The sequence below is a fragment of the Medicago truncatula genome, chromosome 4 (assembly GCF_003473485.1).
Source record: "Medicago truncatula cultivar Jemalong A17 chromosome 4, MtrunA17r5.0-ANR, whole genome shotgun sequence".
Classification (NCBI taxonomy): Eukaryota; Viridiplantae; Streptophyta; class Magnoliopsida; order Fabales; family Fabaceae; genus Medicago; species Medicago truncatula.
Genome location: NC_053045.1, coordinates 2,538,880 through 2,610,968, shown reverse-complemented (window position 1 = coordinate 2,610,968; position 72,089 = coordinate 2,538,880). Strand labels below are relative to the sequence as shown.

Sequence of the window (72,089 nt, the reverse complement as noted above, 5' to 3'; positions counted from 1 at the left end):
CTTCGAAAGGTTCCCTAACCTCACCTCTCTCGACATCTCTCTCTTTTCCGAAAGAATTGACCTCGATGCCCTTCTTGTTGAAATCTCCACTTTCCCTAATTTATCAGACATCAAATCGCTCCGTCTTTCCACTTTCCCTAATTCATACATCAAATCGCTCCATCTCTCCTACCGTGCCTCCAATATTCCTGAAGATGGATTGCGAGCTCTGTCTGAAAAGATGAAGAAATTGACATCTCTAAATTGTTCCAAAGTTAATTATATCGACAAGAATCATCTCTTCTTGATAGCTGATTGTTTTCCTTTACTCGAAGAACTCACCCTCACAGAATCTGGCCTCCATTATCCCCAGATTACAAGGAAGGATGATTTTGATGATCAATTGTTGGAACTTCCCAAACTCCGCAAGATTTATTTATATGGTAAATTGATGGTTCGCCAATCTATTATCGATCTCTGCAAGAATTGTAACCTTCTTCAGCAGGTCAAAGTGATTGACTATCATTCATGGACGAGGGCAGTTTTGATGGATTTCTAGTTGAATTATAATTTGAATTCTCAATTTTCCAAATTTCAGTTTTTCTCTATTATTTGTTGCAACATTTTGTTTTGCAAGTTCAATTAAAGTTGTAAATACATTCCTTCTTTTATGCATTCATACTGAATGAATTTTGATAATGAAGCTAGCTTCTATTTAATCTATTATTATTAATAACATAGTGGCTTAAAGCCTCTAACTATATACAAGAATATTGTATTATAAATGAAAGGTGTATGGCTGCTGAAAGAACTTCTGTTGACATCAATATTGTTTGTTATGGTTTCTTTATCAATATTCATTCAATAACTTTCACTATCATAGTTTTCAATACAGCCAGACATTAGGCAGCATAATTCATTTATTATTTATTTACGCTTGAAGAGCATAAAAAGTAAAAATGCTGCAAGAGTCTTTAAAGCGTGCTCCGTAGATGTAAAACAGAATTCAAGTACAACGCTATAACAAACAAGAACACGTTGGCATGTATATTGTAATTGGACATCATCTGAATGCATTTGATGAAGATAAGTTTATTTTGGTTAAACGGTTCGTAGAAGTTTGTTTGAGTTTCACTCCTGGATCGAATCCAATGGGAAAATACTTCAGCTGTTAATAATGTCATCGGTGAAGGAGATTGTGATGAGAAAATGGACGGTAGCAAACACGAAATTGTTCTGAAAAAGAGGTACCAGTTGCAAGGAATGGAGAAGAAGAAAAGGCTCAACATACGTCACTAGTGGCGAATGCGGTGCAACTGCTCATGACTCTCAACAGACACACCTTAGTTTGTACAAAAATTTCTGTCAGTGTATTTGGATGAGTCCTTTGATTTATATCATCACTTATTTTCTTTGGACTTGTCTTCTTTTACCTTGTACAGCCGCTGCTGACAGAAAATTCTGTGTGCTGCTTCTGCACTGTAGTCTATTGAATTCAGTGTAGTCTATTAACTCAAACATAGATAATAGATTATTTTTGTGACCGATCATATTTAAAATTCATTGAATTGATTTGATTCTTATCATAAGAATAAGATACTTACTACCTATTCTTGTTAGCTTACCAAACGGTAATACAAGGATGGCAGAAGTAGTAGGAAATGTTAATATTTCAGATGGTCTAAACCTTAAGGATGTTTTATCTTTACCTAGTTTCAATATCAACCTTCACTACAAGAAAATATCAGATTAGCTACCATTTGTTTTAGCGGTTGAAGTTACCAAAGTGAAGTTTAATAGTATTTTTTAAGCTAAATTACACCAGGGGTCCTTTCAGTTTAAGGTTTGTAATAGATTGGTCCTTTAAGTTATTTTGGTCACATATAAGTCCTTTAAATTTGAGGTTTGTAATATATTGGTCCTTTAAGTTATTTTGGTCACACATAAGTCTTTTTAGTATGTATACCTTTCCGATTTAGTCCTTATGTTAACCAAACGTTAAAAAAATGATGATGTTGAAAAATGACTAAATCGAAAAGGTTTACAAACTTAAAGACTTATATGTGACCAAATAATTTAAAGGACCAATATATTACAAAGCTCAAACTTAAAGGACTTAGGTGTGACCAAAATAACTTAAAGAACCAATCTATTACAAACCTCAAACTTAAAGGAGTGATAGTGTAATTTAGCCTATTTTCTAATACATTATTAGTTATATTTAATAATTTGTAACACTCATTTTTCACACAAAAAAAAAAACTAAATTCACTCCAACTCTCTCTCTCCCTCTCCGAACTCCATTGCCTCCGTTGCCGTCGAACTCCATCGCCTCTATTAGCGATGAACTTCACCGTATTCGTAACGGAACCATCATTTCCTCGCCAGAACTCCACTTCCAGGTTCATCAGTTATAGATCTTCCTCATCTCTCTCCAAATCGAATTTCAACCAAGGAACCTTGAAGTATCATTCTTACATATTATGAATCTTAGGAGAAGAAGCTCTTTTGTGGTGAAATGTGTGTCTGGTAGTGAAGCTAAACCTCTGTTGCCAGAGCGGAAATGCGGCGCGGCGCCGAGCGTGGACGCGTAGCGAGTGCTATTTTGGTGACGCAGACATTAATATATTTAATATTAAAATACTATACTATTGAAAATAAATACTAAAATATCTTAAACATTACTCAAAATTCATGAAGTATTCCTAATTTGAAATAAAAGTCACAAGTCTTAAGCAAAACATAAAACATACTTGCAAAAAATACTATAATATTCAAGGAAACCAACACCTTAACCACTAAAGCTTAAAGTAACAAAAGTGAAAAACATCATCAATTAACAGGTTCATCCTCCCAATTAACAAATTAACAATTAACAACTAACAAATTAACAAATTCTGAAATCAAGAGATGAAGAGAGGAAAACAAATTTGGTTCTACGATCAAAAGATGATAAGATGAGAAGAGGAGAGATGGGTTCTGCAATCAAGAGATGATGAGATGAGAAGAGGATATGGATTTTTTTGTTTGTACGATGAAGAAGTTGTTTGCATGGTTAACCAAATCAGGAGAACCAAACCACTTTATTGGTTCTATTCTTTTAATAGTGATAATGTCAAGCATTTCATAAATTAAACAAAACATAAACTTCCCAAAATTCTGCAAATAATTTAGATTTAAACCAAAAAACATTCAAACCACCAACAAAATCAAATTCTAGAAACAATACAACCAAAAGTAATAATATGATTAAACTAATCAACGTTTTGCATAATGTCTTCAGGAGAAAACTTGGTACCCTTTTCCCTATCAGCAACAGCACGACCCTTCGCCTTACGATCAAGCAAGCTTTTCTAATCCTTATGCAAACGAATCTTAGTAATCACAACCTTCGAAGGATTAACACCAATATTCACAGTTTGACCATTAACCTTCTCACGAGTTATCCTTTCGATATGAATCACCCATTTCCTTCAATAAACTTGCACAATCTCCCCTTCACGTCCCTTGAAGGTTCCTCCCATGAACTTAATCATCCTTGCGAACAGGATGAGAACGCATGTTGTACTTTGAACAGAGGTCGCCGGAGGATTAAAACCCCTATTTATAAGGTATGGAAACGAATATGTACGGAATAGAGATATATTAAAACAGGACGATAAGGGACGTTTGTTTGGGATTTTTTTTTCTTCCAAAATAATCTATTTTGTTAAGTAAAAAATTACTTTTTTTTTTTTTTTTGTAGTGTTTGTTTCAAATTTTTTAAAAAAAAAAAATCTGTTTTAACCTGAAAATGAAAAACTACATTAAGGGCCGTTTGTTTGGGAATTTTTCGAAGAAAAAAAAAATTCTATTTTGTTAATTAAAAAATCACTTTTTTTTTAATTTTTGTAGTGTTTGTTTCAAATTTTTAAACAAAAAAATCAGTTTAACCTAAAAATGAAAAACTATTCCAAGTAGCTTTTCCAAAATCTACTTTTTTCTAAATACAAGGAACTCAAGTCTAAGAGCTTCAAATTAAAAAAATATAAATATATATGATTTTATGATAGTAAACAAACAGAAATAGCTTTAGATTTTTCTTAAAAATCTCTGAACAAAAATCTCTAGATTCTTTTAACCCAAAATCTATTTTTTTAAAGCTGAGAAACACACCCTAACCCAGTTTTAGAAAATTGATTTATAAAGCTTTTTTTTCTTTTTTTTTTAAGGTTACAAAGCATTGTTGATTTTAGGTTGCAAAGCATAACGTATTTGCATCACTACTCTTTAACAATGGCGGCAGCAGCATCATCATCTAAGTTCAATGTTCCAAAAAGAAGGGCGGCGGCCGCGGCAACATGTTCATATTTACCAAAGGAGTTATGGGAGCGCATCTTCAAATTCCTCAACGACAACGGCGACAACAACATGTTCAACAATATTGATGAATATGGGATGCTAGCTTCTAACCTCTCTGCTGTCTCTCTCCGTGACAGTTTCAAGTCTCTCTCCGTCGTCTCAAAACAGTTTTTGTCCATTACCAACAGTCTTCGATTCTCCGTCTCGATTTCCGACGGAACAATCCCTTTACTTCATCGTCTCTTTGAAAGGTTCCCCAATATCAGATCAATTGACATCACTCTCTCGGTAGAAAGTGACCTCAACGCACTTCTTACCAAAATCTCCACTTTCCCTTTGGACCTCAAATCCCTCACTCTCTACCACCCCATAACGGTTCCTGCAGATGGGTTGCGAGCTTTCTCCAAAGAGATGAAAAATTTGACATCACTCACTTGTTACCGAATTGCTTTTGATATCGACAAGAACGATCTTTTCTTCATTGCTGATTGTTTCCCTTTACTCGAAGAGCTCATCCTTACGGACCTTGATTATCATACTTATTCTGTGCTTGATGGTGATGAGGATACTCGTTTTGCATATGATGATAATCAATTGCTGGAACTTCCAAAACTCCGCAAGATTGCTTTATCTCGTAATTTTATTGGTTGCCAATCTATTAACTATCTCTGCAGGAACTGTGGCCTTCTTCAAGACGTCAAAGTCATTAAGTTTTCTCCACGATATCAGATGACAGTAATTGGTCGTTGTCTTTCATGAAATCTGCCACCACTGTGAGCTTCTTCAAGATGTCATCATAATTATTATGATATAAATGTATAATTAAATTAGAACTTTATTCTCAATTTGGTTGTTTCTGCAAAGAAAACTTATGTATCGAGTTAGACATAATTATTTAACCAACTTTCAGTTCTTTCTTTTACTTGCTGCAATATTTTGTTTTGTATATGCCCCATTCTTTTTATGAATATTAGATTTGTAAGCTTTAAATGAATAGGCCTTCTGTGGACATTCTTTTTGTCCAGCAGCAAAAATTAATTCCAACATTTTTTCTAACGACGTCAACTTCCACAGGTTTACTGGCTTCTGTTTTTGAGTATAGTTTGTAATGATTTTTTCATCAATACTCAATAACTTTCACAATTATAGTTTTCCATAAAACCAGATATTAAGCAGCGGCATTATACCATTTATTATTTAGTTAAACTTGAATATCATAAAAAGTAAAAATGAGCTCCTTAGATGCAAATTGCATGTAAAACAGAATTCAAAGTTCAAGTCTATAACAAACATGAACACGTTGGATATATATTTAAATTGGACTTCATTTGAATGCATTTGGTAAAGATTAATTTATTTTGGTCAAACAATTCTTGGCTTTTTGTTTGAGTCACACTATAGAAACTTGTTCTAAGAAGAGCACGGTTTCACTCCTAGATCGAATCCAAAGGGAACATACTTCAGCTGTGAATAATGTCATTGGTGAAGAAGAATGACGAGAAAATGGACAGTACTAAAAAGAGGTACCAGTTGCAAGGAATGGGGAAGATGAAAGAGCTGAACGTGCCTAACTAGAGATGAATATTAGTGCACATATAGTCTATGATTCTTCCTTGTATTTAGGCTTTGTTTAGGTAAAAACCTTAATTAAGCACATATAGTCTAAACGCTTTTTATATTAGTGCTTATGTATAAGTTATTCTATAACAAGATAAATTCAATTCAATTTGTTTTTGTATAAGCTATAAGTTGTTTTCATAAATGATTCCTAATACTGATGCCGTACAAGACATGTGTTGCAAGCTATCATGTACTGACTTTTTGAATTCTAAATTCTGGAAGAAGACGGAAAGTCTGCATCAACTAATAGGGGATCATTACCTATCAAAGAGTTTTGTATAGCCTTTGCAATTTCCCAACTTACACTTTTCTTAGGATGTACTATGTTTTATGTCCTATTTCTTTGTTCTCATAGTATTAATATACCACATTACATATTGCTCCTTTATATTTATCACTACTACTTATGCTAATATAGTATGTTTAAATAATAATTGACATTATAACTGATATCAAATACTCGTCTGAATATTAATTTATATTATTGATGTGTTAAGTATAGATTGTTTTCTGATAAGCTAATGAAATTCAGTTGAATTGAAGAGCAAAATGTAACACAATATGCGCTACACATTTGCAGTGAAATATCTATTAGAGATAAGGAACCAATCATGTAACAAATTATAATAGTTTCGTATAGATAGGAGTTTGTTATGTGGAGTAGATAAGGATGCATTCAGATAAGAAGATAAGCTAGTTGCAAGATTTGTGGTTATGCATATGTAAAAATTTGTATCCAGAAACATATTTCAATATGACATCCGAGCAAGGAAATCTAGAAAACTCATACCTGCGATGAAGGCAAACTCTCACCGTTAGCTCGCCTGTCTTGGTTCCTCAGATAATATGGGCACATTTGATGTACATAGCACTTTGTGCAAAGATCAAGCTGGGATTCATTGATAGTCAAAAAACTTGAAAAACAAACGACAAATTATGTCAACTGGGAGAAGGCGGAATCAATTGTGATGGCTCGGAATCCAAGGTTACATGGTAGTACATCGCTCAAATCAACTGCGAGCGATGTTTGGCTTGACCTTGCGGAACGTATTTCCTAAACAAACGCATCCAGGATCCACCAACTGTGCCATACCCTCTGTTTAACCAAGAAAGATGAAGATTTGAGCCTGACAGTGTCACGACCCAATTTTAGGTCATGACCGGCGCACAGGCTAACACTAACTCATGATATATTTAGCCTGGCAAGCCTAATAAACTATAACACTTACTTACACCTTTCTAAAATACTAAAATTTTGGTAATGACTCGCAAGCTTTCAGGACATTTCAAGATGCAAGTATATTATCACAAAGTATATAAAACCTATCTCATTATTTATATATATAGACTTTAAAGAGAAGAACAACCATTATCTCAATAGTTACATCATAAGTAAATCACAAAAAAATGGTCAAGCTAGAGATCTACCGCAGAGCATAGATGTCTTCGGTAAAGATGAAAACTCCAAGAGATTAATCCTTTGCAAACTGTGAATAAAAATAAAATGAATACAAAGAAATGGTGAGTCACAAGAATTCAATGGGAGCATGACAAACAAAGTGGACATAATGGATGAGTGAAGTTTTCACCGGTCTTTATCCAAACCATTTTTTAACTAAAAATTTCATCCTTTGAAAACTCATTCATGCTAAAAAAAATACATGCAATATCCAAGTCAACATTATTCGACAAAAATCTTTAGCATAAACCAACGGTTAGTCATACATAAAGTTCAACCACCACAGTTCAAATAAATAAATAAAAATAATCATTTCAACACGACTAATATCATTTATCTCTTTTCACTATTTGTACATAAACCACATTATCTCTTCGTTGTGGCGAACGGAGATCATACTATTATCGTTTAATTCACAGGCTGCATTAATTTTGATCACTTCACTTGCTTTTCAAGCTCTCATCACCTAGTTACAATTTCGTATTGATTTTTATCATGTATGCTAGTACCAGAACCTTATTACTCCTTGAATAAACAAGCATAAAAGATAGCATTCTAGGCTACTTTACTAATACCATTAGGGTAACTAGATTTAGGGGAATCAATTCATCCTAAAATCATACAAAACTACAAGTTTGCATTTGTGCAGCAAACAGAATTATGTTCCCTACAGCATCAATATCTAAGCTACGTTGTGCCTGTTGTTTTACAGTATCTTTATGCTCATCAAACTATTATAAAACCAATCTAAAGCTTGCTACCTATTAGAAATGGTGGCTGGGCCTAACACAACCCCACAAAACCGGCTTGGGAGGTGAGGATTGCCCCCACTTATAAACAAATTGTCAGGTCAACTCCTAACCGATGTGGGATTCTTAACACGCCCCCTCATGCTCAGGATTGCACATCTGAAGCGTGAACATAAATGACGGGTCGCCCGATAACAGAAACCTAATAACAGGTGGCCTAAAGAATCGTGAAGAGCCTCTGATACCATATTAGAAATGGTGGTTGGGCCTAACACAACCCCACAAAACCGGCTTGTGAGGTAAGGATTGCCCCCACTTATACACAAATTGTCAGGCAACTCCTAACCGATTGGGATTCTTAACACTACCCAAATTCCCAATTTTCCTAATTTCAAACCCTAACATTAAAATTTCAAAGAACAAAGAGAGAAGAGAGTTTTCATACCTCAAATAATAACTTCATGGATCTTGTTCCACTAGTTCATCTTGTCTCTCTCAGTTTGACTGCCTTTCCTTTTCAATTTCTCTTCTCTTCTTTCTCTGCTCCGTTTTCTCCCCTGTTCCATATCCATCCTTTTCTTTTCTTTTCCCCAAAAAATATCCTTGGTGATGGAAGCTTCTAGGGTATTTAATTTATAATTCTTTTTCATTTTATTTATTACTAATTTAAGTAAATGACTCTACTCTATCCTTCTAGAATAACCAGAAAGTTCATTTATTCTTGGGAAGTCTTGATAATGAGCAACATGCCATATCACAACTTCCCAAGAATCACGTTTTACAGCAGAAAAGGAGAGGATAGATAATACCATGCAGGAATCTGGAGCAGCATTCCATTCAAGGGTGGTAAAAAAAAAAGGATTGTTAGTTGGTTTTTACATATTATGCTTTATATACTATTTAGTTATTTCTTCATAAAGATGAAATTTTTCATTTATTTGCTTTCAGGTAATGCATCTTACTATATGCCATAATCTATATATCTTTTCTCAAGTTGTGATGTAAAACTAGTCAGTGGTCATTTCATGAATGTTGTTACAGCGGTTCAATTCATATTTTGATAGAGTTATAAGTTCTTTTTCACTTCCACAATGAGATATTGTTGTTTCACTTATTATGCTTATATTTAACTATGGAAATTAGTTTCATTGATTTGTTAGTTTTAATTCAAGTTAGATGGTTTAACTCAATTTAATTAAGAGTAAAACATGGTTAGAAAGTTTGTTACAAGTTTGTAAGATGACTTGGCTATTAGTTAGCAAGTTAGTTAATTTTGTTTTTCCAGTATTGAGTTAGACATAATGATTTATCCAACTCCCAGTTTTCCTTTTACTAGCTGCAATGTTTTCTTTTGTAATGAATAATTGTTTTCTTGACTGAAGTTGTAAACACATTCCTTGTTTTTATGCATCCATACCGAATCATAATTTGTAATGAATCATAGTGGCTCATAGCCCTTGAGTTAGAAGAGATTTGAAAGCTTATAAATGAAAGTTGTATGACACCTAAAAGAACTTATGCCGACATTCTTTTTTTCCAACAGCAAAAAAAGAAATTCAAACAATTTTTCTAACAACATTTTTTAACACTACATATAAACTTCCACTGATTTTTTGGCTTGTAACTTTTGAGTTTTGTTTGTTATGGTTTCATAATTAATATTGAATAACTTTCACTATTATAGTTTTTAATCAACCAGACGTTGGAATCATAATACCATTTTTTATTTATTTAAGCTTGAAGAGCATAAAAAGTAAAAATGATGCAGAATCTTTTAGTTGTGCACCTTAGATGCAAATTGAATGTAAAACTGAATTCATGTCTGTAAAAAACATAATCATATTTGATGTATATTTTAATTAGTTTATTTTGGTTTAACATTTCTTAGTATTTTGTTTCCCTCTTGATGAATGCATTTGTGAATAATGTCAATGGTGATGAAGATTGGGATGAGGAAATTAACAGTAACAAACTAGCAATCAAATTGAAGAAGAGGTACCAGTTGCAGGGAATGGAGAAGAAGAAAGAGCTGAACATGCCTCACTACAGGCGAATGTGACAGCTTTAATAATACTTCAATCCATACCTATCCACACTAACATATTTACTAAGTCTAACAATCTCAATGAAGATTTCAGAACAATATTTACATATTTAATAGTGACACTCTTATTTGAAAAGATAGCTTCTCTTTGGTTGTGAATAGTTTATTTCTGGTATAGCATGTTGATGCAGTACTTATGGTGTCCTTGGATGTGGTTGTGCTTACACATCCATAGGGTGATTTGCTTGGTGTTCTCTCTCAGATTTTGTGGTCATTAATGGTAACACCAACACCTTTTTGTTGATGCTGTATATAGACATTCATTACTTGGAAATTATTTCCACACTTCGGTAATTCAAATTTACTAAGTTCACCCTAGCCAATAAAATCTCAAAAACGGGCCTGAGTGAGATAGGGAGTGGTTGATGGGAGGGGAAGACACAGCTGGGTTGCCGGTCATGAAAGGTCCGAATGATCTTTTTCATTACAATTTTTTTTTCGGGTTCTGCATTAATCTTATGGTTTCGGGATAAGTGAAGATAGGCTTTCAGAAAAAAAATACACAAGGAAAATTTATATAAATTTTTGGGGAAATTTAACCAAATCGAGAAACATGTATTATGCTTTCTGAGCAAATTGCCAAATATTGATGAAGTTTTCGAGAAAGATTTAGAAGTCGGGTGAAATCATGCAAAATCCGGTAAGACTGAAAGTGTGAGTAAAAGAATGTGTAAAAAGTTAAATAACAAAAGGGTAAAATTAACATTTTCAATTGTTTGTTGGGGTGTAATATGTAAAGGTTAGGGGTACATAGTAAATTTTCCAATCCAAATTTTACTAACTTAGACCAACCTAAAAATATGAAAGTCTAAGTTAGCAAGTTTGCATATTTGGATTGGATATGTGATTTATTTTACTTTTTTGAGGGATGATTGGATATGTGATTGTGAATGGTTTTAATGAATGATGAATTTGGGAAGGATGATTGGGAAGGATGATTGGGTGGTAGCAAACACAATAGATACTATTTTAATCTTGACCGTTAAATTAAATCATGTGGTTCTAATCAATAGTTCTCATTTCTCACGTTGAGTTCTCATCGGATACTCCCCATGATTGTGTGTAGCAATATAAAGTTGTTCTCATTTTTAATTTTCAACAAAATCTAACCACTAATTAAACCTAACGTTGTTTTATTCATGGTCCACTGGTGAGGGACTTAGTTCAGCCCTCATCCTAGAATCCACCTTAGTTTTGACCTATATATAAAAGCCTCCGGGAAGGAATGAATGAGTTAAGAGAACTTCAACAATGGTGGCAGCAGGAAAAAACCTAAGAAACGAACAACAAAAATGAAGGCCGCATCATGTTCACATTTACCAGAGGAAATATGGGAGAGCATCTTCAAATTCCTCGACGACAACCACCACACTTTCAAATCTCTCTCCATGGTCTCCAAACAGTTCCTCTCCATCACCAATCGTCTCCGATTCTCTCTCAAAATCAAAACCGATAGAGCAATTCCTTTCCTTCGTCTCATCTTTCAAAGGTTTCCTAACCTAACCTCTCTCGACATCTCTATCTGCTACATGAAAATTGACCATCTTGCCAAAATCTCAACTTTCCCTAATTTACCAGATATCAAATCTCTCAGTCTCACCGACTATGGCTACGATATTTCTGAAGATGGATTGCGAGTTCTGTCCAAAAAGATGAAAAAATTGACATTTCTCAATTGTACAAATGTTAAATATATGGACAAGAATCATCTCTTCTTAATTGCTGATTGTTTTCCATTACTCGAAGAACTCATCCTCACAGAATCTGTCTTCCGTAGTCCCCTCTTTACAAGGAAGGATGATTTTGAAGATCAATTGTTGGAACTTCCCAAACTCCGCAAGATTCATTTATATGATAATAAAGTGATGGATCACCAATCTATTATTGATCTTTGCAAGAATTGTGACCTTCTTCAAGAGGTCAAAGTGATTGACTATCTTCCATACTGGAAGAGGGTATCATATAGATTTCAATAAAGCCATGATAGAATTATAGTTGAATTATAATTTTTGATTCTCAATTTGGTTGTTCATTAAAAGCACATTTATCCAACTTTCAGTTTTTTTCTTTTATTTGTTGCAATGTTTTGTTTTGTAAGTTCCCATCTTAATTAAAGTTATAAATACATTCCTTCTTTTATGCCTTCATACTGAATGAATTTTGGTAATGAAGCTAGCTTCTCTTTAATATAACTATAATACAAGAATATTGTATTATAAATGAAAGGTGTATGACTTCTGTTCACAATCTTTATTTCTAACACTAAATATGAACTTCCACTGATTTATTCGCTTCTAGCTTTTGAGTTTTGTTTGTTATGGTTTCTTCATCAATATTTAATAACTTTCACAATTATAGTTTTCAATAAAGCCAGACATTAGGCAATATATTATTTATTTAAGCTTGAAGAGCATAAAAAGTAAAAATGATGCAAGAGCCTTTAAATTGTACTCCTTAGATGTAAAACAGAATTCAAGTTAAACTCATTGGATGTATATTTTAATTGGACATCATCCGAATGCATTTGATCAAGATTAGTTTATTTTAATTAGATGTAAAACGATTCTTAGCAGTTTGTTTGAATTTCACTCCAGTATCTAATCTAACCGGAAAATACTTTAGCTGTGAATAATGTCATCGGCGAAGGAGATTATGATGAGAAAATGGATGGTAGCAAACAAGCAATCGTTCTGAAAAAGAGGTACCAGTTCAGTGGGAATGGAGAAGAAGAAAAAGCTGAACATGCCTCACTATAGTGGCGAATGTGGATTTTGGTGCAACTGTTCATATGTATTTCGGTCAATGGTCTTTGTAAGTGTGATACTAACTTCCAATTTGTGTTGTAAAAACTAGACGGTGTCATTTCATGGATGTTGTTTACAGTGGTTCAATTCATCTTTGGATAATAGTTTAATTAAATATATTGAATTTAGTTAATGTTTAGCTACGCGTGATTTAGAACAAGTTTCACAAGAACATGAACAATCCTTAAACGGAATATTTTCCTTCAATTCAAATTTGCTTTGAATGATTTGTTTGGCTGTAATTTTCTTTTCCTTTGCTTTTGGTTACAAGGGAATTATTGCAGACAGTATATTTGGATTATATCAACACTTCTTCTTTTCTTCGGACTTGCCTTCTGTTACCGAAAAATTGTGTGCTGCCGATGCAGTGTAGTCTGTCAACTATTGCATGGATAATAGATTCTCGTGCCACTGATCATATTTTAAATTCATTGAATTGATTTGATTCTTATCATAAAAATAAGATACTTACTACCTATTCCTATTAGCTTACCAAACGGTAATACAAGGATTTGTAGGAAATGTTAATATTTCAGATGGCCTAAACGTTAAGGATGTTCTATCTTTACCTAATTTCAATATCAACCTTTTGTCTATTAGATTCTCATAACTGAGTTGATCCTCATAACTGCTTCCCATACAAATACCCTCATTCTCTTTGTAACTACCTCATGTTAGGTGAAATAAACTTTTTTGAGCGACATTGACTAGATGTCCTCATCTTTATAACCATGACATTTGCATTGAAAAAAATTTCTAAAACCAATGCCATATGCACTAGAACCTTAAACAAGCAGTGATAATATATTCATCTACAAAATATCCCATCACGAACAATGTACTATACTTTAGGGGGGATTTAAGTAATTTTAATGTAAACATTAACAGCGTGGATAACGGTGTGCAACTTCTAAAACAGATCCTACATTGTATTTGTCTATCAGAATAAAAAAAAACGGATGCAGGAGCAAACAAAACATGGAATAATTGATAGTCTTCTCCCAAAAACTCAGGAGCCATTCGAATTCCCTATTTTTCATTACAGTTTAAAGAATATCTTTCGTTAAATATTCTCTTCAAAACACTGAAATTTATGACGCCAACAAATCCATCCCCGGTTGGCAACAGCAACAGATCATTTGCATTATGCTCCAAATCACGTCTCAAAACTTAATCAATTAGGCACTGCAGTAAACAAAAAAATGTTACATTTGTGACCAACATAAAACCTATGATATAGCATATCACACTTACGAAAAAATATTAATGAAATCAATATTTTCTGCTTCAATTTCATGTCTCTGTTTAAGTATTATATGCAAACACTGTATTTGCAGTTCTGATAAACTTTATTGTTTACAAACATCACTTGCAGTTGCGATAAACTTCATTTATGCAATGCTTCCAGTTCTAAAAAACTTTGTGCATCTACTTAAACTATTAAAACCATAAACTACGAAGAAAAAGTATCTTACTGTATGTGGAGGTGTCAATTTGTTCAGGAAGCTCCTTTATATCAACCTCAAACCTAGATTGCACCTGAAAATAAAGTTCAGCTATTTATTAATAAAAACATTATTGGCCAAAAAGGGTCCTATTCCCCTCCAGTTTCAATGAAAATGAGAAGAAAAAAAATATTAAGTTCCTAACTAACCTGATTAAGAACTTCAGAGTCACCAGCAGAAGACACAAAGGTAATCGCAAGCCCCTTGGTGCCAAATCTACCAGCTCTACCCACCTACATGTTCAGATGTCGATAAGCATATAAAGATAGAAGGGAAAAAAGTCTTTTACAAGGAGGTAGCAGGTAAGCATACCATAACTACAAGCCAAAAACATATTTAAACTCATTGTTACAAAATTGTTCAATCAAGCACCTACCCTGTGAAGATAGGTATCAGCAGAATCAGGCATGTCATAGTTGATGACTATATTAACACGCTCAATATCAATCCCCCTCCCTACTAAATCTGTTGCCACGAGAATTCTTTGCTTCCCCTCTTTGAAGCCCTTGTATCGCTTCAATCTGAAACAGACATGTCGTCATGGAAAAATATTAAGAATGCCAACTTGAAAAGAGAAAAATTACTGAACTTTATTCGTACGAGGACACGACTATCATAGATTCTCTTAATTTTTCACCAAAATAAAAAATCTATAGGTTTTTACCCTAAAATTAATAGAAGATAATCTGTCATAATAGTAAAAAAAATAAAAACAAGTTGTACAATTAAGAGAAAATAAATCTATGCTAATAAAAGACATAAAAGATATTCCTATAATCATAATTATCAATGGCAGGGGAATGGTGCATGGTAACTTTTCTCAATGAATCTGCTAATAAAAGAAATAAAAGATCTTTCTAAAATCATATTAATCAATGGCAGAGGAGCGGTGGCTGGTAACTATGCTCAATGGAGTCAAACTAGTTTCTCTGGTTTGTTGGCTTGTCAGACCTAAAGTGGGGCTTGGACAGGCCACATGTCCATTTACTGGCTCAACTAGCCATCTTAGTATAGTAAGACTGATTTATATGCATTAAAATAAATTAGAACAGTGGTCAACCCATTATAAATTGTTGGTTTCAGTTAATGTGCCACAATCCACAATTGATAACTATGCCTAGAAACAACACCCTTTTCAAAGAGTAAATGGGATATCTATCTTTCCCAATTTGTAAGTAAGATCTTGAAACTTCTGGAAGGGTTTAGGTTTAACAAAATAGCTAACCATATCTAGTCCGGTCCCACCATTATAATTGAAAGTCACCACTATACCTTCGAAGCTGGAAGTAGTGAACAGACTTGATAAGCAAAGAGACGAATTACTGATAAGATTAGGACCAACCTACTTAAAGCACAAGATCAAACAAGCCACTATGCAAACATGCACAGGAGGGAGGTTAACTTACAGGAAGGGGATTGTCTTTATAAAACAACAACCATAAAAAATAAAGTCACCAATGCAGAGACCTAATCAGACAATAAGTCCATCTTACTATCAACCCTACAAAATTCAGCAGTGAACCGTAAAGTGGCTTATAAACTGGAGCTACCGGTTGAGACGGAGGCTAGTGTGGTGAATGTAAAAATGTTGGATCAGGATATAACTGAGATCCAAAGAAGGTAGAAAAAGTGGGACTGTTTCATAAACGCTAGTCTTTTCCTAGAGAAATAACATAGATAAAATACAAAACAAATACAACCAAAAACACATAGGAAGTTTATATGTAGATTCACCAAAATTGAAATTGAAGGCGGAGACTGGTTATTTAGCACAAAATATGGTTTAAGGTTGATTAAATAACCAGCAGTAAGGATTACATCTCACCATAATTCGTAGCTTGATTAAGTAACAAGCTACGAATCGCATCAAGAAAATGTCAGTGTTTTCTTTCTGCAAACAGTTCTGTTGTGAAATGAATGAACAGCTGGATAGATGAATATTCATATACATTATAGAGCAGTGCTATGTGGTGCGAACCACCCATGTGCGAAATTCCACGAAAGCTTAAATTGAAGCACTTATTAAATAATAGTGTAACTCCCATTTTTTAATAGAAAGATAATAGTGTAACTCCCTTTTGCCGGAATACATGGGATGGTTGGAGTTAAAATTATTTTAAATAAAAATTAATGATACAAAACGAGGACATCTACCACAATACATGAGATGTGGTTACTTGTTCGTCAAAATTCGTTTCAAGATTTTTCGCACCACTAAGCATTACCCTACATTATAACTCCTCAAAATATCATAGAGATTTCTCAATGCTAGAGTGAGTAACACACTCGACAAGAGCATCTACCTATACATGATAACTTGATAAGAACAATTAACAAGCGGAATTATAACTAGCATCAACTTTTAAAGTTCAAAGAATCTAAGAATGCAATGAAGCCTATGATATAATGAACTCTAATTGTACTTGGAAAGTGCAACATTGTTCATCAAAAGGTTTCAATCTAGAGTCCTAGAATAATAGTTTTCTCAATGACAATTGCTGCAAGTGCATGACACCAATGTAAAAAATGCAATCTCTTGTTCAATACTATGGGTAATTAGATCAGCTTTCAAAACTGTCCAATAGATAATCTTGCATAATAATAATATGATGCACGAATAGTCAATATTTTGGTTTTAACACCATATTTACGAACGCTAAAAAAATAGTAACAGGCAACCATGTCCTGTTTAACAGACATCCGGCAAATAAAACGCATCCCCGGAACAAAACATCTAAGAACATTACGATGCTATCAAATCCTAAATCAGCTTAAAGCATTAGAGTACATAACACTATGCATATATGGCATTAATTTCAAAAGAACTTATAAATACCTTTCTTCCTGTGACATTCCAGAATGTATGCATATTGATGGGAAGTTACACTCAACAAGCAACTTGTTCAATTCTGCTGCTCTGCTAACACTTTTGACAAAAATAACAACTTGGTTGAAGTCAAGAGCATCAAGAAGATCATTCAGCTTACGATTCTTCTCTGGCTCTTGTAATTTAATGTAGTGCTGAAAAGGGTGCAAGTAAGTAAAAAATTAGTAGACAAAAAGATATCAACAATAACGGGAATAAATAAAGCCCACAAAACGCACCTGAACAAGACCATGAAGAGTCAATTTGGCCTCATCATCAACATAAATTTCCATGGGCTGGAGGAAAAAGATTAAGAATGAGAAAATAAAGATAACATACATTAAAAAAATAAAAACTCAGTTATTTTGGTATATAAAACATTTTATTTGCAAATTAATACAAAGGATCAAAAAGTCAAAACTTATCGCAAATATGACCACACAAAATCAACAAAATGCATTAAAACAAAAAAAAAAAAATTGATGACATTCAGCAAAAATGGGAATGATGTGAGACTGAAATAACATGAGACCATTATTTAGAACTTAATTCAGAAAAAGGATCGAAGAGTCAAAACGTATCACAAATAAGACCATGCAAAATCAACAAAATGGATTTAAACAACAAAAAATTGATGACTTCAAAAAATATGGCAAAATGCATTTAAACAAAAAAAAATTGATGATTCTCAAAAAATATGGCAAAAATGTCATGTGAAAATAACAGGAGTTGGAACAATAAGAGGAATGACAAAACAGCTCTTGCATAAATACTACTCTGGTCTCAAATATAAGCAAGAAATATTCATTTTGGTAGTCTAAAAAATATAAGGAAAACCTAACCAACTTCGCCTTATTAAATGCTCTCAAAATAATATTTAATCCCATACAAAATTAAATGAAAATGAAGGGTAATTATAGAAATGCAATCATATTTTATAATACATCAAGAAAATTAAATGAGGCTAACTACTATTCTTAATATGTGTGCAGTTAGTTAGTTTTCCTTATAATTCAGACCAGTGGGAGTAGAATATTACATCTTGCATGAATTTCTTGCAAACAGGTCGGATTTCCTTGCTGAGTGTAGCCGAAAACATCATCACTTGTTTATCATGGGGAGTCAATTTGAAAATCTCTTGCACATCTTTTCTCATGTCTGCAAAGGTCAAATGGCAGATATATTAAGAAATAAGAAAAGCAGAATTTTATAAGAAATCGCCTATGCACACTTGGCAAAACACACAAATTAAGGAGACAAGGAGGAAGAAAATGACCGAGTGATTCCAGCATCTTGTCACACTCATCAAGTATAAAATGCCTCACATTCTTCAAACCAAGGTCCTTATCTCTAGTCAGGGCAAGAATCCTCCCAGGTGTTCCAACAACAATGTGTGGGCACTCATTCTTGAGCAAATCTTTGTGAACCTTGATGTTGACACCACCGTAGAAAACAGCAACTTTTATATCTGGAAGATATGTGCTGAACCTCTCAACTTCGTGGCAAATCTGGATAAATAAAAGCATTTGCTAAGTATGCACATGTAAATATATATGCTCGGATAGTGTGTATTGGAAACAAAGGTAGTTCGAGATTAGCAATTAGCAAACATATTGCCTTTGCAAAACATTCGACATATATTACATTCAAATTAATGCAAAAATACCTGATAAGCCAGTTCTCTCGTGTGGCAAAGAACAAGTGCTGCAACCTGACCAGGAACAGGATCAATTTGCTGAAGTGTTGACAGAACAAAAACAGCAGTCTTTCCCATCCCAGATTTTGCTTGGCAAATGACGTCCATTCCTAAAATTGCCTGGGGGATGCATTCGTGTTGCACTAATGAAGAAGCAAAGAAAATTGTAGTGGACGAATCCTCAGTAAGTATATATGATCTGCCAGATCCTTTTAATGTAAAGGTTTACCAACCAATTTTTGTGATGTATTCATAATATGCTAGTAGTGATTACCTGATTAATTGAAAAAGAAAAAAAAAAACAGGATTAGAGAATAGTGAATAATCATGATAATAATAATAATAATAAGAATAATAATAATAATAATAATAATAATAATAATAATAATAATGATAATGATGATGAAACAAAACATAGATAGATTAGAACTATGAAGATTAACAAGCAACAAAACATGTGTTCGGTCATAGGTGAAAATATGAAATTCATCTTCATCTTCACTGTAATAATAATAATTTGGTAGAGGAGTTGTGATAAAAGGAAAAAATTATACAATGATCAATAAGCCACCCCCCAAGAAGTAAAAGAGACAGCTTTAGGAAATCACTGAAAAATTAGTCGGAGGAACTTGACTATTAAGGACAATGTCTGTTATCCAAAGTTTATTCTAGAAGACAGAATAGGGAGCTAGGGAACTAATGATTGTATGAGAATTTATATACAGATGAGAGGGAAAGAGAAGAGTTATTTAGTAAATTGTTTGTTGAACTGTAGTAAGAGTTAAGAAAGGAAAGTTATGTGGCTCTTTTCTTTTCTGTTCATGTGCCAGCTGTTCTTTATGTTGATTAGCAAGATTCAGTTAGCGTCAGCTGTTCTTTATGTTGATTAGCAAGATTCAATTAGTGTAAAATATATTGAGAAGGGTAATAGAAAGTAGACGATATCAGCATTAATACAGTGAAAATAGAATGACATAAGTACATATAAACAAAGTCAGCATCAATACAATGGAAATAGAATGACATTAGAGTACATATAAACAAAGGCATGCTAGAAAGAAAAGGACAATTTAATAAAAGCCCAAAACATAAGAAGTCTGTAGAACTCATTTGACTATACTGAATCATGTGAAGGCAGCATATAGTAAAACTTGCCTTCTGAAGGATGCTCAAACCCTGAATCTACAATGGCTCGGAGAAGCTCTGGTTTCAACAGGAAGTCTCGGAATCCCGAACTATGGATCCCAACGTAGCCCCTGCACCACAAAAGAAAATACAGAGTGAGGAAGAGAAACTCAAAAAGTAGATTGAATACGTCATCAAATCAATTGTTTGATAATGAAGATTATATCAATCTAACAGGATAGTGGATAGTTAGATGATTGCTACTCTCAAAGATTATAAATGCGATAAATATATACACACACACACACACACACACACACACACACACACACACACACACACACACACACACACACACACACACATATATACACATACATATAAAAAATAAACCATAACCATAATTAATGCTAAAATGACTATAGACCGGGGAACAAAGACCAAAAAAAATCATATTCTTGATATGGACTATGAATGGTGAATGACAATAAGAAATAAGAAAACAAAGATCAACAAATAGATTGAGCTTGCTGTGAATGGATCAGATAGAAAAGAAAAGAGACCGGTTAATGCTATGATGCTTAAAATTGGAGACCAGTGAGACGGAAATGAATGAACGTTTTGGAAGTGCAAATCAGAAAAATATCAAAATAGCACTCAATCGCGTAAATAAACAACTGAAGGCGCACCACTTTCTCTGACATCAAATACACTATTAACAATCAATTTATGAAAGGCTGGGCAGGGGAACTCATTCGCGAAAAAGAATTTCCTGCTTTCATGCGTGCCATTCGGACATACATGTTACTATTGTGGGTTAAGGCTTGGTTGTTGCATAGTTTGGTATATTGGGAAGGTGGGGCCAGGTAAAGAAGTGCGAGATTGTAATGGCCATATTTGTATGTCCACAATGGCGACCTCAACTACCGCTATCGAAAAACACAACATTGTGGAAATGTTGTACAGCCAAAGGCCACTCTACCACAATTTCACTCTTTTAATAACTGTTTACTAACTAAAATATCATATCGTAATTCACAAATAAGAGTTGTTTTTACTACTTGCCATACATTATCACATTGTGCCTTACTTAAACCATATTTATTAATGAAATGCATAATAAATACTTGTTTCCTAGCCAAAGCCAGTATACTGATTACTACAGATAAAAAAAAAAAAAAAAAAAAAAAACACATAAAGATATAACTAAATCGCTAAAGGACCCAAATTTGCAACAGTTAAAAGAATAATATCATTACTAGCTCACTGCAATTCAAAAACAACGGCCAATGGATAAAAATCCGATAACTAACATTCAAAGTTTATACTATTAGGAATCCAATTTACTGAAGTAAGTCGTAAATTGTCTGGTCTTTATCCAGTGACTCGACAACTACAACAACAACAATCAAGCCTTATCCCATCCAATGACTTAGTTTAAATCAAAATCTTTACTATATTTTTTATTGCAACAAATCCAGGTCAATCAACATCTACTCTCCCTCACACAGAACCAGTTAATATCAATTAAAGCAAAATACGAACTATCATTACTTCAACGGTATATTTCTCTATTAAAAAATTGAACAATATCAAATTAAAATCATTATTATATACTAATACTGAACAATATCAAGTTAAAATCATTATTATATACTAATTATTGAATAAAAAAATGGTCATAATTTCATAAATATTATCAAGCACGAAACTTTACTAAACAAAAACACATGAATGAATGAAGCATAGCAAAACGACAAATCGCAAGTATTGATAATTATGTACAAAAAAAAACAAAAAACAAAATGATTCCATTAAAAAAAAGGGAAAAAAACTAACTTTTTGACGGATTCAGTAGTGGGTTTAGTAGAATCAAGAGCTTTTTCATCTTCTTCTTCGTAATCGATAAGCTCTTCCTCGTAAACTTCAGTATCTTTCAATTCACCCATATTCTCTTCCCTGTTAATTAGGGTTAGGGTTTTCAGTTTCAGATATTGAGAATTGAAGATAGTGAAAATCGAATTGATTAGGATTAGGGTTACCTTTGAAAACGTGAAGAATTTGCGGCTTCTGGTTCTTTGAGGAAGAAAAACCCTAGATCTGATTTTTGGGTTTTAGGAACGATTGAAACAACCGTGAGAGATAAATAAGAAAATAGAGCGTATGGAAATAGTGTAATGGACGAAACTACCCTTTGGATTTCACCTGTCGTAAGCATGTGTACAACATTCTTAAAATTGCCCTTGGAGGAAATTCTATGGTACATTATTTATGGCACATTGTTATACAAGTATTGTCGTTGGTTGACACATTTGGTTTAGCCGATAAACACGAGTAAATTACTCAAATGTCCCTCGGCAGTTAATTGTCGAAATTTTAAAGAATCGGCTGCAGTTAAGTGCTGAGAAAAACTTCGACAGTTAACGAGAAATTTCAAACCTGAAATTAAATAAGGAAATACACCTAAATTTTCCTTAATTAAATTTAATTCTTTAATCCTTTTAAGAAATTAAACATAATTATTTTTATGATTTCATTCATATGATTTTGTTGTCATAAATGAAGAAATATGAGAGATGAATAATATCTGCAATCAGTAGTTAATTGACCTAAAATGATGATTCAATAAAAAAAATGCAAAAACAAAAAACATTATAAATGATATAATAATTATATTTGTAATTAATTTCATTAATGTCTGTAATTATTCATAGATTTGACTAACCTATTATTATTTTATAATATTTTAGATATTATTCATCTCTCTTTCAAATAATTATATTTGTAATTATTCTATTAATAAAACCTCTTTTTTTTTGTAGAAATAAAACATCTTTTCTATTACTAGTAAGAAACGTGATTGAATATTTAGGATCTCATATTTCTTCATGCATGGCAACAAATTATATGAATGAAATCAACAACGTTATAAAAAGAATCATGTAGTAAAGAATTAAATTTAATTAAGGGAAAATTTAGGTGTATTTCCTTATTTAATTTCAGGTTTGAAATTCCTCGGCAGTTAACTGCAACCGGTTTTTTAAAATTTCGGCAACTAACTGTTGAAAGGTACTGGGTAAATTACTCGTGTTTATCAGCCAAACCAAATGTGTGAACAGCAATACTCTTGTTATATTCTTCTTTCTTTCTTTTTTTACTGCAGGTACATTGTTAGATTTTGTTTTTACTATAGTACCTTTTGTTTACACACAAAAAAAATGACTAATATCATCAAAAGTTTTACTATACAAAATGATTAATATCATCTAAAATTCACACAAAACTATGAGAATTTAGGTTCGAATCTGGATGAAGAAGGCTTAATTTAACTAGAAGGTTAGATGGATACTTTTTATTTTTTGAAGGAAGGGTAGATGGGTCATGTCCCTTCGGGGACATCCAATGAAATTGAGACGATGGAGAGAAGATTAACATGACTCTTACGCTAAGATGACACCCACATAATTTAAAAAATCCCCTAAAAATTGGAGAGTGGGTTTCGTTTTTATTTTACAAATGAAACCTAGGAAAGTTCTCTAGTTCATTGGAGTTTATAAAATGCGCACATGTTTATGAAATGCACTTTCCAGGACGGTTTTTGAGGTATAGGTATGAGGCAAAAAAGAGTTTGTCAAAAGGAGATATAAGAGTTCAAACGCTATGAATTGAATATTTTTGAGTTAGATTTAGGGGTTTGAAATCATTGAGGTTACTCTAAGCACAAAATTCTTAGCCCTCGTTAAAATATGAAATTTTAAACATTAATAACTTAAAAATTCATATCTTGTTAAAAAAATAAAACTTTTGCAAGTTTTTTTTTTTGGTTCCGGGGTTGAACCTCATTCCTTACATATTTTATGTATTGTTCATACCAACTGAACTAAGTTCACGAGGACTTGCAAGAGATATATGTCAATGCACTAAACGTGACAAAATATGACTATATGTCTCCGGAATACTCATGTCTCTAGATCTGCAATGTTGACGACGCCAAAGTCATTCTCATTGATTGAATCTGCACTTGCTCAAAGTTAATCTTTCAACATAAATCAAATAAACACCGCACTAAGACGGGATATAAAAAACACACCGCACAAAAACGGGAAATCAAAACAAACAGAGTCGTTCAAAGACGAAGAAATCACAAAAACAAACTAATGAAAACATAAATTATGTGAAATCACTTATTCAATTAGGATAGAAAAAAAAATAATTCGAAGGGGTGATTTTACCCAACACAATATTTAAGCAACAAGTAAAAAAAAAATTAAGAACAAGTACTTTTGATTTAAAGATAGCGTATGTGCTCGTGGGATGGAAAGGATCTGTTTTGACTATAGAATAATAAAGGATGAGTTAACATGAGATGATAAACTTAAAATTTCTCAAGGTAATATAAGAATCAACGTACACTGTCCTTGTGAGTTTACCTCAGTTGGTGTGGACAATGCACAAAATATACAAGGTCCGAGGTTCAAACCCCAGCTAAAAAAAAAAATAAAAAAAAATCAACATACACTATAAATATTTGCATTATATATTTCAAACTATCAAAAAAATTGTTTACCTTTACAATCGAAAAATATTATCTCGTGGATGTTGATTTGATGGTGACAAGCGTGCTTATTGGACCTTATATAGAAAATCGTTATCACTTGAAAGAATATTCAGCAAAAAATTCACCTCAAGATTCTAATGAACTGATTAATCTTCGACATTCAACTTTATGCAATGTGATCTTTTCAAAAAAAAAATATTATGCAATGTGATTGGAATAGCCTTTGGTGTATTCTTGCCACATTTTATTGGTTTTTATTAAGTAAAGTTTATTGTCGAGTAGAAATGAAAATTTATGTGGAGACAAATTTTACTTATCATTTTTTATTACTTGTGTGATTTAATACACTTGCTATATTATCTATTTGAGCACTTTTTTGCTTTCGAAATCTACGACTGAGACATATTTTCTATAGATTAATAAGGATTCCTAATAACATATGGCATGAAATTCTTACCCTTTTTCAAATGTTGTCGTACCTTTGAACTTTTGATTTGGGCCAAACTTTTGAAAAGATTGAGTCTTGTGTTGACCACCTTTTGGAGCTTTCTTGTACCACTGATCAGTTGAAACATTTTAAGGAGGAACATAATTTATCTTCAAATGTGGAGGAATATAAGGACTCTTTCCACGGGAAGGCAAACAAGCATTTTGTTGGTAAGAAGGCCAAGACTGGCCCTTACAACTTACAACATTGGTTTGTGCTTCACCCTTCTTCATTTCCTTTTTGTCTCTTTGCTTCTTGATTTCGATCTTTATTTTTGAACTTTTGAGTGATTTGGTAGCATCCTTGTCAAAAAGGGAGCTACATCTAGGGCAAAGCATTTCCTCTTAATTTGAACTACATTTCTTCCGTAAAAAGTCCTTTAAAGTATCTCTAGTCTTTGGATAAATTTTATTAGAAGTTTCTTCTTTAAACTTCACAATTGTTAAATCAACATCTTTATCTTTTGCAAAGACATCTTCGAGGATAAAAATGTTAGAATCAGGTTCTAACACTTAACCTTTTGTAAGTGATACAAAGTCTTTGTTGAATACACCAAAATATATATATAAAAAAAAAAATATTGATTGTTATGATTGAATACCACAAGAATTATTTTAATCAGATACACGACAATTTTCATGGTAAATTCGACATGTACATTTGCTCTTTAAATTAATAGCTAAATGAGTTTTTTAAAATATTTCATACCATTTAAAATTCTACTAATATCTAAATTTTATTTACCCAAAAAGCATCATAACAATACAATATATATATGAGTTAGGATCCGTTGACACCAGGTGTCAACAGATTCGTTAACACCAAATCTCATCCATTAAATTGGTTTAATCTAATGGCTATTATTATTCACTTAAAAGTGCACGGTGACATCAAATTTATTTTACACACCTTAATACACTGGTTCTTCACCAATCTCTTTCTACACTCCCGTAATTGACCACACAGAAAGTCTATTGCAAATTTAATTGAAGGGTTTTCGATTTCACCAAAACCATGAAATTGGTTTTATATATTCATATATAGTGAATTTGATATCTTACTCTTGCCATCAATTTTATGTTTTAAAATTCAATTTGATATCTTAGAGATGAACACAAGGGCATGAACAAATAAGTTTTTGTCATGAACTTAAAGATTTGTACGACAGGCATGATTTTTTTATTTTTCAAAGAAAGGGTATAACCTTTGTCCAGGAACGTTCCTCTGCACAACCACAACGTAAATGCTTTTGTCGAAATTTCACTTTTAGTAATTGATTACCTCATACTCTCTTCAATTAGCTTCTCGATGTGACTTAGAATGCAAATTGATATTAAAGGGGGAAAGAGACGATCACAATTCCTATAAGAATTTGTTGGAATAGAAGTGAAATTTCATCGGTCATCGAAGAGGGATGTAAGCGGAAACATAATCACCAACAATGATGAAAGAAAGACCTACAACACCTGAGTGCAGGGGGAGTCCACTCTAGTTATCATGTAGATGAATTGTTAGCCCTTCGATTAAAAATTTAGACGGTCAGAATTTGGTGTCAACGAATCCGTTGACACCTGGTGTCAACGGATCCTAACTCTATATGAGTTAGGATCCGTTGACACCAGGTGTCAACAGATTCGTTAACACCAAATCTCATCCATTAAATTGGTTTAATCTAATGGCTATTATTATTCACTTAAAAGTGCACGGTGACATCAAATTTATTTTACACACCTTAATACACTGGTTCTTCACCAATCTCTTTCTACACTCCCGTAATTGACCACACAGAAAGTCTATTGCAAATTTAATTGAAGGGTTTTCGATTTCACCAAAACCATGAAATTGGTTTTATATATTCATATATAGTGAATTTGATATCTTACTCTTGCCATCAATTTTATGTTTTAAAATTCAATTTGATATCTTAGAGATGAACACAAGGGCATGAACAAATAAGTTTTTGTCATGAACTTAAAGATTTGTACGACAGGCATGATTTTTTTATTTTTCAAAGAAAGGGTATAACCTTTGTCCAGGAACGTTCCTCTGCACAACCACAACGTAAATGCTTTTGTCGAAATTTCACTTTTAGTAATTGATTACCTCATACTCTCTTCAATTAGCTTCTCGATGTGACTTAGAATGCAAATTGATATTAAAGGGGGAAAGAGACGATCACAATTCCTATAAGAATTTGTTGGAATAGAAGTGAAATTTCATCGGTCATCGAAGAGGGATGTAAGCGGAAACATAATCACCAACAATGATGAAAGAAAGACCTACAACACCTGAGTGCAGGGGGAGTCCACTCTAGTTATCATGTAGATGAATTGTTAGCCCTTCGATTAAAAATTTAGACGGTCAGAATTTGGTGTCAACGAATCCGTTGACACCTGGTGTCAACGGATCCTAACTCTCTCTCTCTCTCTATATATATATATATATTTTCTTTTCTTTTTTTAAATATTTTTTTCCTGAATTTTTATTTTTCACAACAGTGAACATTGAATATTTTTAGAGAAAATTACATTAACCTCCCCTGAGGTTTATGTTAATATACCCTACCTCCCCTCTATTTATTCACTTAACAACAACACCCCTTGCTGTTAAACTCCGATCCACCTTCTGTTAAAATTACACGCTTTCTCTTTTTAACATCAATTCACAGCTCCTACAAAAATTAAGTAAATTAAAAGCCCAGAAAATCATAGAGGCATGGAAGAGGCCACAACAAGTCCATGCAGTGGCGTAGCCAGGACCTTGGGTCAGGAGGTGCAATTTTTTTTAAAAATTTTATCATCATTATTGTTATTTTTTGTACATATTATTAAAATTATATATCTAAATTTTAATAAAAATATTATTTACCTCACATTTTTATCCTCTTTACATTTTTATCCTCAAATTAATATTTTTTTTTATAAATTCTTCTTGTTGAGGATAATCTTATTTGAGTTTCGAGATACGTCAGGTACAAAACACAAGTATCTCTTTAAGTCAGATTTAAACATTAGTCTGTCACATTGTAAGAGTTTAGTCTCTTAAATTTGATCCAAATTGGTGTCAAGTTACATTTTAAGTGTACCGGTATACTTGTTTTTTAAAATAACCAATTATTTTTATGAAATAAAGAGCTATTTTTCAAATTGTTATTTTATAAAATGTCATTTCATAAGAAAAAAATATCATCTCATTGTTTATAAGAATCATATCAAAAATTTTATATTTTATCGCAAAAAAACAATCAATAAAATTTATTTCGTCACTTTGGATAATGAATTTAGTTGTTGTAATTTTTTTAAAATATAATGCATTTAACTATTAATTTAAAGACCAAATATATTGATACAAATTAAATTTTTGAGTGTCCCATAATTTTTTTTTTCAAGTATTAAGTGTAACATATATATTGGCCTATTATTATTAGCTGCATATATCACTACATTTAGTAGGGTCCAACCCAATGGCTATGTTGTTTTGGCCTAATTATTATTAGCTGCATATACGTCACTATTATTATTACCATTGTGCAGTGGCAAGATTTAAGCTGGTGCAAAGTTATAATTTGAGCAAGTTCAAAATGAATAAAATAAGAAATATTAGTCTAAATTTAAAACTTTGAAGGAATGCAGCTGCACCAGCTGACCAATACGTGGCTCCGCCACTGAGTCCATGGATCATAATTTATACTTCGTTGCATTTTTTTATGTCTCGAACAAATTGATTACCTCTAAGATTTACATGTACGTGTTTTATTGGATCTAAAGTTTCTCACAAATGAATTGGATAATTCTATAAACAATCATGGGCTACACTTGATTTGTATATGGGAAAAATAACCCACAAAATAATTGGAATAAATTATTACAAAAATATGTGTGAATTCCTTACTCAACAATATTTGTATATGAGTTTGTTAACCTTGTTTTTGTTTCAAGTTCATCACACTAACACTGTTTACCAGAAATTGATCGAGGGCTTCTTTATATTACCATTTTACAATCAATTTATACAAATTTTGTATCATTCTATCGCACGCAGAGCAAGATAGTCTGAAAATGGTTGCAAAAAGAGAAGCTAGAGTTCGGTCATTGAATCAAACGATCATACGAAGCCAAATTCACATTGATGCATAAAGATGTTTTTAGCTTTAACAGAATAATCACAGTGTTAAGTTGTAAGGGGTGTATCTATCCATTTTAAGATATCTTGGGGGAGGTGAGTGTCAAGTTTAAGACTAGAGGGGATGTTTGTGTCGTTTAAAGAGACCTCAGGGGAGGTCAGTGTAATTTTCCTATATGTTTATGATAAAATGTAAAAGATTAGTCATATGCTTATAAAAAAATAGATGATGTTCTTTCTTTTGAAACGATTTTTCCTAAAATACAGAAGATGACAAATAGCTCCTTGATTCATAAAAACAATTCTTAATTTATTGAATTGTTTAAGTTTTTTTTTACTAGAGAAAACTAATGCATTCTGTTAAAAATCAAAAGATTAATACAAAGGGAAATTGTCAAAATAAAGATAAGAACTAGCAGCGTTGTATATGACAATCTTAGCAAGATTATGAGCAACCATATTAGTCTATCTCCTAGAAAATTTGACATAAGAGTTGTTACAAACAATTGTAAAATACTATCACATATACTCAAAATGGAACGTAGCTCGAATCTATCATTGATTGTCAAGTTAAAAGAATTGACGACCCTCTTAGAATCTAGAATAAAGATAACTTGCTTGAACTCTAATTTTTGCACCCACTCGATAATTGCTAATAAGCATGACGCCTTAGCCTCCTTAACATTCAACATAGGTTGCAAGCACGAAGTCTTTGCTTTTATAAACACCTCATACACGTCGTTTAAGCAAATATCGATTTCAAACTTACTGTGTTTCCCATGAAAGATGCATCGATATTGCACCTAATGAACCTGTCACATCTGACCATTCATAAAAAGCGATTGTAGATGGGCTGCCTATCCAATTTCTTGACGTCCCGCCTTCTACTCTCTAAGTAAAACGACACCGCGATAAATTACTTCAGCCGCTCTCTCAAACACATACTCCCACTTAGATGCATTCCTACTTCTTCATATACTCCAACTTGTTACCATAAACATATACACTGCTCATATTTTCTTTACAATTGATAATTTATTAGTTTAGAAAATAAATATATCGGTACATCTCAATTTATAAATCTCCCGAAGCTATTTATATACAATATTGATTGAATACGCTAAACTTTATTATTATAATAAATTCTTAAAAAATATTAATTCAATATACCCCGCTAGACCGTAAATGTAAGTCAACCATTACCAATAGTTCTTGAGTAACTAGAATTCATCATAATATTATGAGATGCATATTTTTTTACAGGAAATATTATCAGATACACAACAGTTAAATATAACAGAGAAGTGTAATTCATAAAAGAAACAAAAATATTTTACTGTATTGTTTTTCTGTTTGTGTAAACGGCCTAAAATCAACACTTAGTTTTATTTTTTACAAAAAAAATCAACACCTAGTTAGAACTTAGAAGGCTGATAAAATCTCTAAAGTACTCCGTATAATAAATAAATAGACATAGCATTTATTACTGCATGTACGTCGAATCCGTACTTAATATTGAAATATCAACGTACAAATTCTATAAAAAAAATATCAACTTACAATTAAATAGCTAACTACATCTTGACCAAAAAAAAAAAAAATAGCTAACTACATCCTCCGGTCACTATATAAGTTAAAAACTACATTTTAGGTTCATTCATTTAATGATGCACATGGTCTTTATTATAGACCACATACATCATTAAATAAATGAACCTAAAATATAATTTTTTGCTTATATTAGTGATCGGATGGTGTACCTCTCACCATTATCATATGGAAAACAGCTCACACAATATATAAGCTGCATCATGCATTTCTGCACACTAGTCCTCAATTGAAGTGAATTTAATCTTCCATGTTAGATACATAAAGAACCTACATAACCTATAGTAATCTCTACCACACATAGAGTTTATTTTTATTTTTTTGGCCAAAATCTACCACATGGAGTTTGTCACCCCAAAATTCATTAATTTGAAATTTAAGGATGAGAAGTTTCAATTCACCATTTATAGAATACAGATGTATTCCTTTTCCTTTGCCAATTGGTTCTGATTCATCCCATTAATTTCAACGAGGGAATGCCTTTAACTAAGAAGGAAAACGCGTGAACCATTTCCCCTATCCTATATAAAGTTTTGTTTATAAAGATGGATCAATTCTATAGTACAAAAGTAAGACAAAAGAGGCAAAGCCAAGTGTAAACTATTAAAAATGTCGGTCTCTATTGTATAAACTATAAAAAATCAGTCATAAACTTGATTGGTGATGAAAATTTGATCGTTATAGTATACAATCTTAAAAATCGGTCGTTATTTGTTTTTTTTTTTTTTTAGAGAAGGTCGTTATTTGTTTAGCCACACTAAAACTTTGTTCTTGGGTTCGTCCTTGGGCATATCTCTAGAGAGGTAAACTTTGTGTGTTGTGGAAGTTGCTATAAGGAGTAAAGAAGCTAGCATTTTCTAATAGATAATGGCTTCCTGAAGGGGATGAAAATTCTAAGTATTTTCATAGACGTGTTAAAGCTAGATCAAGGAGGAATTTCTTAGGGCTCTTAAGGTGCAGAGAGTTTGGAAAGAATCACCAATCCAAATTACAGAGACAATGGATTATTTTAGGAAGCACACGGCGAGTGAAACTTGGGAGCGGCCTAAATTGGATGGGGTCATGTTTCCTCTTCGAGAAAAATAAGAAAAATAACCATTTGGTGGCTCGTTATTTTGTTTGAAATTGAGATGGTTTCAGAGGAAAATGATTGAAACAAGGGATCGAGATCAAATGAGTTCAATTTTTCTCTTCTGAAAGATTATTGGTACCTTTTGAAGGAGGATGTGTGAATCATGTTTGATCAATTTCATCAAAATGAGTGTGTGTCGAGTTGTTTATTGTCATACTTTGTGGCTTTGATTCCAAAAGTGACCTTACAATTCACTTTAGGGGATTTTAGACCAATTTCCCTTCTTGGATGTTTATACAAGTTGTTGGCAAAACTTTAAGCGACAAGGTTAGTAGAAGAGATAAATTTGATTGTATCATCAGAGCAATCAACGTTTCTAAAGAGAGGAATTTTGTTGGTGTGGTGTTGTTGGTTAATGAAGTCGTTGATTTGGCATAGAAATTGGGTCGTCAAGTCACTCAAGTGGTGGTTTTAAAGGTAAATTTTGAGAAAGCCTATGACTCGGTGGATTGAAGTTTTCTTGATTAAATGTTTTAAGGGTTCGATTTTAGTCCCGAGTGGAGAGATTGGATGAAGGCTTATCTTTGTGGTTGAATTATATATGTTGATCCTTGTGAGTGGCTCTCCTACACAAGAGATTAGCATCAAGAGAAGGTTAAAGCAGAGAGATCCATTGACGCCGTTTTTATTTCTAATATTTGTGAAAGGTTTAGTGGGTTGAAATGCATCAAGGTTAAAATTGTTCAAGCGGTTTGAGGTGGGTATTGAAGGGTTATTCATATCGCATCTTCAATATGAGGATGATATTTTGTGTTTAGGCGAAGCGGCGGTGGAGAACTTTTTGACCTTAAAGGCGATTTTGAGATGCCTTCGGGGTTGAAGGTGAATTATAGAAAAAGTTGATTGATATGAGTTAATGTTCCAATGGGTTTTATGACAATGAGTTAATATTTAAAAAAAATTATGGGACTTAATTTTCAAAATAAAAAAATTAGACAATATTATATTTTTCGAAGTTATTTTATTTTATTTTATATTTGGATATTTTAGAATCTTTTTCATAATTATTTTATATTTTTTTGAAATATATTAAATTTGAGATTTTTTTAAGAATTTTTTTTCTAAACAAAAAGAATTAGTTTTTTCCTAATTAATTCATTTTTTATAATTTTTCATAATTATCTTGAAATATTGTTCCAGAATTTAAATCAAAATCAAAATCTTAATTTCAGTTTTTTTTCAAAAAATTTAATATTCTGGAAAATAGTATATATTTTTTTGAAAAGAAAAATTCTGGAAAAAAAAATTATTTTGAAAAAGGTTGTTTAGACTTTTTATTCCATAATTTTTATATTGAAAAGAAATCTGAACTTTTTTAATTTCAAATATATTTTCTAGTTTTTTTATTTTTTGAGAAAAAAAATCTGAACTTTTTATTTTGAATTTTTTTTTTTTTTTTTTAAATTTTCGAAAATTAATTTTCAGATTATTTTAATTATATTTTATTTTTTAATTAAATATGATGTGTTAAATGAATTATACATGTGACCAATGAAAAAATAAAAAAGAAATATCCACATCAGCGCCACGTAAGAGATTCTGCTGAGTCATAGGGGTCAGGGAGCAATCCTGAAGAATCTTTATTTTACAAGGATGGAATCTAAAAAAAAAATTTTACAAGGGACAAAATCAAATATACTCTATATTACAGGGGGTAAAGACATATTAACTCTAAACTTCTAATACAAATTTACTACACAACATTTATCTTACACTGAACTTCCAATTATCAAAGTCCCGTCCTTTAAAACCTGGATGGTTAAAAAAGAATCATTTACCGATGAGTCACTCATTATAAGCTATATACAAAGTACTAGGTAGGATTGAAATTCTGTCATAATCAGCGAAATTAGTATATATTTTTGCTATTTGTGCTTAAGTGCTTGGCAATATATTATTTTTTTGTTAGGGCAAGTGCTTAGCAATATTGTTTCTTTAATTTTGACAAGTTATATGGTTTTAAATATCTTGGGTGCGCCTTCCAAAAAAAAAAAAAAAACCTTGGGGCTTCCTTTAAAAAAAATACCTTGGGTGCTAATTTAACTAGCTAGTTATAGACTTATAGTTATGGGTCTAGATATAATAGCCTTCATGTGTTGAAGCATGGATATCTTAATGAATTAAAAATAAATGTTTTTTTTTAGAGATAAAAATAACTGGCACTTTTTTGTTGTTGAAGGAATGAGTAAATTGAGATCTAAACACGTTTAATTATTATCTTAAAACCATAAAACATCAATCACGGTTGGCACACAAAAATTTGAGGTCTAAGACAAAATTTGAAAGTAGGCCATTGAAAACTAACAATAATAAAATTAGATATCTCGTCGTAGTTTTTTAGTGAGAAAATTTTTAAATTTTTTCTAAATTTTCTTTCTCCTTCATTTATCAAATATGAGTGGTTTTAGGTCATTTTTGACCTATAATCACTTATCTGCATTATTTTTCTATTTCTTTCAATTTAAATAAGTAGTTTTCACACTTATTATTATTATTATTATTATTATTATTATTATTATTATTATTATTATTATTATTATTATTATTTCAAGTGAATAGGAAAAACAAGAATTTCTCTCAAAAAAAGGACAAACAAGAAAGTCATATTTCTCACTTTTGTACCGGGCTTGCAAGTGTTTTAGCTTTTTTTAGTAATTATTTGATTAATTCTTAAAACTTAGGAATTTTAAGAATTAAAATGTGTTTAGATATGATCATATGTTGTTATGATTGATTAAAGTTGAATTACTGTTCTATTGATATCGGTGTGTTGATGCGCTTGATTAAATCGAATGGTTGTGTTGTGGAAGAGGGGAGAGAAACACTCTAAGCACATAGTAAGGATAAAAAGATTAAAGGAACAAACACATTAAGATCATTTATTGATAAATTTTTAGTAAATGTACTAAAAATATATCGAAGTAATAAAATTTATAAGTTCATATCCACAAGGACTGCCTCAAAATCGTGTCACCATGGCTTCCTTAAATTCAAATTTTAATTATCGCACTCCTCCAAATCATGTCACGATTATGCCATCGTGACACGATTGTGCTTGCAGTGGCAAAATCAAGATATGGGTGAAAAATCGTGTCGGAACTACCAAATCGTGACATGATGCAATAAATCCAACTTCTTGCTGTTTTTATGCTATTTGCACCTTCAATCTGTCTAAAATTGCTACAGATTCAATATAAACATCAAAATAATTCTAAAAAAACATGTAATGACAACATGTCATCATTTATCCAATTCAGTATAAATTGACATACGTTTGAGGGAGAGAGCGCCTCTCCAACCCACCTTTAATGAGTCTTTACAAGAAATATAAATAAGTTATAGGACAATAAGCAACAATTTCTACCCTTTGTGTTCCTTCTCTCAACCCACAAAAAGATCTTCTAAAAAGACAAGAGATAGCGTAAATCCTTCCTCTTTATGAAACCTCTCTACTCAAGATATTTAGATGTATTTTCCAACCACAATTTCTCACCCCAAAAGCTTTAAACCCTTAGTGGTTAAGTTTCCGTAAAAGTTCCATATTTTTGGCGATTCTTGGTCTATCTTCCCAAAGAGACCCACCCTAATTGCTTGTTTGGAATAGCGGTAGACTAGCATTTTTCATGTCCCGAAGCATATTTAACTTGAAAATATAGAAGCTACATTTTGTAGGTTTAGAGAAAACACACGTTAATGTTGTATTCACCGCAAAAGCAAACAAGAGTTTAGTCTTTAAAGTTTCAAATGGATCCCATCTTTTGATGATTTTTAACCTCTCTCCCATATGATGCCAACCCTTAACTTTTAAGTTCACTAATAATCACCATTTTTGATACAATCAAACAATGTGATAAAAAAAATTATATTTATTGGCAATTTATAAATAGAATGAACTACATCTACTTTTGTCAATATTTAGCCAACCTTAAGACATTGCCAAACCCGAATAGACTTGGATTAGCCAATGACCTACCATCATAATTCAACTTGACTCAAATCATCATTGTGGGCTATCACTTGGGGCTCCCACTTCACAAGAACATGTTGTTGCTATAATTTGAGTTCGTGTAGGAACTTTCTTAACAATTAATAATACAAATATTAAATTTTCTACACATGCTTGATATGGATGATTGGATTCAAGTAAAAATTGTGGTACTACTCTACCTAAACTCTAGTCATTTTCATCTTGAGTGGCAATGCACGTATTAGTGGAAAGGACATGATGTCATAGCCAATACACAATGATCAAACAAGACTGATGTTAGAAATTGAATAGGACACTTTTTTAATCCATGTCCTATATTAGTACTGCCAAGTAACTTCTCCAAAGTTATAAAAACAAAGGGAGTGAAGAATTGGCATGGTGTAATTTAATAGAATTTTTTTTTTCCACTTGAGATTGTTAATATCAAGTGGGTAGTGGAAGATACCTGTCTGACTCATCCATCAAAATTTAGACAAGGCAAAGTGTTAGGCAAAGATTGTCCACCCAAGCAATGACCCTAAACAATTAATTCTTAACTCTTCATTTACTATACATACTTTGTATTTGTATGGTGTGCTTAATAAGTAAAATGACAGGGTATGTGTCTAGCTGGTTGATAGAGAACGTCAATATCCTTCTCACCACATAGATAAATGGAAGAGATTGAGGTGTTAATAGACTTTTTAACACACTTTCTTTAAAAAATTTAAAATTCACAAGTAACCTACTAAATTTATATAAGATCAACATGATTTAACGGGTTAATTTTTTGCCAATAATATAAAATAGTATACGTAAAAGAATGTGTTGCTAACATTATTTTAAATTGAAAGTAAAAATTAAGCTTGGAGGTAAACAGATGTTGTTTTGATTGGTAAAAATACATCCTATATCAACAATGAAGCTCAAATTGTTTAATTGAGATTTACACACACATATATATTACTCATTTTATAATTTTAGTATTTGACAAGCACTTAACTTCTCTAGCCCAACACCTCAAAAAAAAATTATTAGATGAATTTTATTAATAATCTTATATCATTATATTTCAATAAAACTATTTTTTTCAATATTATTTATTAAGCAGGGTTTACGAAAAAATGAATAGAGAAAGTGCTTACATAGTCACCATTCTTTATAAGCATTCATAATTTTTGCTCAATATTTTATTACCATGCAATGTGTGCTCCGTACTTGTTTTTTTTTTTTACTTAAACCAGATATCCTCCGCCCGCAACTGCGGATACCAATCACTCGAGCCTTGTAGGACCTAAATGAGCGACAAACTTTTCGTAAGAGTTTTAACGTTGTTGTATGTCCAAGGCTGGATTCGAACCTAAAATTTTGGTTAAGATTGAAGAGACCTGCACAATCTCATCTAAATTTGTTTTGTGTTACATGAATCTGTACTCGTGAGCTTAACTCAGTTGGTAGAGACGATGCATACTATATGCAAGGTCAGGGGTTCAAACCTCGACCACAAAAAAAAAATTGTTACATGAATCTAAAGTTACACTTTTTATTGCTTTTATTTAAAATGGAAGGAGTATACTCTTTATTCAAGTAAAGTCCTCCACAAACATGTGCAAAATGTGCAAATGTGTAATGTTAACCCAACCTGTAATAAATTCGTTGCACATAGCATGGTAGCTTTTAGGAACCATACACGTTACATTAGAGAGGTTGTTCTATACCCCTCTAGCTAAAATAACGATACCACAAGGCAATGTAATACTAATTTGTACTTTGGTGAGTCCATAGTTACGTCAAATGAGCTGTTAGATTTTCTATTACCATGAAAAACAATCACACAATGCTTTCAACTTAGTTAGGTAGTAACACATTTTGAGGATACTAACCTTGCTACATAACATGCTAGTTTTATGTAACAGGACCACTGTTTTGTTCTGTTACAAGACAAAATGAGCGTACAAAGACAAAAATTGAGAATATTTACAAACATGTTCAATAATTTTCACCAGTGAAATCTCTATTTCTGCTGTTTGAGCATTTTACAATTAAGTGTGTGGACCAAGTTACTTTTAAGAATAATTTTAAGCTGAACTATTCAGCTTATTATCTTACAATAGACCATATTTTTTAGTTGCATTACCACTATTTTTTTTCATAATTTATTTGGTTAACAAAGTGAAAAAATAGTGGTCACGTGCATTTTTTTTCATGACCACATTTTTCAGCTTCTAAATAGTGGTCAAACAACTGAAAAAATGTGATCACATCATATATTTGATTAATTGAAATTTTTCAAAGTGGTACAGGGAGCGTACAGAATAAGGGTATCTACCAATCTTTATTCTTATCCTATTATAAATTTTGAATTTTACCAATCTATCCGTTAATTAATGTTGTATTATATAATAATTAAACTCACAAAATTTTAAATAAATTCAATATTTGTAGCAATGTAATCTTCTACTAGTTGATGTATATTTCCAAAATTGAAGAGTCCTCTTGATTTTTGACGTTGATTTTAATTACTAATACTAATGCATGATACTCAAGGAAGAGTAAGGTTACAAATTTAGCTTTTTCCTTTGCTAAATTTTACACCTCTTCCCTTATCACAAACATACCATCTTAAATTTGCATCAAAATCACATTGGAATTAATTTCATGACATATTCACATGCAATAATCTTATTGTCTACTATTGTGAGTATTTGTACTACATTTTCCCAAGAAAAAACAAACAAGTTTTCATGTCTTTGAATTGCTTTCTGTGGACTTCATTTTCTTTTACAAGAAAGCAAGAAAACTTTGTACTGATGACTGAAAAGGTGAAACTAAATTAGTTCAATGTCAAGCATAGCATCTATTTCTCCTAAGTTTAATAAGATCTAACTGATGGGAATTTGGATTTTTAATAGAACGTGATATAATTTGGATTTGACATTGTAGACTTAAAAAACACATGGAAATTCTGCTTTTTGCATCAAGGATTTATAATGGGGTCAGTCATGCATCTTTGTATGCCCTTTTATACATAGTGTTTTGGGAGATAATGCAGCCTTAAGAAATTCCATGCTTAAGATTATTTTATTTTATCTTTTTTCATAATGCACTAAATATGATATATAAGATGATGCTATTATTTTATCACTTACACATCAGTAAAATTTTATATAAATATTTATTATATAAAATTTATGCCCCCACAAATCAAAATTTCTGGATTGTTCGGATACGTCAATTAAGGTATCGAATTTTAGCATTGTAGATAGAAGAAATGTGTTGGAGGGAAGACTATATTGGTATTTACTTCACACCTGTAACATAGTTAAAAAATAAAATAAAAAAATACATGGATGTTATCACCACGTTGATGGCAAATTTGCCCTTACTCGGATTTTGATATTTTTCAATATTATGTACATTCTTCACATATTAGCTGTGTAATATTAGTGCTCTATAGACCTTATATATGACCTCAAAGAAAAAGACCTTATATGAGTATTGTCCCCTCAATCTTAATTTTTTTTTGGATATATTATCTATTTAGTCTGCAGACCTTATATAGCATATTTAGTGATAAAATAATAGAATCATTATTGTTTAGAAAAATACTTGAGATTATAAACTTTATACTTTATATATTAGAAAAATTAAAGATTTTTAATATTTACAAAAAAAAATTGCTCTTTATGTGTCTTTATATTTGAAAAAGTATTGTAGAATTTTATTCATTTTCAACACGATAAAAAATATCTCTATTTACATGTGAAAAAAAATCATTCAAAATTTTATCTCAAATGCATTTACACAGTAACCAAAAAAAAATGCATTTACACATTTGATTCTGTAAAATTTATGAGAGAAACTCTTCTTATTGTATAAATTTCCAGTTTATGGGGACAATCTATTATTTTAGGAGGGGACAATAATTAAAATATCAAACTTCAACAAATAAAACACAAACATTAGTTTTTTGGCTGATTCTATTATTTTAGGAGGAAACTTTTGGAGTAGGATTATAAAGTTGGGAAACACATTTTAAATATCTTGATCAGTTAGAAATCATTAGGGAAAATATTTAAAGTTTTCTCTAGTGAGTTATTGAGTAATTATAAAGTGAGTGATTTGAGAGAGGAAATGAGAGAAACCGGGGTTGTTCTTACTTCTTAATGAAAAATTGCAGACGATTTGTTTGTCGTTTTTGTATCTCTCATGAAAAGGGAAATAGTAGAAATTAAGGTTTATTCTTGTTGATCCCTTGAAGCTAATTTCTTGTAAAACTGTTTAAATAACTTATAAAAACAACTTAAATATGACATATCCATCAATTGTTTTAAGCTTTCCTCCATAAACTATCCATCATAGCTTATGAAAACATTTTGACTTAACTTTATCTTTTGTAATAAAACTAACTTATACATAAAGTTCTTATATGATAAACGCTAATTAATAGCACAAATCTAAATAGGGTCGGTCTATATGAGTTATATATTAAAATTGGTTGTACTAGTTTTTTGTTACCATTTTCATGAGGATTTTAGACTGTAGCTTTACCAGTCTGGTATATAGAATAAAGGATACATTGATAGTATTCTTCTAACGGCTGCCACCTCGATTTATGTGACATTCACTTCCAAATAACTGTGAACTGAGCCAATGGAAAAGGACAGTCGCCAACCTATACATATATGCTTTGCATATAGTTATGTCTACCAATATGGATGACTGTTTTTCACTTTTTTGTTCAGAAGATTTATTTTACCACTCGGATTTTCAGCCTCTGTGTTTATCACTTGAGAGTTACTGGTGCTCTTCATAAATTGAAAATTAATGCTACTCAGTACTCACGTTATCATGAGGTCACAAAGAAGCACATTGCCATCTTTTTTTGTGGTGGTCGGGGTTTGAACCTCATACCTTGCATATTTTATGTATTGTCAATACCAACTGAGCTAAACTCACGAGCACACACAATTGCCATCTACATATATAGCAGGGTTACTTAAATAAAATGGTTAATTTAAGTGATAAAAGTAGAGTGAGTTTTGAGTTTTAAGATAAAATAGTTCAGCTAGCTACAACTTTATCATAGTCCTACTATAATGTAGGATCCATTCTAAAAATGCGTTTTCAATATGATACTAAGACCACTCACATTCAAAACACTCGACGAATGTGGTACTATGACCATCAAATATGATTATACCACCATGCTAACCTCTAACTTCGTTAAGTGAAGAAAATATCGAAAGAGACAATACTTTTAAGACTATTTCTAGTTCTGAAGGGACAATATATTTCAAAAGGGATTTATGATCTTAAGAATACTCTTAATTCTTATCACTATTCTTAATTCCGAAGAATCTTTCCTCATTAAGGAGCACACGGATTGAGAGTTGACTATGAAAAGGCACTTGCATGCGTGTGACAAACACATGCTGACACATGTGAATCGCTTACATGTTGAATTTGTGGTTGTATTCTATATACTCCATCAATTTAAATAAGTGAATATAATTTTTTTCATGTAAAAAAAAATTAAACTAGAGAGATGTCAATTGAAATCTGCATAGAGATGTCAATTAAAAAAAAGTTTGGATCTCCACAAGACTGCTCTTTTTGAGATCCTTGATGAGAATTTTTTTCCTAAGGATGACGACGAGGGATCCATTGAAATCTCCAATTGTGTTTTAATTGTGAGTTAATCATGAGTGATATCATTAAATAGGTTAAAAACTCTACAAAGAATATCCACACAAATATGAGACGGGCATACATTACATCCTCATATGTACCTATTGACATCCCTAGGCCATACATTCATAAATAGGATTTGAACTTATTCTTTTAGACTTTGTTTGAGAGTTTAGAGGAGATAAGAGGACTTTCAATTTGGAAGGTAGAAAATATACATCCTCTATTTCTTTCAGTTTTTTTTTTCCCTTTCAAAACTATCTTATTCCTTCCCCTTCAAACTCGAAAAACAAAGCCTTAATATCACATAGTGAAACAGTTAGTCATAGTTGTACTTGCACCCACACAGTAAAGAAGCACTTATGCCATACAAACTGTCCCAGGGAATTTGAACACACACTCCTATTGAACTACAAGGATACACTATCCACATTCCACAACACTGCACAAGAAAAAGACCATTCTCTTATTAGTAAAATTGAAGTACCTAACTAAAGTAAGATATCATTGTTCTTTCCTACTGTTTTTTTACTCTACTTGTTATTCTTTCTAATAAAAATGATCACCGTTAAAGGCATTTTCAAAAGGATATCAACATCAATACTAGATAAAGAGGTAACAAAATTGGGTCCTCTAGTTTACCCTTGTACAGTGTGTGGAAATCTTACCAAACCAAAAAATCACGTGTATACCCTTCTTTGGAACCTTGCCTTAAATCTCTTCATGCTATATAACTTGGCATCATTTCTACATTCTTTTGCAACAATTTCTACACTCTCTCTTACTACCTCTTTCTCATCCTCTTTGGTTTTAAGATTGAACATGGTGAAATCAAAGAAATTCAGAGGTGTTAGGCAACGCCATTGGGGCTCTTGGGTCTCGGAGATTCGTCATCCATTATTGTACATTCTCTTTACTACTCATCTCGCTAAAAAATTTCATTTATCTTCTTATTTCATTTCCGATTCAATGTTGCATAATGTTAAATTGCACCGTTGGATTTTCTTTAAGTCACGAATTAATCCAACGATGTGAAATGCGTGATTGCATTTCTCCTTAACATCATAGAATCCAAATTCGTTTATTTCGCACTTTTCCCCCTCAATATTAATATGCATTTGTGAACTCTTTTGTTGATTCCATTGATCTTCAAAAGTTGCTTGAGATGAGATCTTTGTGAAATATTTCTTATTAGGCCACATGAAAATTTGCATTGGATTAATGAGATCTTTGTTAGATAATTTTTTTTTAGGAAGAGATCTTTCTGAGATATTATTGTTTATTAGGCCACATGAAAATGTTAATACTAATTGATCAATTAATGTGAAATTCATGAATCATTCCTTGTTAGGATCACATGAAAATGTGCATTGCATTAAAGAGATCTTTGTGAATTATTGCTTATTAGGCCAAATGAATATATGCATTAATGAGATCTATGTGAACTATTGATAGTTAGGCCACAATATTAAAATGTGCATTAAATTAATATGAAAAAATTTGCAAAAAATTTGAAATAGGAAAAGGAGGGTTTGGTTAGGAACATTTGAGACAGCTGAAGAAGCAGCTAGAGCATATGATGAAGCAGCCATTCTAATGAGTGGAAGAAATGCAAAAACAAATTTCCCTGTTTCTGATAACAATTCAATAGCAAATAGCAACAACAAAACATTTGCAACATCCTCTTCAACTTCCACAAAACCTAATACATCACTCTCTGCAATTCTAAGTGCAAAACTTAGAAAATGTTGCAAGTCACCTTCACCTTCCCTCACTTGTCTAAGGCTTGACACTGAGAATTCACACTTTGGAGTGTGGCAGAAAAGAGCAGGACCTCGTTCGGACTCGAGCTGGATCATGATGGTTGAACTGGAAAGGAAGAAGAAAGAACAAGAAGAAGAGAGTGAAGTTTTACCAAATTCTGATTCAGAAACATTGGCTTCTGTTGTTGATAATGAGGATTCGGAGAAGGCCGTGAAACCGGAAAATGAAGATGAAGAAGGAAATGATAAGAACAAAGGATTGGATGAAGAACAACGAATTGCACTTCAGATGATAGAAGAACTTCTCAATAGGAATTAAGCTGAATCCATCAATGAATGAGTGTGCTTATTTGTTTTTGTTTATTGAGTATAGTTCCAAAGTTATTGTTCATTAAAATATGGTGACAAATTTGCCAATAAGAAATAAAAAAATATTTATCAAGCCTTTATAAAACTTCAAATGTCGGTCAAAATAGTTTCTGATGGATAATAAAACGTCTCTTAAAATAATCCATAAAAGTAACTAATTTGATTGACATTTGAAATTTTAAAGAATAAAATTTGTATTTTTAATTTCTTATATAGATCAACTATATGGGATTTGAGTCTTTTGCTCATATTTATTTATTTATTTCCACGTGGGGTTCACTCATGATGTTTTTGGAGTCCCCCATGTAAGTGTTATTTCCATTAGTCCTTTTCAATTCGTTTTATTTGTTTGTTTGATCAAAATGGGATAAAGGGGAGTGTTCCATTCATTTCCTTGAAGAATGAAGATTGTCATGTGCCTCTGCCTCTTTTGTATATGTGTAATAGTGTAAGTAAAGTACTAGATTTAGAACAAATCAACTATTGAATAAGAGGATGATTTACAACCAATTTTTGTTTCAAAGTCACTCATTTGAATAGTTTTTTCTTCTCTTTTATTTAAATAAGTTATTTTTACATATGATTTTCTCTTTTGTGATTTCGTCGTCTTAGTACGAAATTTTTTTGTTCTACGTGATTCCATGTTTTATTTTTCTATCTTGTTGCGATGTTTGTTTGATTCAGATTGATAGATTAGTTTCAATATAGTGCAGACTCAATTAATGAATTTGGCGTGATAAACTTTACGGATATGGAGACATTAGTATTCCAAGACACTTTAATTTCATCATACTGGTAGGCTTTGTCATATTTATAGGTGTTTTGTCATTGTATGCTATTAATTTAGGAGTTGTCAGTTTGCCGATTCATCTTTTATTAATTTTTTCCCAACAAGCGAAAAATCTAAGTAGTTAATTACAAGGAAGATCAAAATACGGTGATTATGTCCAATCATCTAGTAAAATTTAGAATGAATTTAGAGAGACGTGATATAAATCATCAAGAATCGAACACATTTTATTATTTGATCAATAATTAATAATATATTTATATTAACATAACAAATATCACAACAAAATTTTAGACACCTAATGTTAAATATGTGCTACAAAAAGATGACGGGGGAAGAAGAGAAAAGTTTGTCAACCCTCTCGCACATCCTCAAGAGGGAGAAGATGAGAATACAAGATCACGAAGTGGGAGAAGAAGACTTTGATGAGCAACCACAAATTAAGACGGATTGGAGATCTAGACTGAACTTTGCTGAAAACTTGCAAAATGGACCTTATTTTTTTTTACCATTCATAGTATCCCTACAAGATGACACAGACCTTTATATGAAAGGTCAATGGTGAAACATTGACATCATAAACTACTCAGAGAAAATGCATGAAACAAAATGAGAGAATGTGAGTTGGAATGTGAATTTGGGAATAATGAGTTGATATTTATAGGGGCAATGTATACATAAAGTGTAACGATCCGTCAAGGGAAGGGAAAAAACTGGTCAATCATGATGAGCAGTCAAGAAAAAAAAACATGTTAGATGAGTCTGGAACCAGCCAGAATTCCTGACCAAACGACTGCTCACATTCTTGATTAGTTAAGATTATATAATCTGAAACCATTTTCAAAATATTTCGGATTATATAATTCAAATTGGTCATAGAGTTTGTTAAAACTTGTACTTTGGAGGGTATGAGACATTTCATACTTTAAAATCGAAACTAGTCAAGTATATGATTTTTTTGTGATCCGCATTGCAGCGACTGATTTTGTGGTCCATGCCACATAAAAACTTTTATAAATTGACATGTTTGGTTGCAAACTAGACTAGAACCATGGATATCTAATTGATGTAAACACTAAACTAGTTACAATGTACTACAACGAAGGAAAACCTAATCTGTTTAGGGTTCACATTGATGTCACATTGTCTGGTCTAAAGAACCAGCTCGACCAAATTAATAGTCAGATGGACAATGATGAGTATCCTCGCCCGTAAATGGACTCAGATGGAAGTGTTTGGTTCACCCAAATGAAGATCTAGAACAACCATGATTTGAGAACCATGTTCTTTATATTTGATCAACATAGTTTGAAGGGACCTGTAACACCCTGTTTTCCCAACTTGAATTTTTTTACATAATAACCAGAGTAAGATTACTATTTATTCAAAACATCTTTTATCAATAATTCAAATTACATCGCAGCGGAAAACATTTCATTTTTCAACAAAATGGCACTACGGCCTCAACATAAACAACTCATTAATTATTTCGACAACTTGACGATACGACGACAACACCGATAACTCGACATCAACGACAATGCAACAATAACAACATAAACCTGACAATGCAACAACAACGACTTAAACATGCATGTGGTACCAATCAGGGCATCAAGCCCCTAACTTATAGAGCACAAAAGGGTTCACATGGCATCAAGCCCCCAACTTATAGAGCACAAAAGGGCTCACAGGGCATCAAGTCATCAACTTAATATGAATGATTATACATTCAACAGGGCATCAAGCCCTCAACTTTAATGAGTATGCAATGACTCAATAACCAACTAACTTTAACAACTTAGACAACTTCAACAACTTAGACAACTTGCAACTTAGACAACTTCAACAACTTAGACAACTTGCAGTTTAACGATATTAACACAACAACAGTAACAACGACTTCGCATCATAATATCATAACTCATCAATTCTAAACAACATCATGTAACATCATATTTATCAACATATACTTTCATATAATACTTCATCAATCATGAAAAACATCATACAACATTAACATATACATTCATACATTCATATAATAATTCATCGATTAAAGATATTCACATCAAACCAAGATTGATTCATCACAACATAGGTTAAATACTCTTAAACACCTTAATTGAACTCATAGTGCACAACCTTTGAATTTTGGAGACAATCCATAAGTTTTGGGTTGACCTAGAAATAGTTATGCGGAAATTTCATAAAATTTCACTAAGACCTCCTTGGAGTAGTTTCATCATAACTCAAAAAGCAAAAATCATTTTCAAGTCAAACTAAAGCCACTGGAAAGCTAACTCAATTATCTACAACTTTCATGTTTACACCAAAGGCCAATTCAAAACAGAAACGTGTGAAAAAGACGCAAGAACATGAAACAGGATGTGCTGTCAGAGAGCAACTCGGGAAAAACCCATTTTTCACCCCTAAATCCCAATTTTAACTTCCCTATGCCCAAATTTGATCCCAAAGTTTGTCTAAACATTTATATACATCAAAAGAGACTCAAAACCATATAAAACTTGACCCAAAACATTATTTTAAAAAATCATCAAAAAACAACATCTCATAACAAAAACAATAACAATCAGAAGTGAATTCATCAACAACAACATTATACTTCACCAATTTTGAGCAAAAACACAAGTATACATATATACATAACTTGAGCATATAAATTCATCATCAACAACTTAATTAACATCAAATTCACATACCCAAACATTGCATCAAAACATAAGCACAAATTTCACCAATTAAATCCACAATAATCACTTTATACAAATAGGCACTTATGGGTAGAAGTAGAAAAATAGATTATACAAAAGATTATGAATGAAATCGAACCCTAATTTCTATAACATCAAAACTAATAACAACTACAAGATTAAACCCTTTTTCAAAATTATACAACTTAGAATTAGAGAAAGTTAGTCTCACCCTTACCTTAGGTTAGATGATCGCAAGGTTCTAACGCTTTCTCTTCTCTGACTCTTCTCTTCTCTTGGTTTCTCCCTTTTCTCCCAAAAACTTGTTTTACCTATTATGTTTCTCTATTCCTAACCTCTCTTTTTATAAACCTAACATATTCTCCCTTATTCCAAATATGCCACTCAAATCTCAATATTCTATTTTAATATATATATATATATAAAATATTTCTATAACAAATAACAAATATATCTCTATAACAAATATATTTCTACACCAGATAACATATATATTTCTACACCAAATAACAAATATATTTCTACACCAGATAACATATATATTTCTACACTAAATAACAAATATATTATACTAATAAATACCAACATATAACATAACAAAATATCACTCATCAAAATAAATCGACTAAATTATAAAAAGACATCTAAACCCAATAAAATAAATAAATAATAAAATAGGGTGTTACAGGACCGATCGAGTTAAACACTACCTTGGTATGATCTTTTCAAGATATTCGGGAAAATTTGATTCGACTCAGGACTTACGAATAAATCAGGGCTTGCATGAATAAACTAGATGAAGATTTATGTTTGGCTGATCCATCGTCATACTAGCATCGAAATTGGTGTGCACTTTATGTGAGGATAATACAATGACTAGTATAGATCTTCAAATCAATTATAGTATAAAATCTGAGTTTTGGTGGTTTTTGAATTGTATAATCCAAAAATCCTTAAAAAGAAGTTCGGATTATATAATCCAAACGAAATATTTTAGAATATTGGAGGATGCTGGAAAAAGAAAAACCCATGAATTAAGCCTTGAAGCTTACTAAGGCCTATGAATAACTAGTTTGTGACTTCATGAAAGAACTTAAAAAGTTGTTGACACTTCACTCTTAGTTGAAACACACCATAAAATTACTTAAATGTGTCTCCATCAGCAGTTAACTTCCACGATTGTTAACTGTTAAAGAGGTATTTCGGTATTTTACTAGTATGTTTTAGCCAATACTATGTGGAACAACAATTTTCAAGAATTAAACTATGTTTGGTCCAGCCATTTTTTCCAGCTTCTCCTGTCTTTTAAAAGATAAGTTGGATCTTATAAAAAAAAGTATTAACTTTATAAATAAATAAAAAAAAAGGAAAATATAGTCTTTCGTGAATAGTCAGTCTTAGAACGCAAGAAAGTGGTTGTAACGTAGATCCAAACAAAAAGCCCCTAAATGAAACTTTTGACTAGCTTATACATCAATTTTCCATATAGTGACACATATTTTTTTATTTTATTTGGGTTACATTATATTCTTATTAGAATATAAAAGTTAATAAAATCGAACTTGAATATAGAAGTTAATACAGAGTTTAGTTAACATTATTGGACCAACCCAAATTGATTCCAAGAATATAGAAGTTAATATAGAGTTTAGTTAAATTTGAATTATTTAGTTAGAGTTTATTTAGTTTTGAGGGGTTTGTTAGAGTTTGTTATGAGCTAGTTAGTTTGTTGATACCTTTACTGTATCTCATGTACTCATTTACCATATCTTTTATTAAAATAATTTAATATGAATTCTAAATATTTTTTTCTTTGTATCAAACTCTCATACTCATGTTTTCGTAAGCTTAACTCAGTTGATATGGACAATATATAATATATGTAAGATTAGGTTCAAACCACGGAAGAAAAAAAAAACTCCCAAACTCATTTCTCTTATGAGATTAATCTTGAACTCTTTGATCTTGTGATTTATAACAACTCTTGTAAAGCTTTTTCCAATTCACTGCTCTATGTCAATTTTAGCTAATTATAGAATTATGTAACTCATGTATAATTCCTTAATATGGTCACATCTCAAAAGATAAATATTTTCATATGAAAAATATATTCCTTGTATCATACTATTAGTTTTATAAATCATAAAAAAAAACCATTAACAACAAATTCATAAAGATAAATATTCATATGTAATCTGAAATAATTTTTTTTATAATAAGTATAAATAAAAAAAGTTCATCTAAAAAAAGTACAAATAAAAAAAGTTAATATCACACAAATAAGTTTGACATTAATTCCATAAAAAAGGTTGATATATATATATATATATATATATATATATATATATATATATATATATATATATATATATATATATATATTTTTGTCAAATAGGCTAATAGATAAAAAAATTCACATTTAAAGGTGAATAAATGGAGTGTCTAGATTCGAACCTTTTCCATCTTTCAATCTATATTTCTTTATTTGTTAAACCCAAATAGTATAATATAATATTTGTACCAATTGATTTAAACTCACCACGGCAATTAATATTTTTGTATGGAAAAAAGATTGATATTTAATTAACATCAATTAATGCTCTAAAAACTACTAATCCTTAACCGAAATATCTTTGTGACATTCCATGATTTTGACATTGCACCGATTTCTTGATAAAAAAGAGGCATTGCACCGGTTTTTGTTTTTGAGTTCTACCTAAATTACCACAAAAAATTCTACCTAAAATATAACGGTTGTATTTTGTTTTTTCTTCTTATAAAAAATCTACCTAAAGTATAAAGTTTTACAAATTAACTATCCCTTCTACCTAAAGTATATATCTTAACATTAACTAAACATGTATGTTTTATGTTTATAACTTTTTTCTTGAAAGGATCTTTACGACTTAATTGTCTCTATATATGCAATGGTACTATCAATCATTTTATTGACAGAAAAATGGTACCGTGGATCATAAAAAAATGCAAAGGTACTAGAAACAAATCTTTTGAGTTTCTTCTTTGAAGGGAACAATCTTTTGAGTTGTATAAGTCACAAATCAAACTCAAATCTCACTATATTTTCTATTCGGTGATCGTTTTTATAAACCCTTTAAATTGTTTTACAAAAATATCTTTAGAAAGTTGCAATCTAGCTTCTTTTGTGGTCAAGCCTAACGGTTAGAACACAATTCAACCACGGTTTACCCACAAAAACTGCTTATCAGAAATTACTATCCGATCAATTAAGCAAAATTTGAGGGATTTCTTGCGCAAACACTTTTTTATTTTCAATATTCAATGTTGTTGTATTATCATGTCAAATTTAAACCTGATGCCAAACTCAAATGAAAATAAATATTTCACAAGTGTCTTAATTTTAGGCTCAAATCTGATTTTTAGACTCTTACTTAAGCTAGAAGAAACCAATGACATAATCTAGTTATTTTTTTTTAGGAATCATCTGATCCATTTTTTAAGGGTAATCTAATATAATTCTTTTTGACAAGTAATCTAATATAATTCTAAATACCCTTCCTTGTAACTTATATAAATAAATTCAAGGCTTAAACACACTTTCTACCCTTTAAGTTTGCAAAAGTTGCAATTTTAACCCCTTATTAAAAAAAAGGTAAAAGTGACCCCCCATGTCTACCCCCTTTTGCATATGTCAATTTTGACTAAGTCAACCATATGTGGCACGCCACCTGTGTATTTATTACAAAAAAATTATTTTTTTATTCCACGCGTATAATTAACTAATTAAAAAAAACAAAAATTGGCAAAAAAAAAAAAAAGGGGGCAGGCATGTGCGAGGATTATCATCATCATCTTCTTCATAAGGCATCAAACCCCAGAAGCTCATTTCATAATTAAAAACCAGAAGCTCTCCAAGCCCTTACAAATCAAACACTTAAATTCCTCTCTCTACTTCATCCTCTGTCAAACTCAAAACATATCACACCCTTATTCTCTCCCAATCCTTCTTTCCTCTTTAAATCCTTCCATTAAACTAGGCATCAGAAACTGATGCAAACCCACAACCAAATCACAAATCATTGAAGCTGCACCCATTGGTTTAATTAAGGATTGAAAAATTAACAGGTTAATGGAAAGACAACGAATGAATTAAGATGAGGGGTTGAAGAAGAAGAGGAAATATCATGTGCACATAAAAGCCACAATCACAAACGTAAACTCCCTCTTCACTCTCGGCATATTCATCGGCCTCTCCTTCAACCCAAATGACCCCTTCAACACTCTCAACACAAACCCGTCCTGCGTCCCCACCACCGACATCGTCGAAAACCTCGTCGTCGCAGTTCAATACTTGGGATGCTTGTTTCTAGGATTGGATTTGTTTTAGGGTGTGGGTTTCTTATGCTTGCTCTAGTGAAGTTATGCAGATTAAGCTTGGGACTGTAGCTTGTGGGAGTCAACATGTTTTAGCTGCCGTTGTTCCGTTTTTTGTTTTTGTTTCGATTTGGTTTTGTGTTTATGTTATTATTGTTGTTTATGATTTTACTCATTAGATTTGGATGAAATCATTGTTGTTCAATTCAACCAGAGTGCTTTGTTTGTGGTTGAAGATGATTTTTTGGGTTTGTTTTAAGATGAGTTTGTGGATGTTGAAGATGATTTTCTGGGCTTGCGTAGAAGTTGAAGATTTATGAATTTTACCGGTTTTGTAATTTTTTTTCATTTATTTAATTTTATAAATGATTAATTGATTATGTGACATTTTTTTTATTTTATTAAATTAGTAATTACACACGTGGCATGCCACACAGTCAAGTGAGCTGCCACGCAGGCATTGACTTATTCAAAATTGACGTTTTGCAAAAAAGGTAGACATGAGAGATCACTTTTGCTATTTTTTTTAATAGGGGGCAAAAATTGTAACTTTTGCAAACTTAGAGAGCAAAATTTGCGTTTAAGCCTAAATTCAACTGCACAATTTTTTCAGAAAATCTAATAATCTTTCATATTCCATTTCACTAATTTTTTTAATTAACCAAAAAGTTAATTACTTTAATAACTAACAATTGTTAGTACTAAATAGGAAAATGTAAAGCCCAAAAAAGGAAGAAGTCAAGTGAGAAATTAAGGAGATGATTGTGCTTAAAACAAAGAGAGAGATTTGATTGAATTTTTTTGTAATAAAATATTTTGTTTCCTTATTTTCCTCTGTTTAAAAACAGAGACTTCGCTCACTCCTATGATCCATTGTTCTGTCACACTGCACTTTTCTCGGATCTCTCTCTCTCTCACCCTTTTATTCTCTTCATCTTCCTCTTCACATTCTCTTCAAAACTTGGTATTTTTCATCCCCTCTCTCTCTGTTTTTCTTGCTTTTCTTTCTATTCTAAAATGATCTAAGCTTTTTTGATCCAACCATTGATCTGATTTAACTCTTTCATTGCTTAAAGTTTCAATCTTTGTGAGTTATAATCTCAAAATATGTTTTTTGTTGTATTATTGAGTGTTTTAAGTTGTATTTTGATATACAAAGTTTTGTTCTGGCTTTAAATAGATCCTGCTAGTGGACGGTGGGGTTGATCAGGGTTGGATATCGAGTTTTAAAAAATATAGTTTTTTGATGATTTATTTGATCAAAAAGAGTTTTTATTTTTTTTATGGTTTATGTGATCTGATGAAAAATGGGGTTGTGTGATTTGTAGGTGAAAAATGGCACAAATTCATCTTCATGGTACTCTTCATGCTACTATCTATGAGGTTGATAAGCTTAATGCTGGTGGTGGTGGAAATTTCCTCAGCATGGTACTGTTTTATTATTTTATTTTGGTCTATTTGGATCTGGTGATTCAATTGTTGATTTTTAGTTTTGATGTTTTTGGATTTTGTAATTTTAAGTGCACGTGTTTTGATTTGTTTTTGCAAATGAGTGAATTAAAAAAAAAAAAAAAAAATTTGGTGGTGGGGATCACACTGATGCATCAGAGTGGACCCTGCTTGCTTTTAGGATCTGTGATCTGTTTGATTATTTTATATTGTACTTTATCAATTAATAAATAAAAAGTTCTATTGATTTTTTTTCAGTGAATCTGTGATGAGAGTTACATTTCTAATCTGATTTTAAATTATGTAGCAACATGCATCGTTTTTCTGATACTACTGATCATTTGCAAACCATTGGGTGAATTATCTATATCGAAATGACAATGTTAATCTATATTAGTGTTGTCAAATGTCGGCCATAGCAGCACCGTGGAGGATTTTTTGGCCACTGCCATGCCTAATTTATAACAGATGGTGGGGCCATGTAGTTTTAAGGTGGCTCAAAATGACGGACTTTTGGCTTTTGGCTTTCTACCATGGTCCGCCATCTGCAATCGATAACACTGATCTATATTATTGATTGTTGTTATGTTGTAATTTAGTTTTTTGCTTGACATGATTCAAGATTGTCGCCTTCGATTGAAACTATCTTGTGTTCATTCAACTGATCTTTTACCTGAATAACCATTAACTTTATCTTATGCATCTTTTGTAACACATATGCAATGTTTTAGTAAAAAAATTGTGTGCTTCAGCACCTTACTCATTGGATTTTGCTTTCGTTATTGGATTTTATACATTGCACATACATACCTAGGAGACTGATCTTTTACATGAATAACCAAAGCTAGATCAAAAATATTAATGTCGATTGTTTATGTTTATACATACATTCACGTGGTGAAAAGAGAATATCCAGTTTCTTTAGTTTTGCGTTTTTAGTTTCATCCTTCATTATTAATGACCCTATTTATTTGCTTATACTTTTACAGATCAAGCAAAACATTGAGGAAACTGTTGGTCTTGGAAAGGGAGTTACTAAACTCTATGCTACCATTGATTTGGAGAAGGCAAGAGTGGGAAGGACAAGAATTATTGAAAATGAGCATACTAATCCCAAATGGTACGAGTCTTTTCACATTTACTGTGCTCATATGGCTTCAGATATCATATTCACTGTGAAAGATGATAATCCTGTTGGAGCAACTTTAATCGGTAGAGCATATGTGCCTGCTGAGGAGGTCTTGAATGGTGAGGAAATAGATAGGTGGGTGGAAATTTTGGACACTGAAAAAAATCCGATACAAGAGGGTTCGAAGATCCATGTGAAGCTGCAATATTTTGATGTCACGAAAGACCGCAGTTGGGCTCGAGGCATTCAAAGCGCTAAATTTCCTGGAGTTCCGTATACTTTCTTCTCACAGAGGAAAGGATGTAAGGTATCTCTTTACCAAGATTCTCATGTGCCGGATAATTTCATCCCTAAAATACCACTTTCTGGTGGCAAGACTTATCAGCCTCATCGGTGTTGGGAGGATATTTTTGATGCCATCACTAATGCAAAACACATGATATACATTACCGGTTGGTCTGTTTATACCGAAATTTCCTTGGTGAGGGATTCTAGGAGGCCAAAGGCTGGGGGAGACACAACAATTGGTGAGCTTCTAAAGAAAAAGTCTAGTGAAGGTGTTAGGGTTTTGATGCTTGTTTGGGATGATAGAACATCGGTTGGTTTGTTGAAAAAGGATGGACTGATGGCTACTCATGACGAAGAAACCGCAAATTTCTTTGAAGGTACTGATGTGCACTGTGTTTTATGCCCCCGCAATCCTGATGATGGTGGTAGCATCATTCAGGATTTACAAGTTTCCACCATGTTTACTCATCACCAGAAGATTGTGGTTGTGGACAGTGAATTACCTGGTGGAGGGTCGAACAAGCGAAGAATTGTGAGTTTTGTTGGGGGTCTTGACCTTTGTGATGGAAGATATGATACTCCATTCCACTCACTTTTTAGAACCCTAGACACAGCACACCATGATGATTTTCATCAACCTAACTTTCCAGGTGCTGCAATCACAAAAGGCGGTCCAAGGGAACCTTGGCATGACATTCATTCCCGCCTTGAAGGACCGATTGCTTGGGATGTGTTGTTTAACTTTGAACAACGATGGAGGAAGCAAGGTGGGAAGGATTTACTTGTCTCTCTAAGGGAGCTTGAAGATTCTATTATTCCTCCATCCCCAGTAACATTTCCGGATGATCACGAGACATGGAATGTTCAGCTGTTTAGATCTATTGATGGTGGGGCTGCTTTCGGGTTCCCAGATACTCCTGAAGATGCTGCAAGAGCCGGGCTTATCAGTGGAAAGGATAATATCATCGATCGTAGCATTCAAGATGCTTATATTAATGCTATTCGGCGTGCAAAGAACTTCATCTATATTGAAAATCAGTATTTCCTTGGAAGCTCTTTTGCTTGGAGTGGTGAGGATATTAAGCCTGAAGACATTGGTGCTTTGCATCTAATCCCAAAGGAACTTTCACTTAAGATTATGAGTAAGATTGAAGCTGGGGAAAAGTTCACTGTGTACGTTGTTGTCCCAATGTGGCCGGAGGGTGTCCCAGAAAGTGCATCGGTTCAAGCAATATTGGACTGGCAGAGGAGAACAATGGAGATGATGTACAAGGATATCGTTCTGGCACTCAGGGCAAAGGGAATCGAGGAAGATCCTCGGAATTATTTGACGTTCTTCTGCCTCGGTAATCGGGAAGTAAAGAAACAAGGAGAGTATGAGCCTTCCGAACAACCAGAACCTGATTCAGATTACGAGAGAGCCCAACAGGCCCGACGTTTCATGATATATGTTCATACCAAGATGATGATAGGTAAGTTTGAAAATTACTGTCATAAATTACAAACTGCGGCAATCTCACAAATTTGGAAGCAATAGTTTGTTTTGTTTTATCATTACTTTCATGAGTATGCATCCTTTTTTTTAATTTCTTTGTAGTTGATGACGAATACATAATCGTTGGATCTGCCAACATCAACCAAAGATCAATGGATGGAGCGAGGGACTCTGAGATAGCGATGGGAGCCTATCAGCCCTACCATTTAGCTGCAAGACAGCCGGCACGTGGTCAAGTCCACGGTTTCCGCATGGCATTATGGTATGAGCACCTTGGCATGCTTCATGACTCCTTCCTTCATCCAGAAAGTCAAGAATGTATCCGTAAGGTGAACCAGATTGCTGACAAATATTGGGATCTCTATTCAAACGATTCACTCGAGCACGACCTTCCTGGACACTTGCTTCGCTATCCGATTGGAGTTGCTAGTGAAGGAGATGTCACACAGCTGCCTGGATTTGAATTTTTCCCCGACACCAAGGCTCGGATTCTCGGTGGCAAAGCTGATTACCTCCCTCCTATCCTCACTACTTAGTTTGGTTTTTATACTTTTTGTTCACAATATTGAAGACTGCTTACTTACATCCTAATTTTTGTTTTCATTACTATTTGTGGTTTGAACTTTGAAGAGTAATAATCTTTTTTGCTTTTTATATATATGTTGAGAGTAACAATGAGCCAAATACAGATTTGTGATTTGATGTTGTTAACTGCTATGACTTTAGCTGGTTTCTAACCAGCGTTTCTTTTCTCCCTTAATGTCATTATTCTTTAATATCATTTGTGGTTTAATTTTTCTGAGCAAGCTTACCTTTGTTAAGGTATTGGCTAACAAAAGAATATCATATCTTATGATGTATAGTTTTTATTTGAGCGGAGTGCTGATTAAGAAATTAATCTTCCATATATTGCAGATTCGAACTTTGGATTAAGGTGGCAAGCGGGGGCAATGTCTTTTACTTGTGTGGAAACATGATTAGAAAATGTTGGGGCTACCTACCATTTAATGACTATAAATCATGGCAAGCAAGCATTTCTCTGATTAAGCTGGTCTTTGCACATAAAAGTCTTCACACTTGTGTGGTAGGAAAAATGTCAGTTTTACGTCTCATTTTTCATAAAGCTATGACATAATTAATTTGTAGGTAGCCCATGCTCTCTCCCTAATGATGTCTTTCCTGATCCTATCCCGTCTAGTCTTACTGTTTATCCACCACAACATCTCCATCTCCGCTGCACTTATTTGATTCTCTGATGGTTCTCAACCGCCCAATACTTTGTACCATACAACATCATCGTCAAAATTCTTTGTTTATGCCACAATGTGTTGGCTAAAAAAAAAAGTCTTTAAAATCCTTACTTTTTACTTTATGAAATTGGTCATAATGTCAATTTTATTAACGGAATATTGATGTGTCCTTTATTTTTGAGCTGACCTCGTAAATGGAGAGGATTTGAACTCCTTTTTTAGAGTACATATTAAACAAGCCGTGCATTAAGGTACCGTTTGGCCGGACTTTTTTTTCCAGCTTTTCTACATTTTTAAGGAGAAGTTAGGCCAAACACAATATCAATAAAGTACCTTTTTTAGAATGCGTAAAATTGAATGGAATGAGCTTTAACCAAAAGTTGTTGAATGCTACTTCAAAAAACTACTTCTCTGCAATTTATTTCACAAATACCTCTCTTCAACTCACACGGGCAACATATTCTTTTATTTTTTAATATTATATTTCAATTTGTTTTTTTTTCTTCCATTTAATTTTATTTTTTTGAACCGGTCCATATAATTTTTTTTTTAAAGGAGGGTCCATTTAATATTTTTTTTTTTTTAGAGAAGGGTCCATTTAATTTTATAATCTATTTTTGAAGGAATTTTATTATCTTTTTTATCACTTATATATTTAATTTCAATATCGTTTAATTATCACAACCTCGCAAATATTTTTATTCATGCCGTCATTGAATGACACCAAATATTTTTATTCCCTTTTTTCAATCTCACAAATATACACACACATTAGCGTTTAAAGTGATATTTTATGTTCGTATGTATGTTTTTTGTTACGTTAATGCGTATAAATTTTTTAATGTTGTGTAATGCGTATAATTATTTTTATAAAATTTTGATTTTAATGTTGTGTAATGCGTATAATTATTTTTGGTTAAACACACAATTGAAATATGTACAGTATTATACTAATTTTATTATAATTGATTTTTTCTATGCATGTTTTTCCAATAACAATGGCCGTCACTCACTTAATTTTTTTGTTTTTTTTGTTTTATATCAACATACTTGAACCCATTTTTTAAAATTTACCATATTATGCATCATAGATACTCAACATTAGATTGTTCTCCTCACCAACGACTTTTCAAGCTTTGTGAGCTATCTCAGATTTTTCAGTAGTTTTATCTTCAAAGCAAAGCATTGAGATACTTATAAAACATTGGATTTATTAAAAAGAATTTGTCTATAAAACATTATGATAATCTGTAATGAAAATTACATATATGCATTCCCTCATAAAGAAACGATACATTTCTGTCGAGAAAGCATTGAGACAGTTATAATTTTGAGAAAGAAAAAAAAAAACAGAGATAGTTACATTTAGATCTGAATATAATATTAAATAATAGAAAGAAAGAAAAAAAGTCAAGTTCTATCATCCTATTTATTTTTTTATTCAATTGTTGTGGTAGATCCATTCTGAGAACATGAGCATGTCGTATGAGGGGAATATTCAATTCTAGAATATTATATTTCTTTGTCCAAAAACAACAGCATCGTGCTGAAAATAAGAATCCGGATGATGAGAGTATGGATCCCACTACCGTATAAAAAAAAAAAAAACTAAAGTGTACTTTCTCCCTCTAACTTTAAAAAACTTATAATTTTAGTCCCTTAAAAAAAAAAAAACTACAATTTTAGTTCTTAAAGATTTAGCTCCATTGCAAATTTGATCCTTTTAGTCAATTTTGACTTAATCAACACCTGCGTGGCATGCCACGCGTGTAAATAATGAATTAAAAAAAAATTAAAAATAGTAAAATCATTTTATAAATTAAATAAATAAAAAAAGATATTAAATAATATAAAAAAAATTAGAAAAAATTTAAAATAAAATCCAAAATAATATCACAGTTTGGACTGATGAACATGATGGGCATACTCCATATTTTTGACCAACAATATTTGGAGAAATTCTTTTATAGTCACAAATATAAATGTATAGTGTTTGAACACACACAGATTACAAGATTTTTTTAAATAATGAAAAAGAAATTAATTGATAATGAAATGATTTAGTATTTCAAGAAACGATACTTTTATGTGTGTGTGACCAAACACTATTTATTTGTGTTTGTGACTATGGAAGAATGGCTCCAACATCTGAACCAATAAATCACTTTGATTGGCACTGACAAGTTGCAAACTATTCATAAGGGAATCAAAATACCTCAAACACAAAGATTCCACTTGTCTTCGTGCACGATTTTGATCTTTGATGAGCTTTGAAGCGCTAAATTGATTTAGCACCAACGAACAATAAACATCATTTCTTCTTCCTCACCATCACAAGCTCGCAACTCTTTATTCCCCTTTGACTCTTTATTTCTCATAACCCTAAAATGCAGGGACAAAAATGAAAAATGGGTTTTTGGGAAAATACCGATTGCCACATGTGACTCGATCGCCTACATCTCACATCCCCTTCATTTTACACGTCAATATCCTTTTGCCACATATGTGTTTTCTTAAAAGGGATTGACGTCAAGGACTATTAACATATGAATTTGATCTTTTAAGGGTTGTATCCACACACAAAAAAAGATACAAGGGTCAAAATGAAAAAAACACTAACTTACAAGAACAAACAACATACTCCCTTCAGTCCTATTTACAAGAAACAATTTACTTTTTAGATACATTAAATAATTTATGTATTTAGTTTAGATTCTTGACTAGATACATACATTATTCAATGTATTTAAAAAGTGATCTTTCTCTTATAAACAGAACCGGAGGGAGTATTACTCACCTTTTTATTAGGTACAATTTATATGAGTGCGGAACACATTTTTAAAGTGTAGTGTTCACAGTAATTTCATTCAACAAAAAACAAATTTTGAAGGGTTGGAAAAAGAGTTTCATAGCACTCATCAATTAAAATTATTCAAGCATCCCAATTCATTCATTTTCTTTTAATATATTCAAATAACAAATAAAACATTAATCTATATTTTTCTTAGAATCTATATTTTTTTTAGAATTTCAGTTTGTAAGTACCGTAAAAAAAGTGATATATGAGCATTATAAAAAAAATGAAATCAAAAGAGAGGTATTTTAGAATACCTCATATATGAGAACAATCATCATCATCATCATCATCAACAATTACTTTTCCACCACCATCAACAGTTCACCATCACCATCCATTTGCCAGCATTCGAACCTGAGACATGTAGGTAATGTTGTCACACAATTACCATACAGACCAGGCGATGCTAGCGGTTGACTTTGCATAGTTTAGTTTTAAATTGTATAAAATCAAATTCGGGCTTTAGTGAATAGCCCAGGCCAAAGTATCATTCTATTTATTTATTTATTTATTCAATTGTTGTGGTAGATCCATTCTAAGAACATGAGCATCTCGTATGAGGGGAATATTCAATTCTAGAATATTATATTTCTTTGTCTAAAAACAACAGCATCGTGCTGAAAATCAGAATCCTCATGAGGAGTATGGGATACCACTATTGAATAAAAAAATCAGCCAACAATGAGCAGCTTCTTAGAATATTAGGATATTGCTAAGTGCTAACATTGCTTAATATTTGTCCAAGGTGGCCTTGATCAAATTTGTTGTGCTCATAATAGTTTGTAAATTCTTTTGGGCAAACAATACCACTCAATCATTAGCTATAGTAGAAATTGAAAGATTAGTTTATTGGTCAGATGAATTAGTTGCAACTCCTTTAAGAGTTAGTTAGTCTTCTTTTGATCAAAGGTATTTTTTGTTTGACGGCTTCTTCTCAAACTTATTCCAATCAAAAATAATATGTTCAAAGGGGAGTGATTAATAATAATGATCATCAGAATGAATGAAGATATGACTCGATTTTATTACGGTTGATCCCCGATCTCTTTCGAAGCAACTCTTGCATTTTGGTTGTTTAGGTCGTTTTACAAAGCAATCTGGTTTGGTTCTAAACAATATTTGGTTTTATTGTGTTTGTGTTTGAGTCATTTGAAAAGAAAAAAAACTTATTTTTAACAGAAGGAGAAAAATTTAAAGTCTTTATATGACAACATTAAGTTTTAGTCTTTCTTATGGTTGAAAGCTAGATACACAACTTTCGTTTTTGACTATCACTATTGATGGTTTAATCCTCCGTAGTGTTTGTCATCAATTTTATAGCTTATTTCTTTTTTGTTTTCGATTTTGAACTTTAACATTGTCAACTCTCTTTAGTCCGATTCTGACACATTTTACGCTTGAAGGACATCCTTAGTTTGTTTAAAACATTCCATTTTAGTTTTTTTTAAGTAGTTAATTATTCATAAGCACTATATAGAGAGCATGCTATATTCATTTACAAAATCTTTTTTCAATTAATCAATATGAATTCTGCCGAATTTTATTCTTTATCAAACTTCAAACTTGTTTATTTTATCTATGAGGTGTACTTTTATCTCTATGATTCTATAATTTCTAGTATGATATTAGAGTCCACCAGTTTTAATAAAATAATGAATTGTGACAAAAAAATGTATGATGAAATCTACTATACTTCTAGGTTTATTTATATCTTATCATTAATTAACGAAAGTTCATAAAAGATACTCCCTCCGTCCCAAATTGTATGACGTTTTGGGCATTTCACTCATATTAAGAAATGTAATTAATATTGTGTGGAAAAGATATATTATGATTTATTTTACAAAATTGTCCTTAATAAATAATATGGGAAAGATAAATGAAAGAATTGAAAGAAGAGAGAGTAATAAATAGTTAAGGTTATAATAGGAAAAGTAACATTAATGTTGCATTGGTATTGTAAAGAGACATATAATTTGGGACAAATTTTTCTCTCTAAAGCGACGTACAATTTGGGACGGAGGGAGTAGTTGAGATAGTGCAATTACTTAAAAAAATTGGGAAAAGTTTAGATAAATATCATTTTTTAGAGAAGTTTAGATAAATATGTTGTTCGTTCCTATAGATCGTCAATTTTTTTTTTTTTATAGTCCATGTATCGTTTTTAATGGTTCCTGACGTCAGTCTTCGATAAAAAAAAACGCAATATGATAAACAGAGAATGACGTGACAAGAAATGATGTATCATATGGGATACAATACAAGTGGATTACAAGTGTCTGATTCATTTAAAAGCAGAGACTAGTTGCAAAAAATAAATAAATCATATTTTAGAAAAATAACTAATTTCTTCTTCTCTTTCTCGTCATCTCTCTTTTTCATACCGTCTCTTGCATCTCTTGTTCTTCTCATCGATGTCATCTCATCATATTCACCAATCTCTTCATCATTGATTGTTACCTCTACTCCATTTCAGTTGGCAGAATGTGGTTGTAAAAAATCAACGACGATGTTCAACTCCAATTTCAATGAAAACCCTAACAGGAAAATATTGGAAATGTCCAAACTAGACAATGAGTTCGTTCGATAATCTTTCCTCCCAATCTTCTAATTTCATTATTTTTTACTTTGAATCTCTTTATCTATGTTCAATTTGTGATGTATATGTGTTTGGGCAGTGACAGGTAGCAAAGTGTTCATATGGGATGATGAACTTGATGGTATACTCCATGTTTTTATCCAACAACATATGAACCTAGAAATCACTTTGATGGACAATGACAAGTTGGAAAATATTCATAAGGGAATCAAAATACCTCAAACACAAATATTTCACTTGTTTTCCATGCACAATTTCGATTGTTGATGAGCTTCAAAGCACGGAAATGATTTAGCACCAAAGAACATTATACATCACTTCTTCTTCCTTGCCGTCACAAGCTTGCAACTCTTTATTCCCCTTTGGATTTCTATTTCTCAAAACCCTAAAATGCAGGGGCGAAAATAAAAGGATGTTTTTGGGGAAAAAATTGATTGCCACGTGTGACTCAATCACTTCAATCTCACATCCCCTTCATTTTACACGTCAATCTCCTTTTGCCACATATGTGTTTTGTTAACCGCAACTAACGTCAAGGATCAATCATTAACAAACCAATTTGATCTTTTAAGGGTTGTCTCCACAGAAGAAAAAGATACATGGACAAAATCAAAGAAAACGCTAACTCACATAGACGACCACCATATTTAAGCCAATTACTTAATATTATTCTATTTTTGATTGGAAATTTGTTTATTATTCATAACTAACATAATCTATTACTTTTTTGTTAAGGGAAAGTAATCTATTACTTATTTCTATCAAAATAAGTAAATAATATTTATTATAGTCTAGGAACAAATGAAAACAAATTTTTAACCTAATTAAAGGTTATAAATTTGAATTCAACTCTTAAAATACATCGTGGTTAAATCTATTAGTTGAAAGTTTGCTAGAGGATAGTAATAAACAATGCCCAATTTTTGGAATGTTCAAATTAAAAATTCATTGTTCAACTTCAGTGTTCACTTGTGAAGAAATTCTTGACCCAAAAAAAAAAAAAAAGGTCATGAAAAAGTCCAAATAGTTAAAGGATGTACCAAGCGTGTACGACGTAAGAACTAGAAGATTCTCTCAAAACATGGTATGTGGTCCTTTTCTCATTTATTTCTTTGCCATGTGAACGTCGTCTCTGTTCATAAGCCAGGTTTGAAAATGGACTGCTTGTCACCTCACGACTGTTCCAATTATTATTATTTATTCTTATTTTTCATTATTTGAACTACATACATACATTGAAGTTACAAGAATTAATGTTCACCATTGAATTAACACCTCAAGTGTATAAAATGTTTAATCGATATTCATTGTTACTCTAATATACTTTTTTTTAATACCATCAATCAATTAATATTGTTAGGTTATTGAATAATTGATTTTAATAGTATTTACTTAAAATCTTATACAAATGGTAGTCTATAATTAAGAAGATAGTTCTCTCAAACATATAATAATTAAGAGCAGCGGCGAAACTAGCAAAAAATTTAAGCAGGGATTAAATATAGAGGAACAATAAAATATTTTTAAAACAAATATTTAAATTTAAGGATAAAAATGTTTTTAGTTTCATAGATTATAATTTTTTAGGTTTAGTTCTTAAAAAAAAAAAATTATTCAATTTTTGTCTTGATTTTTTAAAATTTTACAAAAAAAAAAGTGTTTTTAGTCTTGTATTTAATCTCTAACAAAAAATTAAGGACTAAAATCAAACAAAATCTTAGAAAAATAACTCAAAAATCGCAAGTGTTGTAAAGACTAAAAACAAATTTAATCCGAAAATTAATCAATACTTGAAAAAAATGAAAATAATTTTTACTTATATCAAATGTAAATTAAAGCAACAACAAAGGATAAGAATTAACAATAGCTATTTAAAAAAGTTGAGTAAAATGCATTTCAAGAAGTCAATTTTATCAATAATTGACCGTTTACTAAATAGATTAATAATGTCTTTTTCCAATGTAAACAAATAGGTTATTTGCAAGAAATTCAATGTCCATTTAAATTGTTTATGCTAGCTTTCGACAACTGAATTTAGTTGGGGTAGCTCAATGTTTATTATTTGGGGTAGCTGAAAATAAATTTATACCAACCAATTAAAGATTAATATATTTTTTGAGGTAGCCAAGGCTACCCCTTGCCAATGAAGGGTTACACCCCTGATTAAGAGGATGGTTTTCATGCACTAACAAGGTAAAACTTTTTTATACATGCATGTTAAGTAAGATATTTCAAAAATAAATCAAATCCACCTTCTCTAAAAAACAGAAACCTCATTCTTCTCTCGAAAAAATCACCGTCTCCTTCAGCCTTTTTCACTCCCAAATCCAAACCTCTTTGTCCAGATGTAGATTCGGTGGTTGGTGATGTAGTCCTCCCCATCCTTCTGTTTTTGTTTTGGTCAGAGATTGGGTGGGATTAAATGTGGCTTATTTGTGGTGGTTGGATTTGTAAATATGAATGGGTATTGTTTTATAACCCGAAAGAGCAATGTGTGTTTCAAACACCCGTAAGGGTGTGGTTCGTTTAACCTGAAAGGTATGGTTACTGAAGTAATGGACTTATCTCTTGATCTGAGTTCTTACACGTTGTATTGCTCGAAAGAGTTTTTTATGCTTATTGTGTTGATCAGGGAGGTGTTGGCACTTAGATGTTGATACCGTGTTGGCGGTCGATCCATTTGCCACATTAAGACTTTAATTGTTCTCTACAATGTTAACTTTTCATACTTTTTTTGTAACTTGGTTTTGAGCCCGTACGCGAGTTCGCTGGGTTGTGCCTATGATTAGAGTTTCATTGTTAGGATAGTTTAGAGTTGATCAACTTGAACTGATTTATCACGATGTATTCCTGTTTGGGTTATTTATGGGTTAGGTCTAATTTCCCCCTAGTCATTGTACCTTTTTCTTTTTATTTAACATATTTTCTATTTTGCCAAAAAAAGACATTTTAAAACTCTAAACAAGGTAAAACTTCTAAAATATCTCTAAAACTTTTTAAAAATATCTCTAAAATATCATGTTAAGTAAGATATTATAGAGACATTTTAAAAACTAACCTAAAAAAGCATAAGAGATTAAGAAAATTGATATTTGTATTATAGTTGTTTGTAATCACTGTTTTTACAATTTTATCCTTTAAGAGATAAAGTTATTTTATATCTTCGTAATACTATTTATTGTTGATTGAAAAAAAAGATGTATATTAGCAAAAAATCTTATAAAAAGGGACAAAAAATTCTCAAAAGAGTCTTACAATTAAGGACGAATATAGTATGATAGTATGTCAATGTACAATTAACATATGTGTGTATCCCAATGATTAGTTGTCAGGTTAATTAATGAATATGACAACTCATGTTTTTCATATTCTTAATTGAAGTGACAATACATACACATCGTTTGATATATGTGTAAAATAATTGTACAATGACAAGATATAATAGTAATTAAATTTAAGGAAAATGCTAAAGATCAGGGGAGAAATCATCCCGATAGCATCACGAAGGCACATTATTGGCTAATTAATCAACTTCTGTCGTGTTTTCCGTTAGCTAGCTGTGAAAGTGGGTAGCCTTTAACAAGTAATATACAAGTTGGGATATTTTCTTGAACAAACTAGTCGTTGTGTATAGCAGTGCTCTAAATTTAAAAAATAATTACAATGTAATTAAATTTGAATGCATGTGTAAAAAAAAAAGCATTGTGGATATATACTAATCAAGTCTTATAATTAATGGTCTGTGTAAAACAATTTACACTAACAATGCATACAAAATAATGATCTTTATCAATCAAGTGATTGATCTCAATTGGTTAATTAACTCCACCAAAGAAAAATAGTTTAGGCAAATAAATGAGTTTGAATGTTAATTAATAAGTTTTCATTAAAAAAAATTGTATCTACATAAGCTATTTTTTCATAAACTACATTGACAAGCTTATAATAATACATAATAGCTTATACAAGTAAATAAGCTTGTATGTTAATTCTCTTTCTCCCCATAAAAGATAATTTATAAGCAAAAAATCACTTTTTAGATTAATGAATATCTAATATATCTAGTCTAATATATCTAGTCTACATTATTAGACTAAATACATTAATTTTTCAATGAATGTAAAAACTGATTTTTTTCCTTTATAATAATGACTAAAGGGAAAAAATAGTTAACTTAAAATACTAATTTCACCATACTCGATTGTGCTTTCACCTCTAATGTAATCCTCATACAAATAGAAAACTAATATTATTAAGTTGTAAGTAATCAAATAAATAACAAAAATTTATCAGAATATCAATTCATTATATATCCTTCGATCATTATTTATAAACAAAAATCTATATTTTAAATTAATTTAATAATTGATGTATGTGTTTTTTTTTTTTTTTGAGGTGTTTGGATTCGAATCCAGATTTTACATATATTATGCATTATTCTTATCATTTGAGTTAAATTCACGGGGATTGATGTACGTGATTTATAATAAAGACCACATACACTATTAATTAAATGAATAAAAAATGTTAATTTGGTGGAAACAATAATTTTTTCGTTCAATCATAATTAAGTATTAGAAACATTTGACTTGATCATAATTAAGTATTTTTAAACATAAAAGAAAAAAAAAAAAATCAAACTATGAAATTGTTTCAATTAATTTCACTCTTAAAATTGCCAAGAGTTGGACATAGTCAAGCAACTATTTACAACCACAAGAATACATTAGATTTTTCTCAAACTTTTTCTCCTTCACAAGAATACCCCTTTCCACCATAATTCACAACCTTTTTTTTGATCAATTAGGACTTCAAATATTGTTTCCAACGCACCCACCTAAAAAAAATAAACAAATATTGAAAAGAAAAAGATTTAATTTTTTACCATCTTCTAATTTCTTATTGTTCTAACCTCCCATGTTCTACACCATAAAAATTCTTTTCCATGTTCTAAGTTCCATAACCAAGATGATCAATGACAACACCCCATTCTTTGAACTCTATCTCTTAAAATTCCATTGTACAAAGCAACTCTATTTGCTGGCATTGCTTTTGTTTCTGGAATTTCATTTCTGCATTCATTAATTGATACTCTGTTTTTCTTCCCCGGTTTTTCTCTAAATTCCTTCACCATCACATTTTCTGAAAATTTCACTTTCTTCTTGTTCCTTCTTTTTTCTCTCTTCTTTTCCTCTACAAAAAACAAAAACAAAATAATAAATATAGTGAATGTTTCATACAAAATATCCAGGACAAAACATAGATACAATTCTCTCTGATACACTTTTATAATGTTTTTTAATCACAACATGACACATCAAATATTTATTTAAAAATCTGACGTGTCATGTTATAATCGAAAAACAAAACAAAGAAAATACCTATAGAACAGTATATAAATTTAAATTATATATGTTAAGAAACATAGAATTTTTTTCAAGAATGAATTGAATTACCTGTGTATAAGCAAGATCGTAGAATAGGTTTGTTTTCTGAATTGGGTGTTTCATGAAATTGAAATGTTGATGAATTTTTTTGTTTGCAGAAAGTAAGATAAAGAACGGTAGTTGAAACAACCATGGCTGTGGTTAAAACAAGACCTTGTGAGATTGAAGTCATGTTGTGGTTTGAAACAGAGGAAGAAGAAGTAACAAACAACAACGATGTCTTGTGTTGTGAGAAAATGAAGACTTATGTTGACTATGAATATGAAAGAAAGAGCCTTATAAATACTATTGAATAGAGAGAGAGAATGTGAAGAAGTGCTTTTTGTGATGGTTCACATGTGGCCCTGGTTGGGAAAAAGGAAAGAAAAAAAAAATTAAAAAAAAAGAATCTAGATGTTTTAATTTTAATTAAGGGAAATGTTAAAAGAAATAATAAATAATAGATTAATGGATAAGCATCGGGAGGGTAAAGTTATTTTACATCGTATATAGTCGTAACTCTTTGATTTACTACAAAATACTATATTTATTGTCATTAATAAGTAAATTTAACTTTTAGATTTATTCGATTATACATCTTTAATTGAATTGATATGAACCACATACATCATTAATTAAATTTATTTATATTTAAAAACAGAGAGAGTAATTGATTTTTTTTTTATAGTTACACGATAAAATTTTAACAATGGTGAATTCATAGTTTAAAATAATTTTTTACACAGAATCAATCAAAACATTGAGAATTATCATATAAATTAAAAATATTTATTGATGTGACAATTTTAAATATTTTTATTGATTGTGTATACAAAATTATTTTGAATTGTCAATCGACCACTATTAAAGTATTTTTTATTATGCTTGTAATTTGATTGGATGTCAACCTAAAACAATTTTATGATGACAAAGAGACAAACAACATTCTTTAATTTTAATAAATAATAATATTTTTTGGACTAATATAAATAAATAATAATATTGGTTTACTGGTGAATTGGTTGTTGAGGGTGAATATTAAGCAAAAGTCTGAGAAAACTACATTTGAATAAAATATTCTTTTTTGCGTAAAGGAAGTTTCCTAGAAATGTATGTTGGAAAATTGGGATAAATTCAAAGTAAGACAACAAGAGGATGATATAAATTAATTTATACATGGATTTATAAATTAATTTATTAGTCTCGGTCAAAAATCCAATTAATCTATAATTTATGGAAAATAAATTAATCTTTAACTTCAATATTTTTAAATGTTTACGTGACACAAATAGTAGATAAGTGGATTCTATGACCATTTTATCAAGAGTTTGATCATGATGAGTGAATATGGTTAAATAGAATTATTATTTTTGGTAGATAAACGAAATGACAAAGCTATTATAAATTTTCACACATAAGTAGAGATACTGGAGTTTGAACCCGATCATAGCATCTGACCTAACAATTTCAACATTTTATCAATTGAGCTAGGACTTATGGATTGATAAAAGAGATTTCTATCCACGGTTATAGGTGGATAATATATTGGCTTACAAAAAAAAATAATTTATGCATCCAAAAAATCCACATTACATATCTATCCAAAATCTCGAGTCATTAAATATGAGTCATATATTTTTTTAAATATGAGTCATATCTCTTATCAACATATATTTCATTTGATATATTTTAAGAACTTATCTCTCGTTCCTAAAAAAAAAAAACTTATCTCTCGTTCAGAGCTAACTCAATAATTTTCAATAATAAGTGAGAGGTAAAACAAGTTTGAATATATAAAATATTTTTTGTGTGTATATGTGACATTTTGTTTGAGAGCCTAAAGCAAGGCCTTACCCTTGGACCGACTCTGCTGTTATTTGAATTAATGGATGAGATTCAACTTACCTGTATTTTGATAGAGAAATGCTAAATGTGACTTTAGTGCAAGAGGAGTGTTATTTGAACAACCATTTTGTAGGACAACTTGTGGGACAACCAAAATATAGTAAGAAATGTGAGTCTTGGCACAAAAACCAAAGCAATAGAGAGAGAAAATGAAAATATGATGTGAGTATGAGAGATAAAGTTGTCACAAAAGTTGTCACAAAATGGATGTTCAAATATCATTTCTATTAGTGCAAATGTTGGTGTACAAAGATAAAATGTTTGTATTGAAAATTGTGCATATCATTTTTGAAAAGTAAACCTGGTTATTTTCAAGTCATAATTATAATACTCCTTCCATCCCAAATTGTATGACATTTTGGATATTTCACACGTATTAAGAAATGTAATTAATATTGTGTGGGAAAGAGATATTATGAGTTGTTTTACAAAATTGTCCTTAATAAATAATATGGGAAAAATAAATGAAAGAATTGAAAAAAGAAAGAGTAATAAATAGTTAAGGATATAATAGGAAAAGTAACATTAATGTTTCATTGGTATTGTAGATTGACATACAATTTGGGACAATTTTTCTTTCTTTCTAAAGTGACATACAATTTGGGACGGAGGGAGTATGTGAATCTTTAACATGCGCCCTAATGACATACTCCATCCGATCACTATTATAAGAAAAAAAAAATCAACTTATTAGATTTATTCATTAAATGATGTATTTAGTCTATATTATTGACCAAATACATCATTTATTGAATGAATTTAAAAAGTTAACTTTTGCTTATAATAATGACCAGATGGAGTAAGTTAACATGACCATTTTTGATAATTTAAGTTGTACTTGCAGGTCTCCCCTATAGACATTTTAGCATGACTTCATCGTTCTTCTTCCTTTCGATTTAGTCCTTCCTTTAAAAATGAGTGTCACATTAGAGTTGTGTGCGGTTCCTAAGAAAATGATCAGTTGTATTAATTATAATGGTACAATTAACATTATTTACTAAAACACCCTCATTGATTGTAGTTTGTGGAGTAGTTAAGTATAATAAAATTCAATAAATAATTAATATTGCATTGATATTCTAAAGTGATAATTATTTTGAAACAAAGAAAAAGTGAAAATGTGACAATTATTACGAGACAAAGGGAGTGGATATTATCCCTCTTCTCCATCATCGTGATCGGAGGACTCAACTTATTTATGACTCATGCTATCAAGTGTCGTTAAGGAATAAAAAAAAATGAAAGTTTGTTTCCAAAAGTGCATTTTTTTAGAATGTTGATTACACATCATTCAAGATATATTTAGTAGGCTTAAATATGTCATTGATCCATGCACTTTCATTATATTTTGATTTTAGTCTCTGTATTTTTTTTGGTTTGATATTTATCCTTGCACTTTCTAAAGTTTATTATTGATCATTTTGTTAGGTCCAACAAAAAAAAAAACTAATGGTGTGCCACGTGGACCAATCATTCCAAGTAACGTGGCACACTAAAAGAAAAAAATATTTCAACTTTTTTATTATTATTTTATTCATTATTTATTTACTTAAAAATATCATTAGTCCCTTCACTTTCAACATTTTTTGATATTGGTTCCTACACTTTGGTAGTGGTCCCTGAACCTTTTTCATGTTACAAAAAGAAAAAAATCAATGATATTATTATGTTTTATTATTATTTTTTCATTATCTTTATTAAGAATAATTATAAAAAAAATATTTTAAAAAATAAAAGAAAAAGGATTAAGCTTTTTCTTTCTCTAAGATTTACCATCACCAACGTTAACACCATGATAATAGATGAAAATTAACAAAGGCCTCTATATCTCAGAATATACCAAAATGCACCAAAAAGATATAGAAGCC

The 72,089-nt window shown here is 31.4% G+C and overlaps 4 protein-coding genes and 1 non-coding gene across 8 annotated transcripts; 3 read left to right on the top strand and 2 right to left on the bottom strand.

Moving 5' to 3' along the window:
- Nucleotides 1-13,834: 13,834 nt before the first annotated feature.
- On the bottom strand, nucleotides 13,835-22,449 carry LOC25491302 (DEAD-box ATP-dependent RNA helicase 15). Of its 2 annotated transcripts, none has more exons than XM_013599193.3 (12): nucleotides 22,291-22,449; nucleotides 22,088-22,207; nucleotides 20,279-20,379; nucleotides 19,094-19,266; nucleotides 18,704-18,935; nucleotides 18,467-18,585; nucleotides 17,667-17,723; nucleotides 17,398-17,582; nucleotides 14,938-15,082; nucleotides 14,711-14,794; nucleotides 14,532-14,595; nucleotides 13,835-14,241 (listed from the first exon to the last, which is right to left on the bottom strand). In XM_013599193.3, the coding sequence occupies exons 2-12, from the start codon at nucleotides 22,195-22,197 to the stop codon at nucleotides 14,231-14,233; spliced, it is 1,281 nt and encodes a 426-aa protein (XP_013454647.2). In that variant the 5' UTR covers nucleotides 22,198-22,207; nucleotides 22,291-22,449; the 3' UTR covers nucleotides 13,835-14,230. The 2 variants fall into 2 exon arrangements, with proteins under 2 accessions (XP_013454647.2, XP_024638252.1); XM_024782484.1 differs by having other exon boundaries at nucleotides 19,094-19,397; nucleotides 22,291-22,341.
- A 1,182-nt stretch (nucleotides 22,450-23,631) lies between these two features.
- On the top strand, nucleotides 23,632-23,735 carry LOC112421464 (U6 spliceosomal RNA). The gene has a single exon (XR_003011790.1). It is a non-coding gene; the product is annotated as a U6 spliceosomal RNA (small nuclear RNA).
- An 18,900-nt stretch (nucleotides 23,736-42,635) lies between these two features.
- LOC11420370 (ethylene-responsive transcription factor WIN1) lies at nucleotides 42,636-43,895 on the top strand. The gene is made up of 3 exons (XM_039832910.1): nucleotides 42,636-42,715; nucleotides 43,334-43,721; nucleotides 43,773-43,895. The coding sequence occupies exons 1-3, from the start codon at nucleotides 42,636-42,638 to the stop codon at nucleotides 43,893-43,895; spliced, it is 591 nt and encodes a 196-aa protein (XP_039688844.1).
- A 7,436-nt stretch (nucleotides 43,896-51,331) lies between these two features.
- LOC11420371 (phospholipase D alpha 1) lies at nucleotides 51,332-56,977 on the top strand. Of its 3 annotated transcripts, none has more exons than XM_039833425.1 (4): nucleotides 51,332-51,837; nucleotides 53,152-53,251; nucleotides 54,262-56,161; nucleotides 56,287-56,977. In XM_039833425.1, exons 2-4 carry the CDS (start codon nucleotides 53,159-53,161, stop codon nucleotides 56,718-56,720), a joined length of 2,427 nt encoding a protein of 808 aa, XP_039689359.1. In that variant the 5' UTR covers nucleotides 51,332-51,837; nucleotides 53,152-53,158; the 3' UTR covers nucleotides 56,721-56,977. The 3 variants fall into 3 exon arrangements, with proteins under 3 accessions (XP_039689359.1, XP_003604419.2, XP_039689358.1); XM_003604371.4 differs by lacking the exon at nucleotides 51,332-51,837 and adding an exon at nucleotides 52,458-52,787; XM_039833424.1 differs by lacking the exon at nucleotides 51,332-51,837 and adding an exon at nucleotides 52,928-53,056.
- Nucleotides 56,978-67,519: 10,542 nt separating this feature from the next.
- On the bottom strand, nucleotides 67,520-68,615 carry LOC11417865 (uncharacterized). Its single transcript, XM_003604360.4, has 2 exons — nucleotides 68,347-68,615; nucleotides 67,520-68,083 (listed from the first exon to the last, which is right to left on the bottom strand). Exons 1-2 carry the CDS (start codon nucleotides 68,507-68,509, stop codon nucleotides 67,863-67,865), a joined length of 384 nt encoding a protein of 127 aa, XP_003604408.1. The 5' UTR covers nucleotides 68,510-68,615; the 3' UTR covers nucleotides 67,520-67,862.
- Between the last annotated feature and the right edge of the window lie 3,474 nt (nucleotides 68,616-72,089).

Excerpts from the sequence above, each read along its gene's own strand:
- LOC25491302 (XM_013599193.3), bottom strand. The coding sequence starts at position 22,197 with ATGGGTGAATTGAAAGATACTGAAGTTTACGAGGAAGAGCTTATCGAT. Across the intron at positions 18,586-18,703 it reads CAAGATGCTGGAATCACTCG|ACATGAGAAAAGATGTGCAA; the intron begins GTCATTTTCTTC and ends TGACCTTTGCAG. Across the intron at positions 17,724-18,466 it reads GCAAGAAATTCATGCAAGAT|CCCATGGAAATTTATGTTGA; the intron begins GTAATATTCTAC and ends TTTTTCCTCCAG.
- LOC11420370 (XM_039832910.1), top strand. The coding sequence starts at position 42,636 with ATGGTGAAATCAAAGAAATTCAGAGGTGTTAGGCAACGCCATTGGGGC. Across the intron at positions 42,716-43,333 it reads GAGATTCGTCATCCATTATT|GAAAAGGAGGGTTTGGTTAG; the intron begins GTACATTCTCTT and ends AATTTGAAATAG. Across the intron at positions 43,722-43,772 it reads AACAAGAAGAAGAGAGTGAA|GATTCGGAGAAGGCCGTGAA; the intron begins GTTTTACCAAAT and ends GTTGATAATGAG.
- LOC11420371 (XM_039833425.1), top strand. The coding sequence starts at position 53,159 with ATGGCACAAATTCATCTTCATGGTACTCTTCATGCTACTATCTATGAG. Across the intron at positions 53,252-54,261 it reads GTGGAAATTTCCTCAGCATG|ATCAAGCAAAACATTGAGGA; the intron begins GTACTGTTTTAT and ends ATACTTTTACAG. Across the intron at positions 56,162-56,286 it reads TCATACCAAGATGATGATAG|TTGATGACGAATACATAATC; the intron begins GTAAGTTTGAAA and ends ATTTCTTTGTAG.
- LOC11417865 (XM_003604360.4), bottom strand. The coding sequence starts at position 68,509 with ATGACTTCAATCTCACAAGGTCTTGTTTTAACCACAGCCATGGTTGTT. Across the intron at positions 68,084-68,346 it reads ACGATCTTGCTTATACACAG|AGGAAAAGAAGAGAGAAAAA; the intron begins GTAATTCAATTC and ends TGTTTTTTGTAG.